General features: G+C 32.7%; 4 protein-coding genes across 4 annotated transcripts; 2 read left to right on the forward strand and 2 right to left on the reverse strand.

The window, feature by feature from the left end:
* The first annotated feature begins 20,282 nt into the window (after nucleotides 1-20,282).
* LOC123667927 lies at nucleotides 20,283-37,613 on the forward strand. The gene is made up of 2 exons (XM_045601757.1): nucleotides 20,283-20,355; nucleotides 37,126-37,613. The coding sequence occupies exons 1-2, from the start codon at nucleotides 20,305-20,307 to the stop codon at nucleotides 37,240-37,242; spliced, it is 168 nt and encodes a 55-aa protein (XP_045457713.1). The 5' UTR covers nucleotides 20,283-20,304; the 3' UTR covers nucleotides 37,243-37,613.
* Nucleotides 37,614-41,903: 4,290 nt separating this feature from the next.
* LOC123667741 lies at nucleotides 41,904-50,196 on the reverse strand. The gene is made up of 9 exons (XM_045601580.1): nucleotides 49,878-50,196; nucleotides 48,329-48,435; nucleotides 47,955-48,185; nucleotides 47,268-47,444; nucleotides 46,778-46,839; nucleotides 46,285-46,435; nucleotides 45,173-45,317; nucleotides 44,151-44,571; nucleotides 41,904-42,057 (listed from the first exon to the last, which is right to left on the reverse strand). Exons 1-9 carry the CDS (start codon nucleotides 50,194-50,196, stop codon nucleotides 41,904-41,906), a joined length of 1,767 nt encoding a protein of 588 aa, XP_045457536.1.
* A 276-nt stretch (nucleotides 50,197-50,472) lies between these two features.
* Nucleotides 50,473-54,671, forward strand: LOC123667841 (RNA-binding protein 8A). The gene is made up of 5 exons (XM_045601679.1): nucleotides 50,473-50,717; nucleotides 50,956-51,052; nucleotides 51,752-51,869; nucleotides 52,419-52,532; nucleotides 53,300-54,671. The coding sequence occupies exons 1-5, from the start codon at nucleotides 50,657-50,659 to the stop codon at nucleotides 53,402-53,404; spliced, it is 495 nt and encodes a 164-aa protein (XP_045457635.1). The 5' UTR covers nucleotides 50,473-50,656; the 3' UTR covers nucleotides 53,405-54,671.
* Nucleotides 54,672-58,207: 3,536 nt separating this feature from the next.
* Nucleotides 58,208-60,138, reverse strand: LOC123668000 (60S ribosomal protein L23). The gene is made up of 4 exons (XM_045601824.1): nucleotides 60,028-60,138; nucleotides 59,747-59,830; nucleotides 59,121-59,248; nucleotides 58,208-58,429 (listed from the first exon to the last, which is right to left on the reverse strand). The coding sequence occupies exons 1-4, from the start codon at nucleotides 60,038-60,040 to the stop codon at nucleotides 58,232-58,234; spliced, it is 423 nt and encodes a 140-aa protein (XP_045457780.1). The 5' UTR covers nucleotides 60,041-60,138; the 3' UTR covers nucleotides 58,208-58,231.
* Nucleotides 60,139-60,410: the final 272 nt, after the last annotated feature.

Below are 60,410 nucleotides of genomic sequence, written 5' to 3' on the forward strand. Positions count from 1 at the left end.
CGAAACATTAATAAAAATAAATAAGCTTAAAAGTTTCTTCTTCTTTAACGGCCGTGTTCTTCGTACACAATTTGTATGAAGTTCGGTTAAAATTCTATCTCTACTAAGCAAATTAAAAAAAGCGGTTCCGCTAATATTATTCCGCTAGCATATAAGTGCTTGTTAGATCTCGGTAAAATTTAAACGGACTCCATAACAAGCAACAGTTTTCGATTAAAAAATGAGTCTTCGAAATCACTTTCGATTCACCCAGTAAAAAGCTATGAGGTAACTCTACATAAAAAATATATATACAGTCGAATTTAGAACCGCCTCCTTTTTCGAGGTCGGTTAAAAATCCAGACAATGTTTATATAACACCTATATGGGTACGTACATTCTAACTGACAAAGGAATTCTTAAAGCATGTGTATTTGAACAAATGCGCCATTGAATCGCTTCCTAAGCTCCGAATTTGTTTTTATCCGATTTAAAAAAAGGAGGTCATTAGTTTAATCTGTATGTATATTTGATATTTTTAAAATAGGATTATATATTTGAATATGATAATCTATTTTCAAAACCTAAATAGATCCTAATAGATTGTATATTTATCCAAAAATTTGAGACAGGTATATCCCAAATTAGGGAACAGTTGAATCAAAATCGGTTAAATCGTTTTTGAGATATAGATATTCATCCATTATTTGATGGAATTGATTAAGCTGCAACCTTTATCTTAGCAGAGAAAGAGGCCTTTGTCCAGCTGTGGGATATTAAAGTCTATTTTTTGTTCAGTCAGTAAAAAATTACTATATTTTTAAAATTTTCTTACACTACCAAGGTGGCAAAGTATACAAAATTGTATAGTCTACCTAATAGTGAGCGCAAGCCGTAGATGTACTACCGTATCATAGTAGAATGGACTTGGTATTACACCAAGAGCATTACAAAGCGCGTTACCGACTCTAGCCTTGATCCTCCCCAGGAGCTCTGGCTACCTTACTTAGCTTCCTAAGTCCAACACTTACTTACTTCAGTATTATTTAGCTATGATCTTTTGTAAGGTTGCGATACTTCCCCAGTCGGGCTGATGTGTAGATTTAAGGTGAATCTATTAGGCTCTAAATTATCAGCAAGATGACTAATTACAATTTGTTTGTCACTACAGTCAATACTATATGTATGTATGTATATGTATGTATGTATTTGTTTGTATGTATGTATGCATTTATATGTGCAATCTGTATAAGTGTTCGTGTGTATGTATTAGCATGTAAGTTTATCATATAACTGCACCACCTACCCTGTCTCGAGATTCTATTATGCTTCCTTTAATTGGGTTGTCTGGAAGAAATGGCTAAATAGCCATAAGTCCGCTCATTGTACTTCACAGTCTGTAAATGTTTTTTAAATGTGTTTATTGTTTCAAATGTAGTTGTGGTGTACAATAAAGTATAAATAAATAAATAAAAAGTTTAAGCAACATGTATAACAACATATAACATGTATGTAATATTCATGCAATTTATACACTTTCCCGGTTATAACATAACGAAATGATTTACTATGAAGGGACAATTGTTAGTAAATTTAGACCGTAACTGCTTTCTTGATATTTATGGACGAACGTTAAGGTAATACCCAGAAATATAATATTATATAATTGTATACGGGTATTGTATTTATTATTTATCGCCGACTTTTGTGAACGTTTGAATTGAGGTTAATTTTTTTTTAATACTAGTTTTTCCAGTGCCGTTACTAATGTGCGTTGGTGGTACCAGGTTCAATCTCCACAGATAGAATACATTCGTTGTTATAATTTATTTTGGTACTACTTAGTTCGTAATAAAGTGATAAAGCGTAAGTGATGATGAGTTTTTACAGTGTAAAATTCAATTTCAATGGGTTAAAGTACCTTTTATATTGTACATTATCTTTGGAGTGTCATAAAATCAGTTATTAGATCTAAATCACTTTTTAACGTAACATATAAAAATTCAATAATTATCAACTATTACGATTGGTAACACTTTAGCCTTATTCGTATGAGATTCTTAGTTTTTAGTTATACTTATTATACTGATTTGATACTGAAGAAAAGTTTGTAATATTGTCTGTATGTTTGTATGGGCTAATTTCTGGAACTACAGAAGTGATTACGAAAATTCTTTCATCGATAGCAACAGATCTACACTAGTCCAGAATCACACATCATCATCACAGCAGCCTTTCGCAGTCCACTACTGGACACAATTTCACGCCAAAAATGGCGTGAACTCATGTATTTTGCCCATAGTCACCACGCTGGATAGGGGGGTTGGTGACCGCAGGGCTGGTTTTGTCACACCGAAGACGCTGCTGCCCGTCTTCGGCCTGTGTATTTCAAAGTCAGCAGTTGGATGGTTATCCCGCCATCGGTCGGCTTTTTAAATTCCAATGTGTGACCAGTGGAACTGTGTTATCCCTTAGTCGCCTCTTACGAGACCCACGGGAAGAAAGGAGGTGGCTATATTCTTTGATGCCGTAACCACACAGCACCAATTATTCCAGAATGTCATAAGCTATATTTGATTTCAGTAATACCTAATAGGTTTGTCACACCACTGGTTTTGTGGCTGTTGCGCTGGCGGTTGCGGGTTCGATCCCCTCACAAGACACAAACTTGTATTGTCCATTCAGATGTTTGCCGTGGTCTGGGTGTTTGTGCAGTCCTTTTAAGTCTCCCCACCGTGCCTCGGAGAGCTCGTTAAGCCGCGGTCCCGGTTGTTATCATGTACACCTTATAGCGATCGTTACTCATATTAGGGAACATATCTGTCAACCCGCATTGGAGCAGCGTGGTGTGTTAAGCTCTGATCCTACCCCTACATGGGGAAAGAGGCCTATCCCTAGCAGTGGGATATCACAGCCTGAAGCGAGTGAAGCGAAGTCAGAATAGAAAGCGCTACTGCACCGCTTTATCCGCTTACGTTAATGAAATTGTAGTGATATACTACAGAAATGTTAGCCTTTAGAATATCTAAAAGCATTTTATGTCAAAAATTGACACCCCAGTGAAGTGGGCACGGATCAGGTAGCATAATATAGATATGACAAAGTTAAGGGCCCGCTTCACCGGTCGTCGATAAAGCTATCTGACATGACGGTATCCAACAGATAAAATTTTAAGTATATAGATATTTTTGTTCACCTAAAACTCCACTTTATATATGACACATTTCTATTTGCAATTGTGAATTTAAAAGCTGTAATTTATTTATTGATTTGAAACATACCCTAGCGGCCTATTTTACCACCTGCTGTAAATATCTACGATCCAGCCTGTAACATGCGGTATCCCTCTGCTGGATATAGGCCTCTATCTCCATATAAGATTTTAAATTAACATGGTTATTTTTATTACTAAAATTATTCAAAACGGGATATTTACCATGTTTTTCTTTTCGCTTTATTTCGACATTATCTACGAATGTCTTGTTCACGAAACGATTAATTTTCTCCGTGTAGGAGAAGGTTAAGTGTTAATGTTTATGCGTAACTTATGTACATGACAAACTGTCAGCCACCGGTGACACCGGCCCTAACACTTTTTAAGATAAACCCTACAACGAGTAATAACGCACTGCTAAAGTTGCATTCCATATATAGAATAACGGTAACAAAATTGGTCAATGTCAATAATAAAGGTTAGGTTGGCGAACAATTATCGAGACTGGTCTAACAGTGTGAACAGAGCTCTCACGCGAACTAATTTGATTGTCGGTTGCACAAGGCCCGTTAACTTTTGTAGTTTTTATATATGCATAACTTCTTAGGATGTCGTGTTGACATATTTGATATAACGAAACTCGAGGGACTTTTCTGTGAGCTTTAAATGTTTATTTTTTTTAACTTAGGTAGGGTACAGCAGGACATATCCTGTTCAAAATCTGGAGCAACTCGACCGGGGAAGTACCTCGACCTTAACACACACAGAGCTAATTATAATATAAGCTTTCAAGCAGTGTAAGTTGTGTTCTTTTTTTTTCTTTTTTTTTCCTTCCTGTGGTGAGTTAGGTAACCAGAGTTCCTGGGGTTGGGGGTAGGTCGGCAACTCGCTCGCGATGCTTCTGGTATTGCAAGTGTCTATAAGCTACGGTAATCGCTTACCATCAGGTAAGCCGTACGCTTGTTTTCCGACCTAATTGTATAAAAAAGTAGCGATAATAAATTTGAACTGATCAAATAACATATTTTTAAGTAACCCTTGACTACTTTTATGATTTATAGTTTTTAAAAGTTGAGATTATTATATTACACTAGCTGACCCCGCAAACGTTGTTTTGCCCCCTTAATCTCTCCTGCCCTTATAACTTGGGGTATGAAAAATAGATGGCCGATTCTCAGATCTACCCGATATGAAAATCGTTCCAGCCGTTTTGGAGGAGTATGGTAACTAACATTGTGACACGAGAACTTTATATATAAAATTGTCGATTTTTTTAAGAAAAATCTATATTCCGAGTCGCTTGAAACTTCTCATTAACTATAATTGATTGACAAAAGATTAGTTCCATTTTAATTTGTAAAATGACGATGATGAATGATGATTCAAAACTAGTTTTGAAACCAACTTAAATAATTTGAAATAGAAGTAATGGTAAGTTCAAAAGTGCTTTAGAAAAAGAACTTTGATAAAGAAATTTTGATTTTAAACTAGGATTTATAAACTTTGAAATTGTATTGATTACAATAAAACTCGGTACATAGATGGTCGAAGATCCACAATAACGCATTACCTGCTTTTTATCCCGATATTCAAACGTCGAAGTTCGCGGGTAAAACCAAAAAGCGCAGTTACATCAATATTATTTTACCTCTTTAATTAGGCAGACACATTACTCGATTTAAAAATACTATATATCCAATTTTTTATCTAATTTCTCTTAAATTTGTGCATCCATAAAAAGTACTTCTAAAAACAATAAACAAATAAAACATTAAAACAAACGGCGCTCTAGATAATTATTTAAAGAACATTCAAAAGTCCATATAATTACGTTCAAAACTAAAACTATACTTGCATACAAAAACACCTAAATAGGTCGTCTGTTGCATCATGCCCGACAACGGACAAACAGTTTAAATAACAATATATGTAAATTGTTCTCAGTGACAAAGTATACGATTTCTAAGAGATTTGTATTTGAAAAGAACTATGCTACTTGTGGCGTTTTGTAGCATTTTGTTATCTACATAGCATCCTTGGCGTCCTCACGATTTCGTTACGAATGTTGCACCGTTTTATCTATTAATAACATATACAATAAATAATTAATACTAAACTAAAAATTATACAAATAAATAAAATTAGAGTGTCTGTTTGTAATATTAAAATAACCGCTTTTTACTAAATGCATATAGATGTATACACGGTACATATACCAAAATACCATTTTTTACAATTTTTGTCTGTCTGTCTGTTTGTTTCGGCTAATCTCTGAAACGGCTGGACCGATTTGACGGGACTTTCACTGGCAGATAACTGATGTAATAAGGAGTAACTTAGGTTATTTTTATTTTAGAAATTTATCTATTTTGTAACTCAGCGAACTGACAAATAACTTTTTTATTAAATTCCACGCGGATGAAGTCGCGGGCATAGCTTGTAAAATTAAATTAATTATTTAACACTTTATTCTAAATTTAAAATAACATTCAAGAAAGTAAAAATATTCTAAATCAAAAAAAAAATATAAACGAAGTCAAAGGCAAAACATTAGTCATTCTAATCATCTTTTTGAGTGGAACACCTCATGAGAACACTGACTGTATTACACCGTTGTATCAAAATTATCTAAAAAAAATGTTACCTTTTTAAATATAATCTATCTAATCTCTTATTTCACCGAGAGATAAAATACATTCGTTATGCTAACTGGGTCAAAACTCTATCTCTACGAAAAACCCAATGATATTGATATATTAAGAAATATCCATCAAGTAATATCAAGTTAATCTAAGATAGATAAACTTTATTTCGGTGAGTAGTTAACTGAATTTATACATATATGTATATTTTTAACCGACTTCAAAAGTAGAGCTTTTTCAATTCTAGCGTATGTATATATATGTGTGTGTTCGCGGAAAGCTTCGTCGTTTATGAGCCGATTTTGATGATTCTTTTCTGTTGGAAAGGAGATAAACCAAGGATGGGACCATGATAAGAAACCAGGATCTGATGATGGCATTTTAGAAAAAACGAGAAGAACGTTCGAAAATCGTAGTAGCGACTAGTGTGTTTGTTAATTTTTATCATCTACCTACGTTGTTTTACTTGTCGATGTAATTGAAGTCGGTTTTTTTCGTTTGCTAGCAAACACAATTATTTATACACAACAGGAATATTACATGAACCTTACACAAGATCACAGCTTATTAACACTCCTCTCGAGTAGTGTTATGTTCCTGTGTTGAGTAAGATATCCAGTGCTCGGGGAGTTGGAATTCCGCTTGTAATGCTCCTGCTACTGTGACTATATTTAGGTAACCACTACCGCTTATTTCGATAATAAATAAAATGATTTAAAAAAAAAGTACTTGGGTATCAAAAGCCCGTTGTTGTATATTCATTTCATTAAAAAAAAATACCACTACCATTTACCATCACGTAACGGAACGTATTCTTTTTTGCCACTCTATGGTAGCTGAACAAAGCCCTCGTCAACGGTATAGGAGAAGGATTCGAACTTAATCTAACAAACGGGCACGGCTGCTTCGGCCGCTATCTGAGCCGAGTGCTGACGGGAGCCGACGTCCGAGTGTCATCACTGCGACGCCGGCGCCGAAGACGCTGCCTTGACGGCGGTCATAGGGCTGGACATATCACTGCCGGCTTAATCAAAACGCCATGATCAACAGTGAGGAGAATTGGAACGCTATTTCAACCTTCTGCAGTGTTATACTGCGGAAGGAAACGGCTGAACGGGAGAACAGGATATTGCGGAAGCGGAAGTACATAGCGTCCCCGTGATCCCATCCTAGCCGAGAAGAAGGAATACCCCAGGGCTTTTAGTCAGTGGGAGTCCGACATAACCTCCAACTCCCCTGGGTCAAAGAAAAAAAGAATTACATCTGAATATAACGCACATAAATAGTAATGTTTTATGTAACAGTAAGTCACGCACGAATCTTACATTATCTTACAAGTAAGCCTGAAGACTTCAGAAATAGATATCATACACGCATACGTCATACGTAGGACGGGTGTTAAGAAAATACTCAAATAAGTGCTGGCTTGTTTTCGTGACTAAAGCTGTTAAGTGTTTCTGTGTTTTTATAGCATATTTCATAGACTTACTATTCATTAAAAAAAATCAAAATTAAAAATTTAATCTTCTTAAAATATATAAAAATATGTGGTGTCATGGGACACCAGGTAGGAACGAAGTTCCTTCGGATAGTATAGAAGCAACACAATTTGAAAAAAAAATGTTGAATTTTACATGTATTTTCTAGTTCTTGATTTTTTTTTAATTTTGTTGTTGGTTTTTAATTAGGTATTTTAGAAAATAACAAATACCGTAAAATAAAATAAATCCAACAAAAGAATAATAATAATAATGATTCAAACTATTAAGTGATTAAAAAAAACATGTCTTTATTTATTTTTGTCGACAGTATAAAATTACATAAATAATTTTAAAAAAAGTTTACTAGTACCTAATATTTTAGTTTTACAAACGTCATATTATACAGTCATGTGACTGATATTACGTCACTTCCGTTATATATTTTTCTTACGGTTTTAGTATCACATTTTTTTCAGTTCGGTCGCCCAGCCAAATGTCAAGCCTGCCGTAAGGAACTTCGTTCCAAAACTTCGTTCCAATAAGCGTCACGTTGTTTGTCCGCGATGGACTCCTAAACTACAAGACCGATTTTAATCAAATTTGCACACTGTCTACAGTTTGATCCAACTTGAAAGATAAACGATATTTCATTCTGATATATGTAATTATTATATTTAAGAAAAAAAAAACGAAGTTCGCCAGGCTATAAATAAGTGCAAAGAAGAATCCGCAAAAAAACTCATCAATTTAAAAAAAAAACTGTCTATCACTATAAAACCACTTTTATAATTAATATAATTTTGATAATTTTGAACCAAATAATAAGAGTGAATATGATTTTTTATAGAGAATTGTAATAAGTACGTTAACATTCTTAGCAAACTATTAAATGTAAGAGTCGTATTCAAAAAACCTTTTAAAAGATCAGCTGAACGAACATACCACAACATATCGAAGACAACTGCATACGTATATTCTATAATTATAGCTCTTACTTTGACAAAAATAAGGTTAAATTTAAACAAAAACTCTCATCAGCTGCGTAAATAATCGTAGACTCGAGGACGAGAAACGAAAATGAATCAGTTGTTTTAAAACGATTTGTATGAATAACTTAACTGTTTAATGAATCATTATGACTGAAACTGCTGCTGAAAATTACTAAGACATATTTTTCATATTATTACGCCAGATTATATTACCTGATGGTAAGCGGATAACGTAGCCTTTAGACGTCTGCAACACCAGAACCATTGCAAGCGCATTGGCGAACCATTACCCTACCATCCCTCACTTTTTGTTCACACTATTTTATATCTTACAAAAACGCCATCTATACCTACAAAATGTAACCATTTCGTTCTAATAAATGTATCGAAGTTATTTCTTTACTAAGGGTTTTTCTATTCTTATAAATTACTTTATGTTGATCCTACTTATTATAAAACTAATTATTGGTATTTGTAGATAAAAATATCGAGGCGTCATTAATCGATTATTTTAATGATTCGAAATTAATCTTTAAATGAAAATAATACGAACTTATCAGTTCACGCAGTCAAAATTATGTAATAAATGATTAGCTATATTTACTTTTGTTACAGTATGTGTGACCTATATCCAGGCAGAAAAGGAAAACAGGATGACGGTGATGAAAAATGTTTGGAAAACAACTTGTTTTTACTAAAATTACATCAAATCACATCGTTGGTTAGACGATTTTGGCTGTTCCTGTTAAACTATAGCCTATGAAACAGCATTAACAATTTAATTCTGCTGATTAAAGAATTTTTAAAATCGCTCCCATAGTTTATAAACGGTAAAAAAATGTGGTTCATAATACAACTGTATATTTTTTTGAGTTTATCTATGACAAACTTTTAAAAAATAAAAATCTTTCCTCTTTATTATATTAATATAAATTTATACCTTTTAATTTGAGACGGACAGACACCACCGATTATTGTAACGTGTGACCCAAGGTACGAAACTGGAGAAAACAAATGGATCCTAAAAAATCGTTCTAAAGGTGATTGATTACAAATTTATGTCGTGCTTGTCACTAACGCCGAGTTGCACGAAACAAAATTAAAATTTAAGTAGAGATTAAACTAATTTATGTAAGTAATTTAAATGGCGCGGGAAAATTCGATGTTATAAAAAAAGGGCCAACTTTTCTGACGATAGTTAATTAATGTCATATATTTCCCGCCATAAGCGAGGAGATTTTCGTTAACTATTTAAAATTTATCCTAAAAAATAGATAACACTTCTTTAATAACACTAAAACCTTGTTTGAAGATCACAAAATATATTATGCTTAAAATTCTGTTTATTTGAAGTATATTAGAAGGCTTTAGAATATAGTGACGAGTCAGTATCCTCAATAAATATTAAACCAACTTACGAAACAACAAGTACTTATGTTACTTGTTGTTTCCATAAATGATATGTACTAAGTTTTCAGACAAGAACAGGAGTCTGTCTAAAACCTTGAAATCTAACAATAACTTTAAATACATATCCATATGTGCGAGATATGTATATGTAATCAATTATAACATATACGACAAGCAAGTTTGTTGCGCTATATTTGTTATTGCATAACACAAAAACTTTTTTACTTAAAAAATAGCTATATGTATGTGTTTATCTGTCGCAAATAAAGTCATTTTTTTTTAACCGACTTCCAAAAAAGGAGGAGGTTCTCAATTCGACTGTATTTTTTTTTTTTTTTTTATGTATGTTACATCAGAACTTTTGACCGGGTAGACCGATTTCAACAAATTTTGTTTTAATCGAAGGGTGGTGTGTGCCAATTGGTCCCATTTAAATTTATTTGAGATCTAACAACTACTTTTCGAGTTATATCTAATAATGCGTTTTTACTTGACGCTTTTTTCGTCGACCTACGTTGTATTATACCGCATAACTTTCTACTGGATGTACCGATTTTGATAATTCTTTTTTTGTTGGAAAGGGGATATCTCTAGTTTAGTACCGTGATAAGGAAACCAGGATCTGATGATGGAATCCCAGAGAAATCGAGGGAAGCTCTCGAAAATCCGTAATAACTTTTTACTGGGTGTACCGATTTTGATAATTTTTAATTTAATCGAAAGCTGATGTTTATCATGTGGTCACATATAAATTTTATCGAGATCCGACAATTACTTTTTGAGTAATCTTTGATAACGCGTAGTTACTTGACTATTTTTTTCGTCGATCTACGTTGTATTACTTGTCGATGTAATTGAAGTCGGTTTTTTTTTCGTTTGCGAGCAAACACAATTATTTTAATTCAAATAGAGCTCAATAGCATTATTGAGTTGTCATTTTAAAAATTTAATTTACAATCGTTTTTATTCGTTTTTATAGCTACCGCCAATTCTGAAAAATCTGCAAGAAATTCAGCAGTTACTCTTTTCAAAATATGTAAATAAAATATTTAGATTTCCTTTTTCTTTATAGAGATAGGTAAAGAAAACTTTTTCATGGTGTATTTTTTTAAGTTAAAGATATTATCTATGGATAGATGTAATTGACGTTTAAAATATTATCCGATTTTGTTTTTTTTTTTTTGTTAGTAAGATATCACTAGTTGAAGTAGTGAATGCCGGACCAGTGTATTTTTTTTTTTTTTTTGATGTAACACACTTGGTGAAATATTTATGTAATGCTTAAGCAAATTTTTTTTTTTTCAAATAAAAGGCGACATTTGTCATAATATTGAATGCCTAAACACAATATTTTAGATTTTTTTTAATCTTTTACATATAATTTGACACTTGTTAAAATATTGAAACCACGATATTTTGATTGCCTCATTTTATATACCCCGAAGTACAATAAAGTAGTCCTACTTCTTTTATCAGCAGTTTCACCGTCGCGTCGTAATCTAAGATAGTATAAAATATTTACTCTAGCAATGTAACCGTATTCCCAGTTAAATATTTGTTCATTAATCTTAGCTGTAATTAGGTCTTTTCGTTGATAACGTATGTTTGAAAAGGTTTTATTCTGAAGGCTAGAAACTGACAATGGAATGAGATATTAAAGCACCTAATAAAAAATAAATCACACGTTTCGTTTTTTGATGTACGGTTATTACTAAAGGAGATATGGAGGTGCCTATTTAAATAATTATCTGTATGAAGTTCTTTGTAACGTTAATAACTTAACTTAAGATGCATCAGAAATTTTCTTTTTTTGGTATCACGAAAAAGTTTTGTTATTATATCTTACATCCTTTTTTTAAATTTTATAATTATAAAGATTTTTAGATCGTTAATTAAATATGTTTCAAAAATTAAATTTTACTAATTAATCATACTACATATTTAAATACATTGACTAAATAAAATTAGCACTTAAATAGCTTAAATCATTTTTAGCTTAAATATATTTTTTTATTATTATTAAAACTATCATCGATATCATACAAAAACAATAAAAAGTCTAGACATCTATTTACTTTATATCTGCAATTATTTCGAAATTAATTTAAAATAAAACACATTTATTAAGACAATTGAAACATTTGTTTTTTACTAAATTTACTAGACTTTTTTTAATATAAAAAAAATATAAAAGTTCTCACCACCATGAAGCGTAGACTCCTCTGTGAATTTTCCTATGAAAATGTTCAGGCATTTTGGGTCACATGTTTATCTCATTGTGATGCTAAATCATATGACCAATCAGAGAGCAGATGAACTAAATCTATCTATAACCATAGATAATAATCAACCAATCCGATTTCAGTATCAAAAAAAAAGATAAAACAATAATTTCCCGCCTAAAATTTGACAGTTCACCAAACCAAAAATATTACAAATACATACACTAAATAACTAAAAAAAATCTTTATTACTTGTTCATTATACGCTTTTTAGTACGAAACTTACATTTTAAAGTCACTAATGAGCGATAATTGTGTTAAAAAATTCGAAATCAGGTTCATTTACCGTGTAAGGCAAATTTTAAAATGGCGGCCGCTCTTCCGACTCGGCCGTTTTATAGGAGTTACCTGTTACGTCACACCTGTACAGATATTATTCATATTTGTTATCGGTTTTCTAGTTGAGAGCGTTGGAAAATCGTTCTTATAGTCAGCTGCGTTGACGCTTTCGATTTTCATCTATTGTTTTGCGTTTGGAGTAACTTTAAATCATATGCGGTTACAGCAACGCTTTATTGTTTTAGAAACTTGAACATATTACAGTTGAGTCGATTTAAATATTATTTACTCCTAGTAATTATTAGTTTTTTTTTCACACTCAACGGTCCCCAATAGGATTTTCTCCTGTGTTGGAGGTCCGGAAACCACACCACGACAAACACCTATATAGCCAATACAAATGTTTGTCATGTGCGGGGATCGAAACCGCGACCGCAAGCGAAACAGCCAATGCTCTGACTGCTGCGCCAACGCGTCATCAAAATTATAACGTGAAAGAAAACCAGATGTCCTTAGTGGCGATTTTTGTGGGAAGCTGTGACTTGTTGACAGTTTCATATTACATTTTTGTGTAAAATTTAAGTAAATAGAATTGAGAGCAATGATACATTTCTTTCATTTTTACACGGCTAAACTGCTCAACCAAATTGTAACATGTAGGTACAGAACTTGTAGAGGATTGATAGACTTTTAATGAGAAAAATAATTAAATAGGTAAGTTATATTAGCGACGTATCTACATCCCTAAAATCCCTCTCATAATTAAATCCCTATTAAGTTATTTTACCTATTAAAAGTCCATCATCCTTTTACAAGGTAGGTACAATTTTTTATACCTATCTGTTACAATTGAGTTACAACATAGTAGATATTCCTTCATTAGAATTCAGTAAGAAATCGTCCAATAATCTCATTAGGTTTAAAAGGGGGCAGGGGTTAGGAAAAACATCACGAAGTATCACGAGGAGAGAGGGGAATAGATATTAATTTTTTATTTATTTTTATTATATTATATATTGATTTTTCGTTGATCGTGCGATTTCTAAACCACGAAAACAACCAACAAACATCCTCCAATTTTGATGTCTAAAAAAACATATTACAATGCTTAATTATCGAAAAATTTAATCAGACTATACCTGTATTTGATTTGTAGTATAGTATCTATTGTTTTTTTTTTTTATAAATACAACTAGGTTAGCAAACAAGCGTACGGCTCACTTGATGGTAAGCTATTACCGTAGCTTATAGACGCCTGCAACACCAGAAGCATCGTAAGCGTATTGCCCCCCTCAGAAGCTCTGGTCACCTTACTCACCACAGGAACACAATACTGCTTAAAAACAGTCTTATTTAGCTGTGATCTTCTCTAAGGTCGAGGTACTTCTCTAGTCGGGCTGCTCTAGATTTCTAGATCAGTGGTCATAACTCTGCTGATTTGTAACTGACGTTTCAAATTTTAAAAAACTGATTTATAAATAGTCTTTCTGCATTTGGTCGGTTGTTTCAACGACGCAGATAATTTAAAAAAAGAATTTTTCATTTGAAGATAATACTGACTAAAAATAATTTAATCCACGTTAAACTACATACATGTCAACTACATAATATGTCAATCCGACGACGATATTGTCATCTTTACGGAGACGTTGGATGAGTTAGGCCACATGCTGGCCGGCCTAAACGAGTCCTCCCAGCGTGTAGGTCTCTGTATGAACTTGGACAAAACGAAAGTTATGTTTAACAACCAAGTCATACCGAGATCGGTATCGGTCGATGGTACCCTTCTCGAAGTTGTTCAGGATTATATTTAACTAGGCCATACTATCCAACTAGGCCGCAACAACTTCGAGAAGCAGGCCGACAGGAGGATTCGGTTGGGCTATGCGGCGTTTGGCAGGCTTCGTCGTGTCTTCACTTCGAAGATTCCGCAATGCTTGAAGACAAAAGTCTTCGAGTGATGCGTCCTGCCTGTGCTAACATACGGAGCCGAGACGTGGACACTGACGAAAAGATTGGTCCACAAATTTAATGTCACTCAAGGTGCAATGGAACGGGCTATGCTTGGGGTTTCTCTCAAAGATATGATCAGAAATGAGATTATCTGCGAGAGAACGAAAGTAACCAACATAGCCCACAGAATCAGCAAGTTGAAGTGGCAGTGGGCTGGTTTTCTTTGTCGCAGGACCGATGGCCGTTGGAGTAGACGGGTCCTGGAGTTGAGACCGTGTCTTGGCAAACGCAGTGTGGGACTTCCTCCGGTCCGTTGGACCGACGATCTACGTAAGATTGCCGGTGTAGGCTGGATGAGGTTTGCGGAAAACCGGGATGTCTGGCGCGAACTTGGGGAGGCCTATGTCCAGCAGTTTTTTTTTTTTTTTTTTTTTTTTTTTTTTTTTTTTTTTTTTTTTTTTTTTTTATTCTAAACCCCCGATATAGTGGTCGGAGCCTGTGTCTACAATATTCTCTTTCATACCAGTTCTATCAGTCATGCCTAATATGTCCAGCAGTGGACTGCCATAGGCTGAAGCAAGTGATGTGAGTGAGCATTATCTTCAGTGCGACAAAGCCAGTTCTGCGGTCACCAATCTGCCTGCCCAAGGTGGTGGTGACTATTGGGCAAAATACATAAGTTTACGCCATTTTTGACCCGAACTTGGGGAGTACTATGTCCAGTAGTGGACTGTGATAGGCTGAAGTGAATCAAAAATTCACCAATATCCTATAAAATCTTTGAGTCGAAAATTCTTTTAGATAAAACTCGAATTCTTCTGTTATCACTACGTTTTTGACCACTTACAAACCACTTTAAAAAAAAATCACATTGTAGAAACTCATCAGATATACCATGTCAGTCATTCACCAGGAAAGTCACTTTCTTATTTATGCTTCGTATGGCTCTACTTCTCGTTTCATAGGACTTCCTAAGAAACTTATTATCCTATCCATCTCATTCTCCAATTCGGAGAAAAGATGCCTTCTCTATGACCCACAATGGAAAATTTACAGCCTATTTTAATACATATTACTAGGAGAGAACATTGTGCTACAATTTCAAAGTTAGACAAATTGAAACAGACGAACACGTTCTAACATATCTTAAGATTAGTATACAAGACTACAAGTACAGTATAGATAGAGAGATAGACATTATTATATAAGGCTACAGTACAGCTACAGTACAGCTACAGTACAGATATAGATAAAAAATCAAACGTCACCTTTAACAGTACTTTTAACCAAAGTTGCCTACCAGGTTTTTTTTATTACTCAACTTTAAAAACTAAAGGCTTGAAAAACCTAATTACTAAATTTTGTTTAAGAGACTCAAAATTTAATACCGTAGGTACTTATCATTTGAAATTTCATCTCATATCTCGTCCTCGTTTGTAAGATAGCACACATGATAAGGTGAGCAAACTGCTTGTGTACACAACGTACCGCCTGTTTGATATGGAATGACGAAATTATTATATTTATTAATAAAATACTACTGCAAATAACATCTTGGTAGTGAAATTTTCTAATGTGATCCTTTACAAAGTTTGACATAAAATTGTTTAAACATTGCAATCAGTTAAAAGATAATAAGCGTCTAAAATAGCTGACATCTTGATTTTTAATTTAGGCAAGGACAACTAAGTTTTTCGCTAATCATTTTCTGTGCTTATGTAACTAGGTATCTCTTTATAGTCTTCCATACGAATTTTACGAATCTTTAAATTTTTCTTATATAAATTAAAAAAGATAGCTAAATGTGTAAGTTTAAACTCATAACCCGAGAATGGTGTTGGACCCGGAATATTTTGACTTTTCCGAAATTTCTTACAGGAAAACTTCTTTACGCGCATTTGATTTGGAGAATAAGCTGGTGAGCGTTTCGAAAAATGTGATCGGGCGAAGCGAACGGAAGTTGAGAGGGTCATATAAGTTAGTGAAGATGGAAAGAGAGAGAACAAGCGTACGGCTCACCTGACGATAAGCGGCTACCGTAACTTATAGACGTCTGCAACACCAAAAGCATTAAAGCATGTTGCCGACTCCATCCCTAGTTCCCCCCAGGAGCTCTGGTCACCTTATTCACCAACAGGAACATAACACTGTTTAAATACAGTGTTATTTAGCTGTGATCTTCTGTAAGGTCGAGGTACTGCCTCAGACGGCCTGCTCCATATTTTTTATTTTTTATTTTATTTTATTTTACTTTATTTTGGAAACAAACGGTATTACATCAATATACAGAAATACAAAACACAATAGTATCACTTAACCAAAAATAGTTTCCGATATTAAAAAAGAACATATAATGAAATTCAGAAGAGATGCTTCACATTAATAGTTCCATATCAAAACTTAATCTATACATATAATAAAATGGTAGGAAAGTCAAAACTGTACATTTAATATTTTTTTTAAAGAATACTTGGGTGTGATCTACAATCGATACCAAAACCAAAAATATAGTTTTTACAATTTTTGTCTGTTTGTCGGTTTGTCTGTATGTATGTCCGGGATAAACTCAAAAAGTACCGCATGGATTTACTTCAAATTTGGCACGAATATTATTAAGAAGTCGGATCAACATATAGGCTACATATTATCACGCTATCATATACCGGGAACGAGCAGTGAACCTTTATTTCCTCAACGCATTCTGTAAGTAACAACGTCTAATCTAACGAAGCATATTTGAATGTTGTTATTATTATGTTAATAACCATACTATATAAACTAGCTTCACACTATAAAAATCACGCAATATAAGTAACTAAGCCGATAAACATAATTAAATGAATATAAGTAGACAAGACAATTTTAAAGCAGCGCCATCTATGAGATTTTTCTGTAGATATGAAATTTAAAGAAGGAACGGGTAAATTAATGTTATTTTAAAAGGTATAATCGTAGGTATTTTTGGTGCTGTATAGCGTTCACGCAGACGACGTCGCGGGCAGCAGCTAGCATGAATATAAATTGATTGATTTTGAGTAGGAAATTTCTTGCTATGCCATACCTCAGTCTCTTTAATAACAAGTACAGTTTTCATGTTTATCATTATAATTTATATATCAAGTAATTTGCCGATTGAATCAAATTACAAATTAAATTATACTACAATAGTCTATCAAAATATTAAACAATTTTAGTCGTTGTATAGTGGACGACGCGTTGGTGCAGCGGTCACAGCACTGGGTACTGGTTGTTGCACTGACGGTCGGACATTTGGACATTTGTATTGCTCTATGGGCCATATAGATGTTTGCCGTAGTCTGGGCGTTTGTGCTTATCAATTTTGTATGTTTTCCGGATCCTCGACACAGGAGGAAATCCTACTGGGGGCTGTTGAGTGCGAAGCGTTTATTTATTTATAGTACACACACATATATATATAACAGCATTTTCTCTATAATTCATCTGTTATGATGATATAGATCGAAACATTAACATAGAATGTATGGTATGCCGTGTAGTATTCTGCCAACGTTGAGTACATCCATTAGATAAATATGAATTATTATATGTACATGTAGATACTGGTACATGTAGTACAGTACAGTCGGAATTTTGTACGTTTGTATTATCAAAAATAAAAAAATATTAATAAATAATAGAAAATATATAATAATAGAAATATTATAGTAATTGAAATATTTTCTATTATTATACAATATATAATAAAAGAAATATTAGTGATAATTATAATTATATCGCAGGATCATAACGTGCAAGGAAATTACTCATTGACAACTAAACTAGAGAATCGAAACATGTGTGTTTGTTGCAAGTTTTGAAAGAGTTGGTTTCCAGTAGTCCAACCTTGTGCAGCTGCTGCTTAATACTGCTTCAACCTGTAATATCCCACTATTGGGCATAGGCTCTTTCCCCATGTAGGAGAAGATTCAGAGCTTAATCCACCACGCTGCTCCAATATGGGTTAGCGGATATATTCCCTACTATGAGTAACGATCACTATCAGGTGTACATGATAACAACCGGGACCGACGGCTTAACGTGCTCTTAGAGGCACGTTAGGAGACCCACAAGGATTGCACAAACATCCAGACCACGGCAAAAACCTGTATGGCTAATACAAGTGTTTGTCATGTACGGGGATCGAACCCGCAACCGCCAGCGCAACAGGTACAATCCATAGCTGTGACCGTTGCGCAAACGCGGCACGGTTGTAGCAGCATTATGCCATAAACGGAAATAGGCGTCAACTTATAACCCCGTCTTTTTTCGTCGGGAGTTGATAAAATAACAAATTATTTCTTCTGATGTTGTAATATTTTCCTGCTCGGCCATATTATTGTAGGTTCCCAAAGAGCGTGCGTTGTATGTTGCCATATCTATTCAGAATCTCTGGTCATATCCGAAATGTCCTGTCCGAAAAATTATTGATAGGTACGTATTTTAAAAGGAAATATTTTTAATTTAATTATTGATTGGAAACAAATAAATAGTTTCCTGTAAAGAAATAATAGGTAAAACTGATAAGTGGATGAAATGGTAGGTGAAAATCTATACAGGCGTTCTGCTATTTTTAAATCGAGCGAAAGGTATTCATGCATTTTTAAATTACTTGTCTGTTCATTTCTTTGGTATATATTGGCTTTCAATATTGCCTAGACAGCACAAATGATATCACCAATGTCATTAGCTATTTAAATTACTTTTAATTGTGCTGAAACAACACGAATCGCTAGTGATTAGGTACATAATTATAGTGTTAGTCGTTGCAACCGAAATTGATTCAAGAAAATACAAATATTTGTTTTATGACGTTTGATTACTTTTTTTTATATGAAACACGTCCCCAAGCGTTTTTAAAAATACTGTCTTTACGAAAGTAAAATAAAAAACAAGTTTCTGAAATAATAGTTTTATGGTTTTCTATAGTACAACAAACGCTATCTATTGTGTCTTAGACATATTACATTGTGTGATTACGTTATTTACTTATTCCTAAATCTAAATAAGAGTACTTTATATTATTAGACTTTTATTCTATTATTATCTAGTTGTATTTTTTCAATATACAGATTATTTAAAATAAGTAAGATAATATTTAATTATTTTAGCTGCGTTTTTGACAAACCACGACTTTTGATTCTGTAGATCACGGGAGTGTTGCTATATAAATAACTGAGGTAGGCCATAACAGGGAATATCCGGCTCAAAATCTGGAGCAGCCCGATTGGTTACCTCGACCTTATATAAGATCCCTGTTAAATAATACTACTCTCAAGCAGTGTTGTATTCCTGTGGTGAGTAAGAAGAGCTCTTGGGGGAATGAGGGTAGGGTAGGGTTGGGTTGCTGGGGTCTATAACCTACAGTCATTGCTTGCCATTAGGTAAGCCTAGCGTTTGTTTGCTGACCTACTTGTATTTAAAAAAAATTAAATAAAATTCCCATAATATAAAATGTTTCACTACATGGGTAAAATAAAATAACTTTATTCAGATAATCATTCAATTAAAAACGAATCAAAAATAATTCATTCATACCTGTGAAATCAACAATTTTTAATTCATACAATATATTAAAATTGTTGATAACATGTTAAATCTGTTCATGGCAAAACAACATAGGTAAATATTTAAAAAAAATATATATTAAGTGGTAACATTATACAAGCTATGCAACATCTAGAAATGTATTCGTAGGGTACCAATAGGGTGAGGCAAAAAAGACAAAAGCGGATCTTTTCTTTCATTCGCGACTATCAGCGGGTGATGTACGTGAATTTTGAATATTATGATTGTATAATCGAAAAAAAATATTGAAATAACGAAATTAATAATTCAATAAACAATAAACACAAATTTTTCGATATTTAAATTAAAGTTATTTTTTTTGTGTCAGACGAGTGACATACCATTTGCCTTGTTCAATTAGGTTATGTAAAAGTTTCGAAGAGTGGTTTTTCGGGAATTTTCGAAGCATTAGTGTTTTTTTCGAGAGTTTTATCGGTTTTTTAGAACATCATATTTCTTTTACAGTTGACAAAACTACTGGTTTGGACAATGAAAACGACACAAATCGCCCAGTACGCTCTGAGACTCACATATTCGCAGGTAAGACATTTTCTTGTGATTTTTGTGTTTAGACTTTTGAAGAAATAAACATTAAAAAACTGTATTAAGGTTACAAAAATAATGATAACAGAGAGTTTCCTGTTATCCATTTATATTAATGAAGTGTTTTAATTAAAAATTTATTTCTTAAATAAGTTTCTTTCAAGAAAAAAAATTATAATTTTCATTCATGCATTATTTCATTGATCTCATTACTATGAGTTGAAACAATACCTTTTATAGCCTCCCTTTTTTTTGGTAATATAACCTTTGTAACGGTGAAGAAGTAGTTTTAATACATTTAGTAGTTTCAAAGTTTTATATATATTAAAAATGGTATACCCTTTTAAAATGCATGTAACTTAATCTAAATATAATTACATTGTCACATGTAATAACAATAATGCTTAATGGAACTTCCAGAAAGAACTAATTTTTATATAAATAGGAGATACATATGACAGTTGCCTTATCGCTATTGATTGATCATCCAGGGAACATATATTGTAAATTTAGTTTATATATTGTAATATATTATATTGTTTATTATAAGTTTATTTATATATATAATTCATTGTATTGTAGTGTAAATTTTTTAGACATATAACCGAAATCTAATTTACATTTTATGTTTATACAGCGTAGTAGTAATTCTTATTGTGTATGAACATTGTCAATGTTAATTAAATATATTGGTTGTGATAAAAATTCTTTACATGCAACAAATTGTTTTTCCAAAGACTATTTTTAATAAAATAATTGTCTTAATAGTGCTGATATACACACAGCATTAATTAGGATAGTAAGAAAAACTGTACAAGTTGTCTTTTGACAATGTGTCGCTAAAGCACATGTAAGTTGATTTGATGGATTGGCTTTCAGTTGTGCCAGTTGCACATGTAGACAAACTAACAGACTCGTGCCCACTTGTTTGGTCACTTTTAATTACAACAATTTATAATTTATATCACCCTTTATAATGTTTAAGTTATTTTCCAGCTTTTAAAATATTTTTGACAGAAAATGTAATACCTGTTTATGGAGCTACAGATATTATTTAAATATACTAAAGACTATTTCATAGTTCATTGTATCAATCTTACTTTTTTTGGACTCTTTTTTTTTCAAATGTAATTGTTTCTTGCTGGAAACTTACTATAACGGTAATAAAAAAAAAAAAAAAAATACAGTCGAATTGAGAACCTCCTCCTTTTTTGGAAGTCGGTTAAATATGCACTTCGATACTCGAGAATGATGTATTCTTCTTCTACAAGAGACTAGACACTTTCGCCAATGATTTTGCAAATAACAAGTGCTAGAAGTGAATTATAAAAGGTCTGGAGACCGGATCCAGTTTTGACAGTACAACAAACTATTTGAAGCGGTCATTCAATTAGACTCTTTGACCAATTATAGACAACACAAAAAGAAGTTGGCATAGCACTTGTTCTCACTTCAGCCTATCGCACTGCTGGACATAGGCCTCCCCAAGTTTGCGGCAAACATCTCGGTTTTCCACAATCCTCATACAGCCACTACCAGCAATCAATCAATTCCCAGCAGCCCCACTATAGCACTTGTTATCTTCTGACAACTAGTAAATGCCTTGCGAGAATGTTGTAGCTTTTTACTGAAAGAATAATTTTCAAAATTGGTTCAGTTACACAATCTTTACCTCTTTATAATATTAATCTAGATTTAGAACAATTTATAGTACATTACTGCACCATTTAATGTATGATACATCCTCATGGTATCAGTCTCCTTCTTCATGTTAAGGTATCAGCATTTCATAGACAGGTATTAGAAGTAATTTCACTGGTTGCTGAATGTATAACGGTATCTAAGATATATAAGGTTCAGATATGTTTTTTCTGTTAGACCTGCAAATTCCACTTTATCTGTCAGATATTCGCAACCCGTAAAATCAAATGTTGCCTGCTAGTCTCTGATAGCCTATCAATAATGAATATCACTTCAGCCCATCGCAGTCCACTGCTGGACATAGGTCTCCACAAGTTTGCACCAAAAATGGCGTGAACTCATGTGTTTTGCCCATAGTCACCACGCTGGGCAGGCGAGTTGGTAACCGCAGGGCTGGCTTTATTGCACCGAAGACGCTACTGCCCGTCTTCGGCTTGTGTATTTCAAAGCCAGCAGTGGGATGGTTATCCCGCCATCGGTCGGCTTTTTAAGTTCCAAGCTAGTAGTGAAACTGCGTTATCCCTTTGTCGATTATTTACCACCGTAACCACACAGCAGACGAACGAATATGCGAGATGAATTTTATAACTAAGTAATCTGTAAAAAAACAATTCTGTTTCACCAGTTGCTGTTTGCGTTGGATTTAGAATCGTTTGACACGAATTTATCCTTGAGGGTCTGGTAAGAGGGTCTTCATTACTTCGCCATACCACTCGTATTACAAGGTAATGCAACATTCTAGAAAACAAAAAGAAATCACATAGACCGTTTATCGGCATAATTTCGTTCAGTGACATCTCGTGATGATGGTATCCAACAAATGAAAACTTTTTAAAAAAAGTTTGTTTATATTATGTTTTTATACCAACGATTTATACTGTATTTATTATAAGATACCTCTATTCGCAAATATTAATGTAATAAATAGTTTTATTAATTGAGTTGAAACAGATCCTAACGGCAATTTCTACCACCTGCAATTGAAGTCTATTCGTAACTTATTTTCAAAATAAACATTATTTATTTATTTGTCCATAAACACAAGTTTACAGAACTTAGCTTTAGACAGTCTATTCTATTACATTTTCTAGTCTATTACATTTTACAAATTGTAACAAAAACAAACAAGGCCATCCTATAATTATATAGGTGTAAAAATAAATTGACTAAAACAATTTCTACTACGCAATGTGCTAATACACATTACACACATTTGAGTGCCGTGACATAATAGCTACGTCGTAAAAGTCTACAATGACTGCCCCAAAATTTATTAATACAATTGTTTGTTCTCAAAACAAAAACAAAAACTAAATTTAATTTTCGTAATAAAATGAGAAGTTGAACTGCTGTGTGGCTACGGCACTAAATAATTTAGCCACCCTCTCTCTTCCCGTGGGTGTCGTAAGAGGCGACTAAGGGATAACAAGGTTCCACAACGACCTTGAAACTGCGGGATAACCATCCAACTGCTGGCTTTGAAATACACAGGCCGAAGACGGGCAGCAGCGTTTTCAGTGCGACAAAGCCAGTACTGCGGTCACCAACCCGCCTGCCCAGCGTGGTGACAATGGGCAAAACACATGAGTTCACGTTATTTTTGGCGTAAACTTGTGGAGGCCTATGTCCAGCAGTGGACTGTATAGGCTGTAATGATTAAACTTCCATTATTAGCGATCTCACTCCAATTTGAATGGGACCATAGACAAGCACCAGTTTTTTAATACAATAAGACCTACCAACATTGGTATACCCAGTAAAAAGTAATGAGATAACACAAAAAATACTGTCGAATAGACTATTCTTATTTTCAGTCGGTTAATAAGGAGGAAAGAGTTGTTTCTGACTGATTGTAAGGATTAAACACTAAAACTACAGCACCAATTTCCAATATTATTTACTTGTCCAATTTGTCTGGAGTTAGCTTGTGTGTAACATTTTCATTGTTATTACTTCAATAAAAATTGTATCACTAACCTTTGCCTGTGACTTTTAACAATAGTCTAGGAATCGGATAGGATTAATGATTTTTTATTTTATTTTTAGTATGTTGTCTCAACTTCCGTCCGTCCTTGTCACAGGTGGTCATATTTATTAGACCCCCACCACCTACCTAGTGTGACGTCACATATTTTGCAAATTACACCTATAAATTATTATTTATTAAATTAAAACATTAATTTCGATATTATTTTTATTTCCATTTAACTAACTATTGGATGCATTATGTTTTCAAATTTGATGTCACAAAATTTTGGATCCCTCCCCATCTAGCGCTAATTTTAACAGGACCACACACACGACAAACATCAAATATAAAAGAATCATCAAAATCTGTTTTGAAATTATATTATATATTATATTTATATATTTTTATCATAAATTAAGTAAATATCATACGAGCTAAATAGTTCTAATAAATGACAAATGTCGTACATCCATTATTATTTAATCTATATAAATAAAAATAAATGAATGTTGCCAAGCACATAACTTGAGAATGGCTCGAAAAAATTCAGCCATTTTTTTTTTTTTGAATGTTCCTTAAGGCCCACGGAAGGTTTTAAAACTAAGATAAAAAAAAATTAAAATAGGAAAAAAAATGAGTTTTCCTATCAACTTTAGACATAACGAAGTCTGTCCGGGCAGCTAGTTATAAAATAAAACAAAATACGTCGTTGTTCTGCAATAGCATGCAAGATAATCCTTTGTTCCGTTCCAACGTAGCAATAGGAAACGGAAATCAAGGTAACAAGTTAACGACCTTTGTATGCACTTGTTCGGTTTCTTGATGTCGCAATACTAATTGATAAATAGTAAATGCTATTCTTTCTTTTCGATTTTATATAAATTTGAATGACCTTGTTTCTTTAGTTGTGGGTACAATTTAACCTGCACGTAAGTTTATGATAGATTTTATCAGCGGGAGATAAAACAGACCCATTAGAGCCTGTATCTCAACTAATAAACTACTACCTAACTTTTGTGTTGTAAAGTTGGATGGATAAAAATATATATTAAACTTTCATCTGTTGGATACCGTTATACGTTTATCATAATTATTTCATGTTAATAAATCTTTCATTCTACCCTTATGAATGGTTTCTCGGCGATATAATATTTATTTTTCGGGCAGTACTTTAGAGTAGTGGCAAAATGTATCTACTTATTGATTTTGGTTTAGTCATCATCATCATTTCAGCCTATTACAGTCCACTGTTGGACATAGGCTTCTACAAGTTCGCGCCAAAAATGGTGTGAACTTTATGTGTGTTGCCCATTGTCACCACACTGGGCAGAGGCGGGTTGGTTTACAGTTGTACAGTCTATATATAGGTGGCAATTTAGTCAATAAGTTGACTGCAGAATCTACTGCGCATGTATTTTCACTGCGTTGCAGACGTTCTCTTATCTTTATTGGAGTCTATTGCGCTTTCAAATTAATATTGTCGTACAAGACAAATAGATTTATTTTTACCTTTTATTCTTTGTATCAGCAAATTCTGTACTACAATTAACTGTCTATTATTTATATGATTATCTCGAATCGAAATCCAAACTAATTAGATTTTTACTACAGGTTTTTTTTTCATATATTATTTTGTTTCATTTCGAAAAAGTTCTCAGAAATTGTGTACCTATTTCAATTTTTTTGAGGTTTCTGACTAACTTAAAATAAGTGGCAAAAACCATTTATTATTGAATCCAAAAAATATGAATAAAAAGTTTGTAGTTCTAGTGAACTGGATGGAAATAAACTTATTTTTTCTTTTTACGTATTAAAATTGTATTCGTAATTTATAATAATTACCTAATGTTTACATGACTCACGATCATAGTAATGTGATAATGTGGGTATTTTACAAACATTGCGTAACAATATTCATACAAGTTATTGATAATGACTGATCGCTTGAAATAGGAGATTGTCTTTTTTCTTAGATGTTCGTCAAGAGTTAAATGAAACTTGATCTCGCTTATGTGTGTCCTTGAAAGGTTTTATTAATGCCATCTTGAGTGTTATGCAGTCTTGATAACTACAAAACTATACACCCTACCCTACTACTAAGAAACTCAGATTTTTTCCCTTTAATATAGAATTTTGTACGTTGTTTATTTGTAATATAAATATGTATTTGTACCTACAAAATGTTCTGAAACAAATATCGATTTCAATTCACATCATTTTCTATCTTTATCTGTCTATCTATATAAATAAAAATGAATGTTGCTAAGCGTATAAACTCGAGAATGTCTCGACCAATACGGCTAATTTATTTTTGTTTGTTCCTTAAGGCCCACAGAATAATAAGGTTTTAAGACTAAAAGAAAAATTAAAAATGGAAGTTTACTATTAAATTTTGACAGAACGAAGTCTATCCGGGCAGCTAGTCAAGTAATAAAATGAGAACATCGTCAACATAATCGAAGTCAAATAAAAACGATTTGTTTTATTTTTTGTTTGGACATATCTTCGTACAAATTTAAATGACACGTTGAGAAACTTAGAGCCTGTTTCACCAGTTGTGCATAACTCTATTTGATGGACGGTGATATCAAACAGATGTATGTTTTTCATGTATTATTCTTTCTCACTATCGAATTCCACTGTATTTATGAGATTTCTATTCGTAAAAATGAATCCAAAATCTGTAGTTTTTAATTGAGGTGAAACAAAGCCTAATGTCTTATTCTACCTCTAACTGTTCAAGTCTAATCGTAACTTATTTGTAGGGTACACTATCCATAACTGGTGAAGAGGATAGAAAATCTTATTGAATACAATTTTTTCTTGTATATTAGTAGAATAGTGACTGTCCTTGATTCATACTACGCAAAAACACAGTTGTTCTTTGGAAAAAAAAAATTAGGTATTCTTAGTTGGTATTTAATTTTGGGTGTATTGTCAATACGCCTAAAATCTGAAAAAAAAAATATCGCCATTCTTATCAATACAAGGATTGTGATAAAAAAAATAGGTCGCGTTGATACTTGCGATAAAATTGCTTTATAGTCTTTAAAGTGTATTAAAGCTGACCCAACGAACTTTGAAACACGATATTTTTACGTGAATACTTGTACCTACATAATTTTTTATAATACAAACTTTATCCTGACAATAACGCACCAAAAAAAGAATATCCAATTTTTTGCAGAATATAATTCCGTGACAAATCGATACATTTTTGTTTAAACCCTGGTCAGTACACTTTATAAAAGATACAAGACGAATACTTTGCTAGCTAGGTGAATGACCTTGGGCTGTCCTACACTCATTGGATAAATCCGTTAATAAATTCCAGAATTGATCAACCGAATATCATTAAGAGAATTTAAATTAAAGAATTTAGTCCACAGAAAATAAGAAAATAGACATTTTTAAAGTCATCAACCTAAAACAGGGAATTTCTTTTAATTTGGGCGTGAAAGTTATCGTATAAAACGGTAAAAAAATCGGATTTTAATAGAACTTATTTTTTTTTTATTTGCCGACTATATACACTCAGCTAGTGAGAGTAAATAATAACTATAGAGCTCTTCACCTATTTGTAAATCTATCAATAGAAATACTCATTACATGCATTATTTATCATTTTCCGCAGAACGAATACATTTGCAACTCAAATTGTCTGACGACATAGGATTCTACCTAGTGTAGACGACCTTGAATATCTCGGAACTTTTAGCTGATAGGTCAGTGGTCTTGCAATATTACGCATAGCAACTACTAGCACCACGAAACTGAACGTGTTATATTAATTGCTTCTGAATTTTGATAAGACGCAAAAAAAACTTCAAGGTTTTTGAATTTCTATTATATTCTTGAAATATCTTTCCGGAAAATACGATTATTCCTAATGTGCCGTTTTTAGCGCTAAACCAATTACTGTCTTGTATAACTATGTAAGTAGTACTATTTTGGACTCTTCGTACTCCTGTTTGAAAAAGAGATCTTTGTCCAGTTATTGGACGTTTCCCCGCTGTTCAGTTCAGTGTATTTTTCAACATACGTGACATTAGAGAAATGATCCTTTTTCGGAACTATCGAAAGCTTTAACTGATGTAGTGCACAGCAGGAAATATCCTGCTCAGTCTGGAGCAACTCGATTGATAAAGTACTTCGACCTTACATGAGATAACAGCTAAATAATACTGCTTTCAAGCAGTGTTGTATTCTTGTGGTAAGGTGATCAGAGATCATGAGCTCCTCATTGGAGGTACGGCAGGCAACGCGCTTGCGATGTTTCTGTTGTTATAAGCTACGGTAATCACTTGGCATCAGGTAAGCCATACACGTCTGCCGCCCAGCCCAGTTGTATCAATAATAAAAGTTTTTCCACTTAATCGTTCAAAAAAATCATCAAGATGAAGTTATATATTATTGTCTATACTATTAAAATTATATTTGGAAGAAAGGATTCCTGGCAATTTCAAGCATAAGATCAACATTTTTTTTTTTATGTCACTAGGTCGGCACACAAACGTACGGCTCACCTGATGGTAAGCGATTACCGTAGCATATAGACGCCTGCAATACCAGAAGCATCGCAAGCGCGTTGCCGACCCAATCCCCAATCCCCCAGGAGCATAGAACATAAACCACAAATAGACCTTCAAAACGACGTGATAACATTTAAATTTAAAAATTTAATCATCTCATGGTTCCGTTATCACGAACAAGAAAGGACAAAGTATTGTAGTAAGTACAGAGATATGGCACCTGAATTAAATTCGAAACATACCGCATTTCTCAAGGTATTTCCGCTTCCAATATGAATGGACTTCTATTATTACGTTTAATGATAATAAAATATGTATATGTTTGTCTGTATGTCATTTATAGAATCGTAAACTATGCTTTTGATCACGTCATGATGTGCATGTGTGTGTGATTCAGCAAAGTGTTGTCCATGAGCTCACAAAGGTTTCGGAGTCGGTACGACCAAAAAAAAGGCGTAGCAACGCGCGCAGGGTACAGCTAGTAAATAATATAATTTGCTACTGGCTAATAATAAATTAATTTTAAATAATGAAGTTTTAATGTAGGACTCGAAGGTTATTGATATTATCAGTTAATTCTAGTTACAAGTGTGATAACTTTATATGTCTAAATATTAGTTACTTTAGGCTGGGTTGATTAATCAGAATCAAATATTATCCAGAAACAATTCGTTTTCTTAGTGAGGGAACTGGGCTTCAGACAACTTTCGATGATTTGCACAATTTATAACCGATAGCGGATCTGATGTATGATGTAAAGAAAAATAAAATATTATAGGCATTTCTTAATATTATATTAAAACTGGCTGGCAACCCGCATTGGAGCAGCGTGGTGGATTAAGCTCTGATCCTTCTCCTACGTGGGGAAAGAGGCCTATGCCCAGTAGTGGGATATTACAGGCTGAGGCGTATAAAACTGGCTGACAATACAAACACACTATCCTGTTGTAAGAACTGACAAACACGTAAAGTTGAAATAATCGATCATGTTTTTTTAATTTTTCCACTTTCTGCGCTATTAATTCTGTCATTCCATAAACACCGTCTATAAATAAGTATTGAAAAACTAAAAAAAAAAAAAGATTTATGAAATCGGTCAAGTGCGTGTCAATATTTTTCTTGATATCATTTTTATTACCTGTCTGTCACATTTTTGTTGTCAACAGATCAATTATAGCGTGTAAAAATATCGAATTGTTTTCCGTGTTATCTTCAACTTAATTATAGAACTACGCGTTGGGTTTCTTGAGTGCTAGTGATGTACTTTGTATTGAAGTCGTTTAAATAGCTTTTTGTTTTTGAAGACAAATCTATATTTTGCTTTAAATCAAAATGATAAACGGCTGAACACTTGTACATAAACTTAAAATTATAGACATCAAATTTATATCAGTACGAATAATGCAGCATATATATTCTCTAGTAATCAGCTTTTGAAAAAAGAAATTAGTTGTGACATAATATCTTATTCATTTGTCTATTCCACTTTCTACTAATACAGAGTCAACATAACAATAAAACACTATTATCAGGAGACTTAGTTGATGCTAATATATAGGTTTACGTAAATGACACGAGTCACAGGGTTAACTGATAACACATGGACATCGATCACAAGATTAAAGTTCATTTATATTAAGACCTGTCTTAAAAGAATTATAGGCGTTAATTCAGATCATTAAGTTGTACCTAAAACCTCCAAAATTCCGAACTTTCCGACTGCATTCTCAGCTTCACACATGTCTAAAACATACAAGTAACATAGGCTACTTTCATTTTAGAAATTTATTTATTTTTTAACTCTGCGAACTGAAGAATAATTAATTTTAAAATTTAATTAAACTTTAAAAAACTGTCAATAATAAAAATATGATTACTACATGTCTAAAAACACAATAAATTTTTATTGTAATTAATACGAGCCCTATACAAATAAAAGCCCTTATCAAATCGTAATGTATGTCACATACTTATGATTATTAAGGGGAATCACCGATAGTCAGGAAATCTAAAGTCTAAAAGCTATCGTTCTTTCAATTGTATAACTATTTTTATTCAACCAGTAATCCCTAATTATCAAATGATCTAGATTATTCTTGAAACTTATATTATTATTTTAATATTATGTATACTTATTATTTAAACATTATTCATTATTGTATGATCATCTCATATTTATGTAATATGCATTTTTATACCAAGCGCATAGTCTTGTTTCACAATTATCGAGACTAAGAGGTTTTTATTAAATGAACTTTGAACGGTATTATAAAATGTAAGAATGGCTATAAGCCTTTCTTCTCCTTTCTGCGGGGTTATAAGGTCCTATTTCCGCAACAAGTCTAGGTATTGTCAATGTAAATTTGTCACAAAAAATGTGAACACTAGCCGGATATTGCCTGAACGTATGCATACAATAAATATATTTATCTTTTGATATTTAATTATGTAAATAGTAAAAAAAATATTATGAAATACGAAAGAAGACTGTGAATGAAACATGCATTAATTTTTTTTTACTGAAAGTACGTGACCTTCGTCGTAAATGGCGAGGCGCCAAATTTCGGCGACATTTTGCGTTCAAAATTAACTTTAAATAGCGTCAGATACAATGGTAGATGTTAACTTAATAGCTTGTACTCATAATGTAACTTTTTTCTTACTATCTGATGCGGCAAACGTTGTTGTGGCCATATTTTTCTGCCATAAAATGTTTTTTTTTTTTTTTTTTACACAAACCTTGTCTTGATACCTAATGACGAACACAACAAAAAGAATTACCCAATTTTGTATATTCTTTGGAAAGTAATGCACATACATTTCGAAAATTCATATATTTGGGTATACAAGGACACTTACTTGTTCGTGCCTTTTTTATACATCATACAATTATTGTATTTTTGTCTTACCCGCGTGCGATTTTTTTATAGTAGCACTTCAGATCAGCAGTCTTATGACTGCCTAGAAACATTAGGACTTGATCTGATGCTTGTTTTTTTTTCTGTTACTTATTTTGTGATTAGAGTAAAACTGTTCTAGTAATACAACTTTGTATCGTGCAGATTTAATATATATAAATAACACGCAACACAATAATGAATTATGTAATGAATGCAATAATGAAGTCGTTCCTAATCGTTGTGTTTTTAGGTGAGAATTTAATGAAATTAATTGACTAACCCGTTGGCGCAGTTTGTAGTGACCCCCTGCTTTCTGCTCCGAGGGTTGTGGATTCGATTTCCGCCCCGAGTCTGGGTGTAATATAAATATTTATCTATATATTTATATATGTATTATTTCGATGGCTCCTAAGTATACTGAGTCAACTAACAATTTTTGATAATTTCATTTTTTAAGATATTAATAACATTTACTTCATTTCCTATCTACCTATGTAACAAAAAATAAAGTTATTAAAAGTAGAGTTGACTCAGTATACTTAGGAGCCATCGATTTATAAGTATGTTTATCGAAAAAAAAAATGTAGATATATACCAGTCGGCTGTTACCTATACCACAAGCATTAAGTTGCTTACTTTAGGAACAAACGGCCGTGTGTGTATTGTGTAGATATATATTATTATTATTGTCAAAATCATCTGTACACTTATTTTGGCTGAGTTGAATGTCAATAAACTAAATAAGTGCTTCTTATCTTCAAAAATAGCGCCGCTGTGAGAATACCAGTTTTTATTTCTCTTATAAAAGTGATAACCTAGTAAATAGAACATATATCGATAGACACAAGACGAGATCCAGACTGGAAACACAGATAAAAGTACTTTAAATTAAAAATATATAACATTTCATGCTTGTACGTAAAGGAAACGCAAGGAAAAATGCGTGTTTTAAGAAGAAATCCATATATGTATGCATAACTGCTGTGAAATGGCGTGGTGAGTAACGTTCAAACTCCTGAGTTTCAGTTACATTTATATTCTGCCTAGAATTAAAATTCTTGAATTGAAGAAGAAAAAACAAAAGGTATTCCTTATCTTTATTGTTTCAATACCTAATTAAAGAAGCCTATCTGTAGAACTTTTTTGAAAGAGATAAGTAAAAAACAAATGAATGTTTTCGTTTTGATTTGAATCGTAATCATTTTAATCTGGAAGTTTTTTTTTCTTTATTTAGTAAAAATTAACGGCATGTTATTATTAACACTAATATTAAAAAAAAAGAAAAGCGGTCATCTTTGCTGCAAGCAATCTCGTTAAGGCAATCTTTGGAAAGAAGATTTTGTGGCTTTTAAGGATTTAGTTTTAGAATTAGAATAAGTAGGTGTAGTGTAGGTATCAATCTAATTCCAAAAATTCTATAACTGGTTCATAAGTGGAGCGTTCAGTGATTTTGTAACTTAATACATTAAACATCAGATTTCTTAGATATGTTTCAACATGCTGGTATTTATTACATGCATCGTAACAATAAAACTACATTTCTGTGTGATATCTTGTTGTAGAAGATTAGCACAATCTCGTATCTCTGATTCCATGAATCGAATTCGATTGTGTTTACTTATCGGAAAGGAGTTTTTATTTTTAAAATTAAAAAATATATATATTAATCATAGTCTGTGTCTGGATCTGTATAACTTGCGAGGCAAGAAGCCGAAGTAGCTACTCAATAACTTGGTTCAGGGCAATTAGGGTGGAAATGATTAGTTGTTCAAAAACGTCTTAAATTGTTTCCGAGATGTTCTCTTCTGAATATTACAAAAATTACTAACCTTTTGAATATTATCGCCATTAGAGACCCAAATCATCCAGCAGAAATAAGGACTAAACGAAAAGTAACTACAACATGTTGTTGAGGAGGTACTGTGTGGCTACGGTACTAAAGAATATAGCCACTCCCTCTCTTCCCGTGGGTGTCGTAAGAGGCGACTAAGGGATAACACAGTTGCGCTACCACCTTGGAACTTAAAAAGCCGACCGTTGGCGGGATAACCATCCAACTGCTGGCTTTGAAATACACAGGCCGAAGACGGGCAGCAACGTCTTCGGTGCGACAAAGCCAGCCCTGCGGTCACCAACCCGCCTGCCCAGCGTGGTGACTATGGGCAAAACACATGAGTTTACGTTATTTTTGGCGTTAACTTGTGGAGGCCTATGTCCAGCAGTGGAATGTATAGGCTGTAATGATGATGATTGTTGAGGAACAATATCGAATCATATAGAAGGTAGTTTTCAAAAGTGCTAATCGTCCAAATTTACATTTTTAGGAAGAAAAATTAGATGCTTACAAAACTTTAATTTTTCAGATGCTACTATAGATCTGAACCAATTTAATTCCTTTCAAATCAAGTAAATTTTTAAAAAAATATTTTCGGCTTGTTATTTTATTAAATTACCATCTTGCTAATAAGTATCCGTCAACCCGCATTGGAGCAGCGTGGTGGATTAAGCTCTGATCCTTCTCCTACATGGGGCAAGAGGCCTGTGCCCAGTAGTGGGATATTACAGGCTGAAGCGTAATAAGTTTACCATTCAAATATTGTTGATGTTGTAATTATGAAATAGACAACTATGTTGAAAATTATTTCCTAAAATGTTAATGCGGTCGAAATAGTGACACGCCTAAGTACTTAAAGATGTCTAAACGTATATTTTCTAACGGAGCTTGCATTATTTTATATAATTCAAGATACTGATAATATTTAGGGTTGATAAAGTCTATTAAATGATAACTAGTGGTCGCCTAGTGGTCGAAATTCGACCTTTTGTCAAAGACTATACTTACAATAATAAACAAGAGTATATATGAGTGTGTATGTCAAAAATATGGCAGTGTGTGTAATTTTTTTTTAATGATTTAATGTATTTTTATGCATAATTAAAAAAAAAAATAGTAGAATGCTAATATATATTTTTTTAATTTTTATCTCCTCATTCCTCTATATAAACTATAAGTGTGCGGAATTTAATACTGTGTCCGCGCAATTTTCATTAAAAGGGGTACAAAGTTCTTGCTTCACCTATTAATATAATAATAATTGAGGTCAAAAGCAATTGAAATGAGCTCAGTTATCACAAATTATTACAATATATTAAATATATATTAAAGCCATAAGTTTTTTTCCAATATACGTGTAATTTGTTAATTTATTTTAATATCTGTCAAATACTCTTTTTATAAGTGACGACCCTACATTATAATCAGTCAAAGAACTGGCCTATCTTATCAGTGTTCGTAGAAAAATGTATAAAAAATTCGCGGTCTTCGATTATGTAAAAAAAATACTTGTTAAAAAAGTTAATAGGTATGTCGTTGCTAAGTCGAGAGTATGAATGAAAAGGGTAATGAAAATTATTTACATAAATAATTCATATCACTTTTAAAATATTATTATTTAAAACAGTTAAAGACATTAATACATTAATGTCTACATATTTTATGATTAAGCTAGTTCTCCTATATACATGAAAAGATGCCTAAGAGGCCTACGCCCATGTTGAACTGTGCAATGTAACAGGCTCAACCAATGAATAAAAAAAAGAGTAAGAAAGTAAAAAAAAAAGTATCAAAATAAATGTATAACGTAATAATAATTTTCAGCTTATTCCATTTATTCAGAGGTTGGCGTCTTTTTCCCAGCTTAAATGACTTGGCTATAAATATGTCATTTAATATTGTACAGATCGGAGTGCAATATTCCAAAGATCGTATCTCGTATACGTCAATTCCGTCTCAATTAATTTGGTTTAGTCATTTAATATGGCATGTTTTTTTTTCTTACTCAAGTCCTTGTTGGTATTTATTTCAATGAGAAATAATACATTTTTGATTTTCTCGAAGTATGTCCGTCCTCGTTTCTTTAACTTTTTTTTTATATTTTAATTTTGGCATTAATGAATTTGAAATGTGTATACTCGAAAAGGATTTACCACCTCTTATTGCAATGCAATTTGCACTTTAGCACCTCTTATGCAAATTAAATTTTCTTTTAAATTATATATGATTGTTTTTACATACGAGGGTCATTTGAAAAGTTCTTATCCTGTATAAGTTACTAGCGACCCACCCCGGCTTCGTACGGTTGCAAAAACTGAGTGTTCCTCTGTGTCTGTATAGTGGACTATATTATGCATGTATTATACATATAAACCTTCCTCTGGAATCACTATTTAGTAAAGAAAACCTTTGCGTAGTTTTAAAGATCTAAGCATACAAACAGCGGGAAGCGATTTTGTTTTATATTAGTTATTAACTTAGTATAAAAAGGAAATGTAATGTACCGGAAAAATACTTTGTAAAAGACTGCAGTACGGACACAAAATCGATACTTTACTATACATAAAATTGCTAGCCAATGCACCATTCTTATAATACACGTCCAACAACATATTATTTACAAGATGATGACTTTTGGCACAATAATGACTTATCAGTGACTTGATTGATATTTTATTAAATAATCATCTTGAAATGTCGCCAAGAATGGCGTTTCGAAAGTATCCTCTATTTTTAGATTTTCGCGAGAGACAACTGAAAAATTCACATGACTCAACCCACGCTGATACTAAACTATTTCGTTTACTGAAATATATTCAAGTAGGCGCCGATTTACGCATTCGTTTTCATTGACACAACTTCGAATAATTTGTATAAATGAGATATTTTTAACCTTCAGGAAAAGATGTAAATAATTATTAGATTCTAAGAATAGAATTGGTAACAACTTTGATGTAGAAATATGTTTAGTCACCTAAACACCAACGGTCGCAGGTTCTATTCGCGCTCGGGTTAGAAATTTGTATTTGTACAAAATTTTTGATTCTGCCTGGGTGTATGTCCTTATAGATCGTCCCGCCATGCCTCGAATGGTATGTAAAACTCGTTCCTGGTTGTTATTAGAGACACCTAATACCAATCGGTACTCGCAATAAGGAATCTTATCTCCCATCCTACTTACCACTCCACCACTAGTAATAGGTAGGAGTAGCGTGTTAGATTAAAACCTGACCAACTTCTTACATGGGGACGGAGACTAAACCAGCAGTGGGACTTTGCAGGCTGATTCATTTCAAGGATAGAATCAATTTTGTACTTTTTTAATTAAGAATAAAGAATAACATAGATAACTATTCAAAATTAAAAATACTAAACATTATTCAAATGGAAGTAGACAATCGATTATTATATATGTAGGAAGGAGGTCAGACTGGTTAATAACAATGTAAATTAATACGAGATAGTTATTAGTTAATGGGGGCGAGACGAACTTCTTAGCATTCGATGGATTCACCGTGTGGGTGCCGGGTCCATCGTGTGGCAGAGGGAGAAACTCAGAGCAGTTCCTAGGACTTGCCTAGGTGTAGGTTTTAGGAGGCCCCTTTGAAATGCGCATCAACGCTCAGCTTCACTGCTCGAGTTGTCCGCCCTGCCGAGCCGCCTTTTGTGTATCTTTTCTTTTTGTTGCTGTATAGCAATTTATATCCATTTTACTGAACAAAACAGCGTTTATAAATAAGGCCAATTATTAAAATGTACTAAACAAACAACAACATAAAAAGTGATAAACTATTTTTATTTAAAAATAAAATAATTTTTCCTTGTCCACAGCCTGCGAGTCGTGACAAAATGATGACTAGATCGGCGTTCGCATTGGCAGCCATCGGTCTCGGCCTCTCAACGTTTAGCGTCCGTCAGATGATCATCAATCAGACCAGACGAATCTAAACTAAATCAATAAGGTTCTAGAACCATCCTTAAAGAACCGCTTATAGACGCCATTATAAGATTAAATGACATTTCAAAATGGAGGATTAACGCACACAAAAATAAATCTTAATAACGTGCACATAGAAGTTGTACAGTATTTATTGTGTTGTGTGTGAGATAAAAAAAATTGTAAAACTTTATTATGTAAAAATTGTAACTTATTTATAATTTTAATTGTGTTTGCTTGTGTGGCCCTAATAGGCAATTCTTTTAAATTCTTAGCATAAAGTTTTAAGTATAGTTATGGATGGTAATGATTATGATCGATTGACTGAACGGTATCATGCAGTTTTTTGTGATGAAAACCAAATAAATATATACACTAAGTAGTATTCGTTTTATTTTATCTATTTCAATTTGTATGTCAATACTGATTACTTGAAAATACACTTCATACATTGGTAAGTGTAACTTTTTCGCTTTAGAGAATAGTAAGTATTATTTATAAATAAGGCACAGTAAACAATAATATAAAGGAGAATGCATACATTAAATAAAATCAAAAAGCTATCATTTAAACAAAAACCTAATCAATTTAGCTTTTTAAATGGTTAGTTATTCAATTCTAAAAATATAAATATCAATTCACATTACTAAGTAGGACAAGAAAATAAAAATACCCTCTAAGTAACTAAGCGTTTATTACTACGAAACAAATACATACAAACAATTTCACTAAATGCATAATTTATAAATGTTTCGCAAACTACATCAAAATAAACACAAGTAAGTATCAATATTTGTAACACAATTTTAATAATGAATCAAGTTTTACTAGTACGTATATACGTATCACTAATTACTAATTAAACATTATAATCACTAATTAAAACAAATTAATAACACTACCGCACTAAGCGATTGTTTTTAAAAATTTGTGACATGAATGTGAATTGTGAAAAGGCGCGCTGTCAAAGACATGGTTTAAATCCAACATTTTTTTATTAATTTGTTCTTTTTGATTCCAAATATTTCAGAATGTGTCGGGTGCACTATAGTTTTTGCGGGTAGGTGATGAATGATATATAGGCAGTGACGTACAGCGGCGTTGATGCAAACGAAAACTTAAGACATTATCGTACTAATCTCTCACCATTGAAATTAGACTTAATTTCCTAACTTGTATAAGACGGCTACTTTGACTTTGCGAATTATATTGACAGTTTTGGGGTTAATTTGACACGACGCGATTTTGGACATTTGGTGCGCTTTGTTGTTCTGCGATAACTCCCATCAGAAAATTGACAAAATAAGACACAAATTCTTGACGAAAATTTTCTTGAATTTCTCAAGGAGACAAGATGATTTAATGTGGATAGAGCGCGACACAGAAGAGGAAAAAAAATCGCCCACAAACCAAGCTCAAATGATAAACAATGAGCCACAGTCCTCTGAGCCTATCCAGGTAGTAGCGGACACTGCCTATTGAAAACTACTGAGTTAGACCAAAGAGATATCCATGTAGGTCTTGACTCAAGGAATCTTCCTTCAAAATCTGGATTGCCAAAATTACCAGAATAAAAGGTTAATACGTAAACCAAAACGCTTCAATGTTTCTTCGGACGAAGACGACTTGCCTTTGAGTTAATTGAACAGTGCGAGGAACAAAGCCGATGAAAATGAAGAGCATGGAAATCTGTAAACTATTTGCAAACGTGACTACCGGTAATGGCTAGGCCTTAGATTAAGAACCGTCGTTTTGAAGTTAGATAGGTTAGTGTTATTTTTATTTATTTTTTTTGTAACGAAATTATGCCGATAAACGGTCAAATTTTGAGCTTAAATAATTCGACGGTTCTTAATCTAAAACCATGTTTTATCATAACTATATTGATTTATTTTGTAAGAATATTAAATTGTTAATGTCCTAACTAATTTTAAGTACACATAATACAACAGTTCCTATGAACATTGTAAGAATAATATTTTAAATAAATGACAAATTTTTTTAAACTTTTTATTCGCTTTATTCTATAAATAAGTCTGAAATATTTGAAAAACTATGTAAAATTTATATATTTTGTCTTTTAAAGGTGTCAAAGAAACCTGCACTACAATTATCATTGACTTTCAGTCAAATTTAATGAGGTGTAAAAGTAACCCCACACTAGAGATTACTTTAACACCTTTAAATATATATATATATATATATATATATATATATATATATATATATATATATATATATATATATATATATAATGAATGGAGGGTCTTAGACTGCTGTATAGCACACAGCTGAAAGCCAAAATTTCAAGTGTTCGGATGAGGTAAAAAAAGCTTGGATTACAAACATATTTTTTCGTGTAATATAGAAAAACTTACAAAAACATGTCTAAGTAGCCCGCCTCGGTTTACGGTATCATGTGTATAGCATAATTTATAAGGCATTCATAATAACCGACAAAACAAAAACATTAACTATTATAGCGTTCAAAATTCTTAATATTTGTCATAGATAAAATGCCGCTAATTGTTAAACATCTAAATATAATTACGTAAGACCTACTTTACAACTAAATTATCAAACAATACATATTATTATGTAAATGCTTCTAGAGCATTTGTTTAAGATATGAAAAGTAAACTTTCTTAAAATCGTTTTTTAACATTATAATACCTATTTATATGTATATAATGACGACGCATTGTACTGGCGCAACGATCACAGCACTTTGCGACTGTTGCGCTAGCGGTTGCGGGTTCGAACCTGCACATGGCTGTCAATTGTATTGGACATACAAATGTTTGCCGTCGTCGGAGCGTTTGTGCTATAGCACGGACGCGGAGCACGAAGAATTTCGTACATTGACCCCTCATCTTTGGTCTTTGTCGCTCGCGTATAAACATATTGCCGTCGCGCTCACACAGGTGCAGTGACAGCCGTATACACAGTTTGTCAACCTTTTTACTTTTTTTTTACCAAATTTAAGTCACAAGATTCATCGTTTTTCATTTTTAATTTAAGTCAAAAGTTAACAATACTTATATTAAATGCGAATGTGTGTTTATTGGTGTCTTTTTTCACACAGCAACAGATCTAAGATTTTTTTGCATATACAAAGTATAGCCACCAAATTGTACACATAGTAATATGTATATATACTATACTTACTAATACTTACTTTTATTTATATATATGTATATATACTTATAACTTATATATAAGTTATTTTCTATGATTAAACAAAAAATATTTTATTCTGTGACTAGACCGATCCACGGACAGACAGATTTTTTAAAGCTTCGTACTGTATATAAAATTTTGAGAACCACTGGCAGTAGGCAAAAAGGTCATTGTACGAAATTCTTCGTGCTCCGCGTCCGTGCTATAGTATATTGTGTTTGTGTTTCCGGACCCCCGACACTGGCGTTAATCCTAATAATGGGAGCCGTTGAGTGTGAATCGTTTATTATTATTATTATATAATATACATAGAGTACCTAACATACAGAATGGTTTTTAGTAACAATCGATGTCAACTTTTTTCGTTATTATAGTTATTTTATTAATTTACAAATTGAAAATTATATAAAAAATACTGTTATATACATTTGAATATACTGTTCTACAAGGAACTAGATATGTTAATTGAATATTAATATATTTTTGTGCATCAAAAATAATTTATGAGTTATAATTATGTTTAAAACATAATAATACTAGAAACAACAGAAACATCAAATTAGTGGACCGGTTAATGTGAAAATATAAGAAAAATCAATATCATCTTAATTACAATAGATGTACAGATTGTGTATACAAAACATTTGTACAGATAATAATTATATATTTACTTAGGTATATAATCTTCAGCGAAGAGATTTTAGATCCAATGTCATATTCATAATAAAAAAAAAAAACATACGCGCAAAAAACTGTCAACGATGAAACTTATCAAATAAAAATAAGTAGATATAAATTAGGTTATTCACAATCACTCATCACTTACATTGTGAATCAATACTTACAAATTATAATTACACAATCGATCACCATTAATCGATAAATTGTTTTAACATAACAACAAATTAAACATAATTATCAATTATACATTCTACATTCATGTTTCAAATCAACATTTCTTACACAAGAACAAAGTACATACATAAAGAAATAGATACATAATTTAAATAGAAATACATTACTTAGATACGAATTAAAAAGACAGTATACAATAGAGTAAATATAGATTCTTACACTTTTACATCTACTGACATTATTAATATTCCTTTTTTTAATTTCCAAAAATTAAAAAAAGAAACCGTCAACAGGTGACGTGTAATATCAATATTTTATATTTTGCTTAAAAAATTAAGCAAAAATAAAAACGACTAAAGACCGGTTTCTATATTAAAAAGAAACGATTCGTTTTGCTCACGAGCGTAGACTTCGAACACGACATGTTCGAAATTCAAAATGTTCGTTATTGAATTTAAACGGTTCGTAAGCACAGTTGTTTTTTTTTTATATATAAAAGAATTTATACCTAAAGAGGTAAGGTTACAGCGTCTAACATTTACGGAAATAAAATCTATTTAGTAACACAATGACAGTTCAGAAAAGGGGATATTCAAGGACTCTTAAAAACTGTTGAGATGTCCTTGAAGATCTCGCGCTAGGGACGCTTAAAGTACTGCTCGTCGATTCGTTTCGCGAGAGCGACGAGCGTGTCGTGTCGCCTCACTGTGTCAGCGAGTTTACGACAAGGCAGTCTTGTCGTGATTATCGTAAAAACGTGACCGAATACCAGAGCGTCGAGTTCCGTTGGACTGTTGACAAATGACCATGAGATTATATAGTTATTGAATATAACCCATCTGTAACTTCCGATTCCAAATAAAAACACAGGCTTGTATTGTTCTAACTCAAATCTAAATAAGTCGTTTATCTTTCCAATGTTTCACAAATGTTCAACCAAACTTTAGAATTATAATACTAAAATTCTGAGTCTGAATTTTTTATAATATGCTATGTATTAATAAATCTATATTACACACAGACTCGGTACGGGATTCGAACCCACAACCCTGGAGCAGAAAACACCGCCATTTTTTTAAGCTACTGAAGTGGCAAACAAACTTACAACCCACTCAATGGTAAGGAAATACCGTAACCTAGCGACGCCTGCAACACAGAAGCATTATAAGTTCGTTGCCGAACCTATCTTAACGTCTCCCCAAGCCTTGGCTACCTTACTCGCCACAGGTACACAAAACTGCTTGATAGCATATTTAGCTGTGATCTTCTGTAAGGTCGAGGTACTACCCCCAGTCGGGCTGCTCCATATTTCGAGCAAGATATTTTCTGCTGCTAGCTACTTCAACAAAAATTAATTTAAAGATGACAGAACATTTCATGCAAACAACTTAATTATAAATGTCGATCCCTATTACGCATAAAGTCGGAAATTAGTTCTTTAATGAAGCGGTTTTGTGTCATTAGAGAAACATACTACATATTCTTCAATTGGAAATATGTATTAATATTTATTATAATCATTAAAGCCGACATTATGAGTAGGTGGCATCGAATTTATCTGCCATTTTGTAAAAATAAAATCAAACAAAATAAACAACAAATATTTATTTATAGTAACTGTTAATTTGAAACATAAATAATATCAATAATCAATTTTATTATTTTATAATTTTTAAAATTTGTTTTACTTCATCCACATTCTTTAGATAAATAATCTAGATATTAATCTTCTTGATAATTATTATGCTCTTTATTTTGTCTAGAAATGAATCTTAGAAAACTTTCAATACTCATTCTTTCTTTACTCGGCACTTTTACTGTCAAAATCGGATCTAAAAACGTTATTTTTATATAAATTTTCAATTAAAATAAAATTATGTAGTTTTTTTTACAATTATACTAGAAACTAAAGAGATTATGATCTGTGATTATATACAAGAGATTTTTTTATCTGTAATGAATTCCCTTTAATTATTTTTTTACTAAATTTAAATTGTATTTATTTACAGGGTAATATTATTATAACTTTTAAAATTATATGTATTAATATTTTAAATTGATCATCTAATGATCAAAGAGGCAGACACTACAGATTAAAAAGATTATATAAAAACTAGAAAAAAAGTAAAAAAAATGCAATAAAAAAAAACCTTTCACTAGTCCATCGTGTATGTTATCTTTAGAACAGCTTGTAAGTACTTTATCAAGTACTTTTTCATTATTCAATTGTTGTATATTATCATTATTCCTGCCAAAATTATAAAATATTATAAAAATTCTGTACTATGTGCAATGGCGTAGTGACGGGAGGGGGGCAAGGGGGATGCCCCAGGCTTTATTCACAAAGGGGCGCAAAATTGCTGGACTATATGGTTTTCGAATGAGGGGGGCGAAAGAGGGGGGCGCTAAAAAGTTATTGTGCCCCGAACGCGAGTTAAGTTCGCTACGTCACTGACTATGTGTATAGTGGCATACAAGCGTACTGTCCATATACTAATAAGTTTTTACTGTTGCCTATCGCCTGCAACACCAGAAGCATCGTAAGCGCGTTTCCGGCTCTACCCCCCGACACTACCTTACTCACACAGAAACACAACACTACCGTGAGCAGTGTTATTTAGTTGTGATCTTCACACCATTTGTAACATTTGTGTGTACTTTAATAAAAATTACATTACATATCATAATATTTAGTAGTGCATAAACATCACTGCGTATATGCATCTGCACATGCTAGAGTTGAACGTTAAAGATTTAAAATAAATATTTCTCTTACCTAAATTCCAATACCAAAAATCACAGATTAAACTGATATTAACTACGGCTCAAAACTAAAAGGTAAAATTAAATTATTTAATAAATAACTTAAAAATCTAAATTTTACCTAGAATCCATAAAAAGCTCCGAACTATTCTTCGTAATAACATCGATAACTCCATTATCGATAAACGCATCATCCACGACACTATCGATAACCTTTATCACCTCTTCTGTCAAATCAGAAACTGTCATATCGGTCCCACTTTCGTTAATCGTATCCAAATCATTTACTTTATTTTCAAAACTAGCAAAATTCTTATTTGGAAAAGCAATAACTTCAAATTCATTTTTAACAATATCTGTATATTTATTATCTGCTATTTCATCGACTTTAGTGATAATATCATCCATGATATCGATAATAAATTGATTCGATTCGTTTAGTGTCGATTTAGTGATGTTCCTGTTTGTATTATACTCGCAAGTTATTTTCCCATCACGGGACGTCATTATTATTATTTGTTTTGATGCGAAAGGTTTAAACCCTGTTTCAGAATAAACGTTATACTTAGAATAGTATAAATGTATGTATCTTAAATTCTACATTTGAAACTCTAATTAATATTTTACTCTAGCATCTCCAGAAGATTAAATAATTAATAATAATTATTAAGATTAAATAGAACGGAAATCATTTAAAAAAAATATTTTTTTTTACGAAAACGAAAATGACAAACACTACATTAACGTACTACTAATTAATAACTTTTTATAAATATAAATTATCCTACTCCTCCAAATTATCCTACTGTTCCAATATATCCTACTCCTTCTCCTACATGGGGAAAGAGGCCTATGCCCAGAAGTGGGATATTGCAGGCCGAAGCGAAATATAAATTAATATACTGCCAAAAAAAAAAAAAAACAACAACTGAATTATATATCATAATATAACAAAAAAAGGTATGTTTTTAAACTGAGAGCAATTTTCTCAGATACCAATTCAATAAAAACTACTTACTAATAAAATAAAAATATAATTCTCTAACAAGAATATTTAAAATATATTTAATATAAAACTATCAATATTTTATTATCACCAAACAAAATAGCCTCTAATACTGTAAAAAGTACAATAATAATAACCGAAAACATCCTTGCCACATTTCTCACTCTCTCTATTTTTAATGCACACCTTAGAACGCCTTACTTGTGAAAGGCTTCGTACAGGAGACATGCGACGTTTTACACATAATTGACAACCTTGAGTTACTAAATATTCTTCTTGAGGCTATGTTTTGGAAAAAAAAGGGTGTGTAGAAGTCACGCACATAAGAAGTTATACTTCATTGGCTAACTAATTTCACGTTGCTCTAACTTATTTCTCGTTGACTAGCTAACTTCTAACTGAGGTAGGGCACAACAGGAATTTCCTGCTCAAAATATGGAGCAGCCCGACTGGGGTAGTACCTCGACCTTACAGAAGATCACAGCAAAATAAAACTATTTTCAAGCAGTATTGTGTTTCTGTTGGTGAGTAAGGTGACCAGAGCTCCTGGGGGGATTGGGGATTGGGTCGGCAACGCGCTTGCGATGCTTCTGGTGTTGCAGGTGTCTATAAGCTACGGTAATCGCTTACCATCAGGTGAGCCGTACGCTTGTTTGCCGACCTAGTGACATAAAAATAAAATTTCAAGATGTCGGTTGTTTGTTACGGGTTGCGCGCGCATCGTATAAATTTACACTCATCATTTTTGCCTAGCGCGCCAAAAGAAGTATAACTTCAAAAGAACAGGATAAAAATGAAATGGAATGGAAAAGGGAGAATGGAAAGAGTAAGAGAATGAGAAATTATTTATTTTTTGACGCTAGATATGAGTATCTTTAAAACACTATCGCTACTAATAGTTAATTTAAACTGTCAAAAGGAATTATGACACGGAATAGGAGCCTTATATATGTAGATTACCGATTTAAGATTTCACTAAAAATAAATTACATAATTATATATTACCCCCATTCAAAATGGACAACATCATAAGAGATTAATATCATGTACTTTATGACCTTTATTTGTGTACATATTAGAGTTTTGACTAACCTATCCTCTATTGTATCCTATAACTGTTTTTGCTTACAATAAAAAAGTAAATACCAATTGTTAATGTCGTAAAAATGTTACAACGAACATTTAATATCAATTTAATAACATTTCCATTAAATCAAGAAAAATCAATTAAATAATCAAACAAACATACCGTCAATTTCATCTGAGTGATGTTAGACATTCTTAGGAAGTGTCTCAAGAGAGCGTTCGTAATAGGTTTTATCATTAAAACCGCTTTAGGACCGTTCGCTGATAGCAACGCTTTCATATGACCGTATAGTAGAGCATCCAAGGGAGTTGGTCTAGACAAAGGATTGGATTTAGGATATTGTCTATCGGGAAATTTTTCCATTTCCATAGGAATTCCAAGTGCCGAAATTAGTGTTGCTATTATGTAATTTTTAATTATCAAAAGATACTCTGGTTTACAAACATAGTCTATGAACACTTTCTAAATGCACCAGGATATGGGTAATCAAAATTAATTTTTTTAACGATTTTTAAAGAACTTAAACGAAAGAAAGATTAAAACAATCTGTACCAATTTTTTTTTTAAAATAACCTAATACCAAATTAATTTATTCAAAATGGCAGACAAAAAAGATAATTTTTAATCAATATAATCATAAATGAAACAAACTTACGTCCCAAAGAAGTAATCCCTGTCCCCTAATCGCTGACTGAGTGAATTGCAGCACTGTTCAACCTGAAATATTAATAAAGTAATTCTAAATCAATAATTTTAAATTATTTTTAAACCGGAAAATTGAAGATTAAGAAAAATTATTAAAATTATTTAATAGTAGATTATTGCAGTTACGATGTAGTTTCGCTATAGACCTAACATATTTATCTGGTTTTTTTTTTTCAATAATCAGGGCAAACAAGCCAACAGTACCATACGATAAAATGACTAATCCCACCCATAGACATCAGCAATATTAAAGAGTAGACAGGCCTTTAGGGAAAAACTCCCAAATTATAGCACTAAAGTAAAACCTCAGAAGAAATGTAATTTATTGCTATCCACGTCTTTATTTATTATTTTATTATTAAGATATATAAAAAAAGAATAATAACCAAGAATTTTAACCAACTCGATCGAAACTTTACATTTAATAATAAATAACTTACATCAGCCAAAACCTGTTCCAATGTTTTATCATACCAGTGAAGCGCTTTCAATCTCTTTATAACACTTGATCGTTTCGACCTTGTCTGAAACCATCCCAGTGGCCAAGGATACACAGAAGAATTACGTACACGAGTCACTGTGTTGAAAGTTTCTTGATCTACCCATGATATGTACAGCTGTAATGCAAAGTGATTACTAAATTATTATAAACTAGAAGTATAGCTAGTGCGTTGCCGACCCTACCCGACCCTCCCCAGGAACTCTGGCCACTTTACTCACGACAGCAACATGACATTACTTGAGTGCATTATGACTTAGCTGTGTGATCGTTACCATGTACGTCAAAAGTACAGTTAGCAGCTGTGTGTTTTAAGCAAAGTTGCATAAATTTTCAAGTTCATGCACACCAATGCATATGCGCAAGGAACACAACACTACTTGAAAGCAGTATTATTTGACTGTGATCTTCTGTAAGCTGTAAAATACTTACCCAGTCAGGATGCTCCAAATTTCCTGCCCTACCTTAATGAGAACTTAAGTACTCTGTCTATTATACATTATACTTGAAAGTTATTAGTCAAAGCAACTGCCTTTACTAAGTTTCAACTATATACATAGGAGACATTATTTTACTAATCATTATCATACTTAACCAACTTCAAAACTAAGTAACAAAAATTACATACCTCAGCATTAACCAGAACATTCGTAATCAAACTCATATACGCTCTCATCTCAGCCCTTTCTTCTGTAGATAAGTTTGAACATAGAGTCACACCCTTATTGGCTGCAAAATGTACGATCGGCTCCAATTCTGACACTACAAACGCTCCACATTTAATGAAGGGAACTCGTCCAGACGGTGACATGAACTCTGCGTTCCAACGCATTTCCACTTCGAATGGTAGGCTGCACATCTAGAAAGAAATGAAAAGGCATATTTAAAAAGTATTTTCAAAGCCATTATTGTTGCATCTTTAAAAATATTACAGCAGAGCAGGTTCAATGTAAACAGCATTAACAGCCTACACACAATATAAAAAAAATTCTATACTCTTACCTTTAAGAAAGCTTGAACAGCTAAACAGCTAGCATTATCCGGGAGCAATATTTGTTCCACCTCGTAAGGTTGGAACAGCTTTACATTGTCCGGCCATGGTTCTTGTGCTACAATGTATAAACACGATCAAATACTCTTCATTGGAAATTAAGTAACAAAAAGTTTAGACAAGTAAACACCCATATGTAATGATTAGACACTACACTCAAAGGTAAGAAAGATTTACAAAGACATATTTTTATATGTTTAACAGGTATTGTTTAAAAATAAAACATGCTATCTTGTTACAATAAGGGCCTGGTTCACTGGCGGTTGACAAACTATATCCTGCGCAGTCACTATTAGCTGTAACCACAGGGGGTAAAATAGGCCATTATCTATTTCACCTCAATAATAACAAAAATTTTAGATCTCCATTTATAAACAGATATATACTAAACTTAAAAATGAAATTTGATAGTGATAATGCAAAATGCATCAGAAGCTTTCTTTTTTTTTTATACAACTAGATCGGCAAATAAGCTTATGACTCACCGGATGGTAAGCAATTACCGTAGCTTATAGATGACTGCAACACCTGAAGTATTGCAAGCTTGTTGCTGACGCTATCCCTAATTCTCCCAGGAGCTCTGGTTACCTTATTCACACAAGAACACAACACTGCTTGAAAGCAGTATTATTTAACTGTGACCTTCTGTAACGTCAAGGTACTACCCCAGTCAGGCTGCTCCATATTTTGAGCAAGAAATTTCCTACTGCACCCTACCTCAGTCATCTGTTGGATATCATCAGATAGCCTTAATAGCCAACCAGTGAAAAAGGCCCTAATAATAAAATATATTTCCATAGATACATATTCTCGTATTAATGGAGATTTTTATGTTTCAGGTATGTTATATATTTTATTAGTCACATGTTCAAAATCACCATAAATCACTGTAAACTAATAAAAATCACGCATTTCAAATAGTAAATATATACCAAATACAAAATCATCGATTGTCATTTTAAACTATAAAATATCATACAATGATGTAACTATGTTGAATCTCTTCTTATTTATTTAGGGCACACCGCATCTATAATTAAATAATGGTGTCAAAGAGTCTAAATATAGTAAAAAACATTATGTAATACGACAATGTAAATAATGATTGAATTTACGTAAAAATATATTTACCGTTTAGAGACGTTATGATAGTATCTTTAAGAGATACTTCCGGCATGTTTCTATGTTACAAATATTTTGGTATTGTTATACACGAATGTATATTTATACTATTTTTATCTCTGAATTTAAAGCATAAGCTGAATTAAACACGGCACAAGTAAAAACTTTCACAGGATGACAAGTTGTCAAAATCGCAATGGTTTTTTTTTTAATAAAAAAATGACATTGATGAAAATATTGCTCTATGTTAAAAACAAAACTTTAAAATAAAATGTGATTTCCACGGTCCACACTTCCACAGTCCACACCTTATCTTTCAAAAATTGTAAAAACACTTTTTTAATTTGCTTGGTAACTAAAGAAGTAAGTAAATCTTACCCATTTGTATGAGTTTTGTTATGTTATCCCCAACACATGCAACATTATTATTGAGTAAATTAATTCCAAAAGCAAATTCTTCATCATCACAAAAATCAAACGGTTTATCAAGTGCTTCTGTTTGTCTTGGATCCGCAGATAAATTCGATTTAGAGTTTATTAGTTCAATATAGTTATTGAGAATTGCTTCACCAACTCTACTTTGTGGAGATGATGACCTAGACGTTTTTGTTGGAGACTTAAATCTGTCATCATAAGATAAACACGTTTTTAATTTAGGCTCTTTAATTTCATTTACCCATAAATTAAAGACACTCATTTTCAATTTTTTGTAATTTTTGAAACTAAAAATATTATTATATAAAAGAATTATACTAAAGTTTTGAAAGATAGCAATGACGGAAGTATTTTTTTTATTATTATTTTTCTAGCATGTAAATTGTAAGAACTACGTTAGGGTTTAAAATTTACATAACATATAGATACATTTAAATAAATAAAGTAACAGTCTTATCTATACTGAAAAATCGTTTATACTAATTCTTTTAAAAATAAAATAATAAATTCGTATTTTTATTGTTACACTATCTGCAATTGTTCTTATATATTTTATAATCTGTTTTTCCTTATGCGTGTCAAACAAATCTAAATAAATGTTTCATGTTATAGAATAAAGAAATACATAAATAGTTTCATAAAGGTTTAACATATTAAAACTTGCATTATAAGATATATTACATAAATTGATAAATATTTATTTCCATTTATTATAAAGCAATATGGCCGACGTTTTGGATATTGAAAATTCAGAGGAATTCGAAGTTGATGAGGACGGTGAACGTATGTAGAATAACTTTCCCTAAATTATTATTTTTACGTATAATTTCGAATACTACTAGAGATATGCCTTATTTTGTGTTTTAAAAGTTTTATAAAGACATATTTACTTGCTTTTCAAAAAAAAAACAACGGTATATTAAAGTAGGTTAGGTTTGAATCACTCAATTGGAACACTTCATTTTCCAAATTAATTTGTAAGCTTAGTACGAAAACATATTTATTTATTGATTATTTTTAGAGGGAATTGCGCGTTTGAAGGAAAAGGCGCGGAAACGTAAAGGACGTGGTTTTGGTTCGGAATCTGGTGGCGGTTCCGAAAGAGGTAACAGAGGCAGGTAAGAAAATCGTCAAAATTTCATCTTTAAAATGCTGCTGTGCGTTTGTGGTTGTGTTTTGTTGGTGTCTCACAATCCGGTAGTCACATACTAGTGATAGCCATTAAGTGTGAAATGCTTATACTCTACCTAGAAAAATTGTCCATGAATTACTTTTTTTATGTAGGTAGTACGAAATAGGGTCAAAGAGTAAAAAATCTAACAATCATATAGTGCTTACTACCTACCCATGGATAATTTTAAAATTAGAACAGAGTACTGTTATTGACAACATGGTCTAGAAATGTGTACAAATTTTCTTAACCTTGCTCCAACAATCAACACTTTCTGAAGACTAAATATTCTTTTTGTTAGTCATTGCTGGCCTAAAGTATAGTATGGATGTTTATGTGTCTAATAAAATATTTTCTAATTATGTCTAATACTTTGATACTAAAATAGGCTGTTTAAATTAAGTTTTTATATGTTAATCTATATAAATATATATATGTGAATGTTTGTCTGTATGTCCTTTATAGAATCGTTAACTATACATGATCTTCACCAGTGTTGTGCATGAGCCCACAAAAGTTTCTGAGTTGGTACGACCAAAAAAAAATTCAAAAAAAGCATAGCAACACACGCAGGGTACAACTAGTTTCTAATCAATACCTGTTACATAACTCCTTTGATTTCATCTGTTGTCATCTTTACTTCTAGATATGACAGTCTAGCCCCTGAAGGAGATGGCAACACTCCGGGGCCACAGAGATCAGTGGAAGGTTGGATTCTGTTTGTCAGCAATGTTCATGAAGAAGCACAGGAGGAAGATATACAGGTACATATTTTACTAGAAAATTTGAAAAATAAAAGTGTCCTATATCCAAAGTTGATTGGAAGAGGAATATTTTTATACAATGAGATCGGTTTTGTGTATATTGTTCGGAATAAATCTGATTTATTTATTTTGGTGTGTGAAATAAAGAGTTTTATTACTGTTTAAAAAGTCCAAAACATCTATATAGTTTTTCACACAGGTCACACTGTCCACCTGGAGTTTTATTTCACTTACATAGTATATTGTTTCATATCATATTATACATTGTAAGTTTTTCCTTAGGCACGAAGCTCTTAAATTTTGTATTAAATTTCATTACAACCAACATTGAAGTGTAGATGTGAAATTGATGATGCAAAGCTATATTTTCTCAAAGAATTACTAATTATAAATAAAATCTGTAGTGTTTAAACTTTTTTATTTGCTTTTTTTATGTATTTAAAAAAGTCATACTCTAGATCAGTTTCTCTTTGGGAGCAGGAATGAGGCAGACAAACAATACCTTGTATCTGTTAATATAGTAATATAAATTATTGTATTTATTTACAGAACCAGTTTTCTGAGTTTGGAGAAATCAAAAATATACACTTGAATCTCGACCGTCGTACTGGCTTCTTGAAGGGATATGCCTTAGTTGAATATGAAACATACAAACAGGCAGCCGTAAGTTGTTTCATGTAGCTATGTATATAAATAAAAATGAATTTGTAAGATGTATGTGTGGCGCTTAACTTAGAAATGACTGCACTAAATTGTTTTTTTTTTTTTTTTTTGTTATTGCCGGGGCAAGGTTTGTGTAAAAGAAATTTTAAATAATAGAGCTAGGAGAAAAATAAAAACAAAGCTAACTAAGAAGCTGGACATCCATGAATTACGTGTGTTCAGAATGGGGGGGGGGTTCAATGAAATCTCACCAAATCACATTTGAACCGAGGGGGATAATCGAAAATCTCACATCAAGTTCAAAAATTATAAAAAATTTAAAAAATATATATTTTGAGTGTTCATTTTACCCACATATGATTATATGATATGATATTAAATCTCATGGCTATTAAAATTATTTAGTTTTTGCTTTATCTTTATTTAATTGAAATAAATTAACTATAGTACACTTGAACAGTTAATATTTCCCGTCAATCTCTATTATATTCAGCGTCAATCTCACGTAAGGGACGGGGAGGTCCTGCAGGCAAATCTCACCTAAGGGGGGGAAGGGTTCTAAACTGATCGAAAAATAGCTCACTTAATTAGTGGATGTCCCATTATTCTGCTTTATCTGTTTCGATAATAGTGCGCTAGAACTACCAGACAGCTTGAAAAATAATCTAACCAGTCTACATTAATATAAAATGTAACATAGAAATATACAAGAAAAAAAAACAAAATCAGTTATGTTTATATGAATCTCAATATTATTTCTGTTACAGAGTGCCCGTGAGGCTCTAGACGGAGCTGATATTCTCGGACAAGCGATATCCGTGGACTGGTGCTTCGTCAAGGGACCGACAAAGACTCACAGGAAAAGACGATAGTATCATTAACTCATTATGTATTGCACTTTAAAATATATTTGTGGATTTAGTATTAAGATGTGTTTTTGTTAATAGTTTCCGTATTATCCATTGGGGCTGTCAATGAAATACGTTTGCAAATAAGTTTGTCTAAGATTTTTTTAAAAGTGAAACTAGGTACTCTAGAATCGTGATTTGAAACTCGATAAAAAATTCGTCATAACAAAGAAAGAAATTCATAAATTTATAGGAGAGAATGAGATAGAATACATTGCTGCTGTTAACGCGTAAGAGACGCGTTTTGTGTGGCGCGTATTAGCCATGCGAAGTGTATATCACTGAAAAGAAAAGAGAGATATACATCATTTTGATCTTAGGATATATATCACTCATTTAGCTTAGTTAAATAATTTTACAATGCAACCAAAGTGCAACCTTATGTTGTCGTTAAAAAATACTTTTTCGCTTGTTCAAAGCAAGATGATTGAGTCTATGACGTTGTGAAATATGAATTGAAAAGATACAGAGCCATAGCTAACTATCTCTCTCTTTCGCATGATAAACGCCATCGTCCGATCGAGTTACACTAGCTCTGTCTCGTTTACTCTCACTCAGTACGTCAGTCGAAATGAATCATAAGCCTAGTGAGCTGGAGATATATTTGAAACGTAAGTGAGCTGATGAGAGTCTAGCTCACTTGAAAAGATATGTTGCATTTGTATCACTCTCATGAGTTACCCAAGTCTAGCGCGTATAACCTTTTTTACGAAACTGATCATCGAAATTGCAACCGTCATCGTGTCGCTATTTCTGAAATCGTTAAATTTACATTGTCCAAGTTAGCAAAAATGTTCATAAAATAAAAACTACTGAGCTAAATTAAATTAAAGAATTAAGTAAATCGGATCAAAAATTTCGGCGTTATAGGTGTACATAACAAAAAATACCAACCGAATTGACAATATCCTCCTGTTTGAAGTCGGTTAAAAATGTGATTTAGCATGACAAGTTCGTCCAAAATGGTAAAATTTTGCGTGACGTATTTTATAGACGGCCCCGTAACCATAAGGGTTAACGAAGTATCATTTAGATTATACGTTATCCACAACTTAATTTAAAATTTTTGGTTCTGGTAACTTATTTTTGAATATTCTTACATTTTTGTTTACCGCTCTTTTAAATGAACAAAGTTTATAATGTGGATATGTTTAAAGTGCTTTACGTAACATTATTACATTAACACCTAAACTAAGATTGCATATTGTAAGTAATGTATGTCTTTCTATAATCATTTTGTTTTATTTACCCAATATACCTTTTTTTTTACGTGGGGAAAATCCGTCATGGATACCCTCCAGCGCGGGGGCGCCAGAGGGTTATGTCAGACTCCTACTGACTAAAAACCACCACGTGTGAGCAGTCATCCGCCTGGGTGGTGCGAGAGGGGTCACGCTAGCATTCGCCACCTTACCCAATATACCTACATTAAGAGAAGGTGTAATTTGCATATTTAACTTCGTAATTGGATCAGCTTGGACGGCTGTCCAGTATTCTCGAACATTTTGAACCATAATACAATAGTGTCATGGTCGAAAAAATTCTTATATCTAGCTCAAAATCTGGAATAGCTCGACAGAAAGTATTTCATAAGCACAGACAATTAACCTCTGGTAGACCGGACTTCCCCGAGCGCGAGCTCCCATAGTCTCCAGCGAGGTTCGAGGTCGGTCCCGGTTGTTATCATATACACCTGATAGCGGTCGTTACTCATAGTAGGGAATATATCCGCCAACTCGCATTGGAGCAGCGTGGTGGATTAAGCTCTGATCCTTCTTCTACTTGGGGAAAGAGGCTTATGCCCAGTAGTGGGATATTACAGGCTGAAGCGTACTCAGTCTACTGCACCGCCCGCACGGCACTTAGGTACCTCGCATCTCCCGAGTAATATGATTCGATAAGCGCGCGCTACCTGAGACGTAGTTTTTTGCTCATAACGCACAAGTTTCTACACTTAGAACAAAAACGTTTATATTATTTTGAAGAGTATGAAAAGTGTTTGTACGTGCGTACACCAATTATAAAATCGCACTTGTTTCAGAGGGAGGGAGAAAAAGTGTCTTGATGCAAAAATATTTCGAAAAAATATAGTATTATGATACACTTGTCGACTTATCGTTGATTCTACTTATTCTGTTATTTTGTTTCACAATAGTATCTATCTAGCTCTAACCGCAAAAGAAATATATTGGTGATACAGCAAAGTTTCTTTTTTATACTTGAAAATAGGTGCTCTATATGATAGGCGGATATTTCAATTACAACTTGTAGAGCAATTACCGTAGGTACAGGGTTTGGACTTCATAGTTTATTTAGAAAAACTAATTATACTTAATTAGAATTGAAGATGAACAACGCAACGATAAAACTAAAAACAACATTTGGGGCAATAATATCCAAGAAAGTAGGATGTTTTTTTTTTAAAGCAAACTATACATATTTTACGTATCCTCGACAAATAGCATTATAAATATTCAAAAAGTAAACAAAATACACTTTGCATCTGTTTATAATATGTATACAGTTTCTTATAAAGAAAATAAGAAAACTCGATCCAAACAAAAAGCATAACGGTGAAATTGGCGGGTACGGGAGACTTTGACCGGTTGAATCTTACTAAATCTCTATGAAGAGCGCATGAATGTGTGTCTTGTAATAAAATACGGCTGTAAACTATTTTTACAAAAATAGTTGTCATTAATACCTATAAGATTTCAAAACGAGTTAGTCATCTGGGTTTGAATTCAAACCCGCAGTAAACTGCGGAGACAACATTTGTGATGTGAATTCAACCCCGCGGGAAACTACAGAGTACAAAACTTATGAGATCGTGACATATGCGTAGATAAATAATCTGGGGTTGAATTCAACTCTGCGGTAGACAAGTCATTAATACTCCTAAAGAAGTGTAATTAATGAAAAAAGTGTCACAATAAAATGCAGAACTTTTACACGTAAGACGAGGAAAACTTAGACTATTATTTGTAATACTACGTGGCCATTTCGTTGTACATGATAATGTTCGTACGCAAACTAAAACCCTTCTGGTTTCCAGTTTGGTTGTTAGTCCCTCAATGTCAAATATTTTGTATAATTCTGTAAGTATTAATGAGACAATTGAATATGCATAATGAGGGATAACTCAAGAGTAAATTTTTACGATACGCGCCCGCACCACACACAAAAAACCGACAACCTGAAGTTAGCTAGTCAACGACGAAGTCGGCTAGTCAACGAAGAAGTCGGCTAGTCAACGAAGAAGTCGGCTAGTCAACGAAGAAGTCGGCTAGTCAACGAAGAAGTCGGCTAGTCAACGAAGAAGTCGGCTAGTCAACGAAGAAGTCGGCTAGTCAACGAAGAAGTCGGCTAGTCAACGAAGAAGTCGGCTAGTCAACGAAGAAGTCGGCTAGTCAACGAAGAAGTCGGCTAGTCAACGAAGAAGTCGGCTAGTCAACGAAGAAGTCGGCTAGTCAACGAAGAAGTCGGCTAGTCAACGAAGAAGTCGGCTAGTCAACGAAGAAGTCGGCTAGTCAACGAAGAAGTCGGCTAGTCAACGAAGAAGTCGGCTAGTCAACGAAGAAGTCGGCTAGTCAACGAAGAAGTCGGCTAGTCAACGAAGAAGTCGGCTAGTCAACGAAGAAGTCGGCTAGTCAACGAAGAAGTCGGCTAGTCAACGAAGAAGTCGGCTAGTCAACGAAGAAGTCGGCTAGTCAACGAAGAAGTCGGCTAGTCAACGAAGAAGTCGGCTAGTCAACGAAGAAGTCGGCTAGTCAACGAAGAAGTCGGCTAGTCAACGAAGAAGTCGGCTAGTCAACGAAGAAGTCGGCTAGTCAACGAAGAAGTCGGCTAGTCAACGAAGAAGTCGGCTAGTCAACGAAGAAGTCGGCTAGTCAACGAAGAAGTCGGCTAGTCAACGAAGAAGTCGGCTAGTCAACGAAGAAGTCGGCTAGTCAACGAAGAAGTCGGCTAGTCAACGAAGAAGTCGGCTAGTCAGCGAAGAAGTTAGCTGGTCAACGAAGAAGTTAGCCAGTGAATGAAGTATAACTTCTTACGTTACGTACACACTTTTTTTAATATGTACGATTTTATTTTTGTGTTACCCACACATTAGGAATTCTAAATATTTTTGAATATCATATCAAAAATTGAGCGCTCCAGCGGGATTCGAACCCGCGTCTCCGACTGACCGTGTCGTTGCTCTAGCCAATTAAGCTATGGAACGATGTACCCGTCCGATGTAAAATCGTACATATTAAAAATAGCATGGTGTCGTCTCCTGTCAAAGATTTTCATTGTAATATGAAACTTTGAATAGTTACGGGTCTCTGTAAAGAACTCACTATAGACGGCGCCATGGTTCGCTTAAACCGAAAATAAAAATCATCATATCAAAAATTTCGCTCTAGCGGGTACATCGTTCCATAGCTTAATTGGCTAGAGCGCCGACACGGTCAGTCGGAGACGCGGGTTCGAATCCCGCTGGAGCGGTCAATTTTTGATATGATATTCAAAAAACACACTTTTTTTGTTAAATTTATACCCTAAGAGGACAGTAGGACAGTGTGATTAGTCTTAACTTCATATGATGTACATATCTTTGTCCAACAAGTAATTATTGTATGGTTAAAAAATATTAATATAATAAAAGTTTTATGTGTAATTTATATCTAAATTCTATCTTATGTCATCTACTTAAGCTTGCTTAAGACAGTTAAAAAATAAAAATAAGCTAATTAAAAAAAGGTGAGATTACAATAAAATCACAAATATTTGTTTAGACGTATATTAATTTCAAGCTATAGAGCTCGCGTTGGAAGCAATACGAGGCCAGAGATCCGCACACTCCTTAGCTACGGGGCCAGTGATGGCTGATCCTTTCATTTCTCCCTTGTTGTTTACTATAACGCCTGCGTTGTCTTCAAAGTATATGAACACCCCGTCACGCCTCCTGAACGGTTTCCGCTGCCTGATAACCACTGCAGGCATAACCTATTACACAAAATACAAACAAATTACCATACAATGGAAGAAATAATTAAATATTTGTACTGTTATTACAATTGTAAGAACAGTTTCCCTATTTTACACTATCTAAAATATGCAAGAAAGTAAATTCTAATCCTTTAACTAGAAGGTACAAAAAAAATAAGTTATTGAAGTATTTCATGCTGATTTATAGTTTATTAGAATATAAAATTAGTAATTAATTCTTTAATAAGAATCTTAAGCTTCAAGGTTAACAATTAAATATTATAAATAGACATATTTGTATCAAAATATTATGGTTCTAGTCTCGATGATAAAAATGCTCAGTCAGCCAAGGTGATATCAACACACTTTTATGTGAATTCAGTGATAAATTAGCGAAACCATGGCATATCATCATTGCAAATTTATCATCTAAACCAAAATCTAAAATCAAGAGTTCAAACTTAACATTTAATAATTCAAATGAAACATTTCAATTTGAAAAACTTTTCAGCCATTTTAAGACTTGTAAAACTTAGTAAAAATTGTATTAGAGAAAATCAAACTCAAAAATTACCTGATACTAATTCTTAAGCACTACAGTTAATTAAAATAATTAATTGAACTAGTTAATAATTTAAGTTTATCATTTCAATTTGCAATTTTAAAACTCGACAGACAGTAAAAAATAATAATTAAAAGAAAACCATACCTTTTTCCTAAGTTCAGGTTTACCCTTCTTGACAGTGGCTACGATCATGTCACCTGATCCGGCAGCTGGCAGCCTGTTCAGGCGACCCTTGATACCTTGCACAGCGATGACATACAGGTTTTTTGCACCTAAAATATTTATAAATGCAAATCAGTCATATTTCGATACTATATTAATTCCGAATTGGTGATAGTTTCACTTGTTACTTAATTTAATTAAGTAAGTCAAATATAGTTTTGGTGTATAATCAATAAATTTGAAACCTATTTGAATAATTATTATTTTTTGAATGGTTAACTACTAGCAAATTGAATTTATTTTGTTTGGTTGATATTATAAAGGGAATTAAGATTAAATAATTGATACAATACAATGTGTTAACTTGGTTTTACTCGTACCATTTCACTCCATCAAAATCAGTAACATTAACTTGACAAAACTATTAGTAAACTATTAGTATATTAAAAGTAGTTGTGTACGTTGTACTGGATGATTTCAGACACAGCCAAGGAAAATATCATTATGAATCAAAACACAATGTGTTAGTTAAGAATCATCACTAATGCATCCAGTACCTACATAACTGTAGTTACATATTAAGGTTATGATAAACATATTATATTTACCTGTGTTATCTGCGCAGTTAATAACAGCACCCACTGGGAGACCCAGTGAGATACGGAACTTCGCTCCCGCGGAACCACCACGTCCTTAAAACAATAAATATCACATTAAGAACACTCGTTACGACTTACACTTGACCAAAACACATGACAAAATATAAAACTAAATGGAAATAAACATGCATTCACGATATATAGGATAAAAGATGTGATTTTCACTTTGCTACAGGGTAATTTTGCTTAAATATAAAGAGATTCAAACGGATATTTTATAATTCACGAACCTCTCTTAGACATTTTGTTGTGTCAATTTTTTGAAGAGGAAATTAAAAGAACATCAATATGAACTTAGCAGAAGTTTGCGGTTTGTTACAGTTCGGAAATACAATTAGTGTGAAGTTAGCAATGGTTGGGAGTTTCTACTTCAAAAATTTTTAGAATACCGAAAAATTTTGAGAGGATCATTTAGTCGCGTATCATATTAAAATAAATGAATAAAATATTGGGTTTATTAATTAAATAATATAAATTAGAAAAAACATATTAAAATAGTTTTAAAATAATCGTTGTATTTTCAGACATTTTAACCGACTTCAAAAAAGAGGAAATTATCAATTTGGTTCGGTTGGTAATTTTTTTTTCATGTATGTACACCGATTACGTCAAG

This window comes from Melitaea cinxia, chromosome 29, assembly GCF_905220565.1.
Source record: "Melitaea cinxia chromosome 29, ilMelCinx1.1, whole genome shotgun sequence".
Taxonomy (NCBI): Eukaryota; Metazoa; Arthropoda; class Insecta; order Lepidoptera; family Nymphalidae; genus Melitaea; species Melitaea cinxia.

What these genes read in the sequence shown, in the direction of transcription:
- LOC123667927 (XM_045601757.1), top strand. Translation starts at nt 20,305, where the DNA reads ATGAAAACGACACAAATCGCCCAGTACGCTCTGAGACTCACATATTCG. An exon ending in TGAGACTCACATATTCGCAG is followed by an intron (nt 20,356 to 37,125) that starts GTAAGACATTTT and finishes CCTTGTCCACAG; the next exon opens with CCTGCGAGTCGTGACAAAAT.
- LOC123667741 (XM_045601580.1), bottom strand. Translation starts at nt 50,196, where the DNA reads ATGAGTGTCTTTAATTTATGGGTAAATGAAATTAAAGAGCCTAAATTA. An exon ending in AACAAAACTCATACAAATGG is followed by an intron (nt 48,436 to 49,877) that starts GTAAGATTTACT and finishes TATACATTGTAG; the next exon opens with CACAAGAACCATGGCCGGAC. An exon ending in CTGTTCAAGCTTTCTTAAAG is followed by an intron (nt 48,186 to 48,328) that starts GTAAGAGTATAG and finishes ATTTCTTTCTAG; the next exon opens with ATGTGCAGCCTACCATTCGA.
- LOC123667841 (XM_045601679.1), top strand. Translation starts at nt 50,657, where the DNA reads ATGGCCGACGTTTTGGATATTGAAAATTCAGAGGAATTCGAAGTTGAT. An exon ending in AGTTGATGAGGACGGTGAAC is followed by an intron (nt 50,718 to 50,955) that starts GTATGTAGAATA and finishes GATTATTTTTAG; the next exon opens with AGGGAATTGCGCGTTTGAAG. An exon ending in AAACATACAAACAGGCAGCC is followed by an intron (nt 52,533 to 53,299) that starts GTAAGTTGTTTC and finishes TTTCTGTTACAG; the next exon opens with AGTGCCCGTGAGGCTCTAGA.
- LOC123668000 (XM_045601824.1), bottom strand. An exon ending in TAACTGCGCAGATAACACAG is followed by an intron (nt 59,249 to 59,746) that starts GTAAATATAATA and finishes TAAATATTTTAG; the next exon opens with GTGCAAAAAACCTGTATGTC. An exon ending in AACCTGAACTTAGGAAAAAG is followed by an intron (nt 58,430 to 59,120) that starts GTATGGTTTTCT and finishes TTTGTGTAATAG; the next exon opens with GTTATGCCTGCAGTGGTTAT.